Here is a 60,948-nt window from a genome sequence, read left to right as displayed (position 1 = left end):
GAAGTTCTCGAAGATTAAAAAGTTAAAATAAAACGATTCTTTAATCTAAGTCTTTACTTTCTGAATAAGCTGCTGTAAAAACGCTGTAAGTGGAGTTACCTGTGCTGGAGAGAGCCCAGATGAGAGTCAGAGTAAGAATCAGCTTCATTGTGATGAGCAGGTGAGAACTGCTGGTCAGTGTTCCTGGATAATGATGCTGCACCTCCCGAGCAGCGCTACAATTTATACGCTGCACATGTGACCTCATGGACTGGGTGTTTTCTCATCCCGACCATTCAGATACTCTCCTCCCTGTTCTATTGAACCACTGCCAGAATTTAACACACCTTAACACACCTTATTTTCGTCAACATGTATCCATGTCAGATGATACACACAAACAACATATAAATAACTTGCATACTCCCGTCCATCCCTCCAGAACAGGTTTTTCAAGCATTTTTCTCGCCCTTTTTCTCTTTCTTTCAGCCGCATTGTACATGATGAACTAGAAGTATTGATGATGGAGTCAGAGTGACGCTCTTTAGATATTTCTGTGGCATTCCTACATCAGTCTTTAGACTTCTATAGATACATTTCTTCCTACCAAAACATGCTGAAAGCATCTGAATGTGTAAATTCTTATTCATATTAGAAAATGTCAAAAAGGATTTCAGTATATTTTTGGTAAATACAGAGTAAGTAATATTGTTTTATAGAAAATACAAATGGAAATAAATGCAGAACCCAGCATATAAAATTGTTAAGTTATGTAGAACTAATGCTTTGTAAGGAATTTCATAAATGAATTCAATAAAACTGAATAAATCTTATTTATGAATCATTTGTCCACATGAATGATAACATTCTGCCTGACATACACAAAATGTCCAAAAAGGGATGATCTGAAAGGACTTGATCTTTATTAAAATATGATCAATAGAAGTAAAGACAGCAATGAAGACAAAGTATGATAAACACAGAGAAGGAGATAAATAAATATGTTGATATTTGGTTGGTGCCAACAAGGAGGAGTTCAGTTATATCACTGTTGAGTTTAAGGAAGTTTGAGGTGAACCAGGATTTAATCTCAGAGAGGCAGTGGGTGAGGGAGGAGGGAGGGAGGGTGGCGTCAGTTTTATTGGACAAATAGAGCTGGGTGTCATCCGCGAAGCAGTGAAAATGTAAACCAAATCTCCTGAAAATATTGCCAAGTGGGAGGAGGTGGATGATGAAGAGGAGGGGCCCCAGCACAGAGCCCTGGGGAACACCTGAAGTGACGGGGGAGGGCTGAGAGGAGAAGGATTTGAGTGTGGCCTGTGAGGTACGAATGAAACCAGTGCTGTTGCTCCTTAGGCTGATGATGCCTAAGGAGGAAAGTCTATTGAGGAGAATGGGGTGAGAAATGGTGTCAAAGGCGGCACTCAGATCAAGGAGGATGAGGATGGAGATGAAGCCGCAGTCAGCTGCCATGAGGAGGCCGTTGGTGATCTTTATGAGGGCTGTTTCTGTGCTGTGGCGGGGACGGAAAACGGACTGGAATTGTTCGTAGAGGCTGTTATTGATGAGATAGGAGTGAAGCTGGGAAGCAACATTTTTTTCTAAGATTTTGGAAATCAAAGGAAGGTGAGAAATAGGGCGAAGGTTATTAAAGTCGTTGGGGTCTGAACCAGGTTTTTTGAGGCAGGGACTGACAGCTGCACACTTAAAAGAAGCGGAGACAGTTCCAGTGGATAGTGAGGAGTAGATAAAGGCCGATATGAGGGGGAGCAGAGTAGGGAGGCAGGATTTGACCAGAACTGTGGGGAAGGGGTCAAGAAGAAGGCTTGGAGTTGATGATGATGTCCGAGATTATTGAGGGAGATCAAAGTTGGAAAATGGTTGACAGAGCAGAAGAAGTTCAGGGGAGGGGAGAGATAGAGGAGCCTCGGTGCTGGTGGATTTTGCTGACCTTCTCGTTGAAAAACATTAGGAGAGAGTTGCATGTTTCAGAGGAGTAGAGGTGGGGGGGTAGGGAGTCAGGGGGTTGAAAAATGCTATTAAATACTGGAAAAAAAGAGTCTTGGTGCTGCCTGCATTTGAGCAGATAAGTCTGGAGTAATATTGAGTTTTAGCATGAGAAATGGAGTCCTTGTAAAGAGAAAGCTGAGTTGTGTAAATGTCTTTATGGATGGTGATACCAGATTTCCTATAGAGTCTTTCAAGCTGTCGATTTTTGGACTTCATGGAACGGAGATCAGGAGTGAACCAGGGAGCAGACCGAGTAAAGAAAACAGAGCGGGATTTGGCAGGAGCAAGTGAATTGAGAATGTTAGTAAGACCATTGTTAGATTGGGTCATCAGGGGTGGAAGAAGAGTCCATAGTCAAGGTGGCGATGTGGGAGGAGAGGGAGTCCAGGTTAATGTCCCTGATATTACGGAAAGAGATGACACGGGCGGAGGGTGGCATTGAATGAGAGGAGGAAGTGGTCCGTAATATGGAGTTCGTCAGCAAACCCTGTATTGATGACTCCGCGCTCTTTAGATATTTCTGTGGTGTTCCTACATCAGTCTTTAGACTTCTATTGATACATTTCTTCCTACCAAAACATGCTGAAAGCATCTGATTGTGAAACCTCTTCATCACGTTAGAAAATGTGATTTCAGAATATTTGCTGACTCTCTTGAAGCCACTGGAGGTGGATTTTATATTTTAAGCATTTTTGATGCTAGACGAAGCTCATTTTTTTATTCCTCTTCCAGGACTGAATTATTTTAAACTCAATGTAACCTTTTTAAACTTAAGTGCATAATTTCTTTGTACTGATAAGACATTCTGCTTTAATCGGGTTTTAGATTAAAAAGCAAAATAAATGTGTTTAATTTGGCTGCTTTTGCATTTATACATGATTACAAAACTTAAAATGTAATCTTTGTTTTCTTTTTAAAGATGTTGAGTTGTAATGACAGAACATGTTCATTCATTTCTGGCTTTGAATTTGAAAGATGTTGAGCCGGTTTATGGTATGTTCATATGTTTATCTAATTTTTCACGCACTTCTTTAACTTGTCAGTTCTGTTTTAAGTTTATGAAGAAGGACACAGTCATTATTTTAGTCATTCATGCCGTGCGTTATTGTTCCTCTCAAGTTGAGTTCATTTCAGAGGGTTTGCTTTGTTTTCTCATCACTGTTCCACCCTCCCCATGAGTAAAATCTCTGGGTGAGACGATGTTGGGATGCTGCAGAAAATCTTTCAGAGCACTGATTGTCACGAACTGGTGGAGAGGTAGGACCCAGATGCAGCTCTTTTCCAAAGATCAAAAGGTTTATTCCAAAACAACAGGGAGCAAGAAAGCAAGAACAAAAGGCCACGGCAAAAAGTACTTAAACATGGAATTAACAAGACTATGGAAACAAAACTATGATTAACTGTGACATGACTATGGTAACAAGATAAATACTATGAGCAAAGAAACGTGACGCTATGAGGCAAAACCAGACTTCTCTTTCTGTGGCTAGACATGAAGGGATGGTGAGGATCCTGCAGTGACTGAAAGGAAACCAGGAGGCTAAATACTGTGGAGGGAGTGATTAGTGAATGAGGAGCAGCTGTGAACAATGAGCCAGGTGAGGTGAGTGAACCTGAGGTGGCAGGAAAAACAGGACCAGAACATAACCTGAAAACATGATTAAACATAAACTGTGACACTGACTGTGTGTGAATGATTTCACTCACTGGGTTTATGTTCTGATGCATGTGGCATTAATAACGATCATCACACAGCCACTTTCACTCTTTTCCATGAGCTACAAAGTAAATACAACGAATTCCACTGCCTTGCTTCGCAGTGTACAGATGTTCCCCTGCAACCCTGCGTTTCCTTCTGCCAACTCTCACAGAGCTTTGCTGTGCACCTCAGCTACAGTTACAGTTACTGCATTTAGCATTTAGGAAGACATTCTGCAGCTTCTGACTTCCTCATGTCAGTCCAGCTGAGTGACAGTCTGGAAATGCTTTAAGTGTCCTGCTTCTGAAGCACTTTGCTGACTGATAAAAGAACAGAAAGACACCTGAAGCAGAGCAGCTTTGTTGGGTGTGCAGGTGCATTAACCCTTTCATGCACGAATTATGAAAGCCTCAGGCAGGATTTTTTCCCCAAGTGTATTTATGTATCTTTAGGCATAAAAAGAACAAATTATTATTTGTTTTTTTTACACAAGTATTTAAGGGGTTGCTGAAATGTCACATGGACATCGTGTGCATCTGAGGAACAGAAACAGAAAAGGTGATGCTTTAACGTCCAACTTTGACAAAAAAAAACAAAAAGATTTCCATCCACTCAAGTGGACATCATTAATAAGCACTTTACTGATTTTACAGAGAAAATGCAGAAAGATAAAGCATTGGAGCGATTTGGTCCTTAACTGGATTGTGTGGGTGAACCTCCCTGGTTGTGAAACTCTTGATTTCCTACAATGTGGTCAGATATTTTTCTGCTGCTTCTTCTCCTCAGGTTATTAAAGTCTGCTTTTAGTCAGACTAACTAATTTTCTTGAAAATGAACACAAAATTAAGACAGACAGCGGCCTGAGGGAAGAAAATGTCCATAAATCTGGTAGTTTATGCTTTGAATTATCTGTGGCGTCAATGAGCCACGATGTGCAGGGTGTGACCACTCTTTTGTTGTGTCTTTTAAGTTCTGGAGGGGTGTCAGCAATGTCCTCCAGGGAAGGGAGGGAAGCAGCTAATTATCTGAGCTGTGATTAGCCATCTCAGGACTTTTCTCTTTTGCTAAGCAGCCAGCATACCACATGCCAGCATCTCTATGGTCATTCCAAGACATGACTGTTCCTCCTCAGCGTTCGTTTTCAGCCAACTGACATCAGCAACTAATTGAAATGGCAGACATCCCCTGCTGTGTCTCTGGAATGGGAGCCTATAAATATACAGTAAGCTAACAATGAACAAAACAGTGTTTGTATAAAGTCAGGTGAGCATTCGTTAAATTTCCTGTTATACAACATGGTTCAAGCTCAGTTACAGGCTGTTTTAATGAGTTAAAGTCAAAGACCTGCCTTCACAAATCACAGATTGTTTTGTACATGAATGCTTTTGATAAACATCTAAACTTTACGCTGCGATAACTAACACAGTTATTAACACGTTACATTAACTTACAGCCAAAGGGATCTCTGTCACCGGCCGATTTAACATGTTGAATCTGATTGAAGCTGATCGAGCTTTACACACTGAAAAGACCAGAGAGAAGAGATGGAACAGATGCTCCAGACATTCAATTAAAATCAAATCAAATCAAATCTAATCTAATCTAATCTAATCTAATCTAATCTAATCTAATCTAATCTAATCTAATCTTATCTTATCTTATCTTATCTTATCTTATCTTATCTTATCTTATCTTATCTTATCTTATCTAATCTAATCTAATCTAATCTAATCTAATCAAATCAAATCAAATCAAATCAAATCAAATCAAATCAAATCAAATCAAATCAAATCAAATCTAATCAAATCTAATCTAATCTTATTTATATGGCACCTTTCATACTTTAAAAGCAACACAAAGTGCCTCAGAGGCTAAAAACAGCAACAATATACAACAAACCAACCCTCCCACCCCCATAAATACCCAGAGAGACACCGAGCTCAGACCCACTGCACCTATCGGACAGAGACACGGCCGGGCACCCAGACCCAGGGCAAGGAAAGAGCCACCTTGGGGGGCCGACCACACTGAGGGCTCCTGGCCCACGACCACAGGGAGCGCCACAGAGACGGTCCCGACCCGGGCAGACAGGAGGCCCCACACCAAGGTGCAGAGCCCTGCAGCCACCCGGGCCAGAGCAGTCCACAGGACAGCCCCCCCTCCCAGTGTGGTCGCCCCCCCCTGAGGAAACACTGGAGCTAAAAAAAAACATTCCCACCAGCCGATTGTCAACTTAATGTTTAAAGCCCTCACACTCATCAGGAGTTCCTCTTCCTGTGCACTTGGGGAGGTTTTTAAAGTGGTGACTAAGCTCTCCTGCTAGTTGCCCAGTTGTTCCTTTCAAGACAAAACACTGTTGTGCCACCACACAGGCAAGAAGAACATCACATACGTATGACACACCACTGGCTAAATTAAAAGCACATTTTATAGTAACTATTCACACCCTATTATTTGGAAAAAAACTACACAAAGGCAGCTGCATCAATTCAACAACAGCAGGCGTGGCAGAAAGCAACAATGACACAGCTCTGGTGTAAAAATAGCCCCGGTGTTAACATGGTTCAAATTCTTTGGAGGCATATACTTACATAACAAATATGAAACAAAAGAAGTACTTATATCAATATGAGCAGCTCAAAAGTACTTTAGGAAGTCATTAGAAGAACATAAAGTCCTCAAGCTACAGCGACTGCTCCTAAAAAGGTGTCAAGGACAGGCTGAGCTCATCTTTACTCAAGTAGCTACTGACCCATCCTTAGATTCTTAGATCTATTTTCTATATATGTCACCTGTGCAGAGAAGAAAAACAGCACACGACATGTTGTGCGAAACAAACATTTTCAAGAATTTACAGGACAGAAAAGTCCCCAAAAAATCACAACGTGTGAACTACGATTAGGTAAAAGCTGTTGAGGATAAAAGATGCTGTCTCAAAATCTCCTGTTACCCGCTTAGACTTTGGATGATGTTTCTATTATTACTCGTTTCAGAAAAATGTTTTTTCGTGAACTGTGTGATGGGTCAAAAGACACATTAAAAGGCACATTATACCCAATCAGGCTCACAATTTTGATATTATTTTTTAGGGTTTTCTCAAAGCCGCAAAGACAAAGTGCGATAAAATTGTGGGAGGAGCCGAAGAATGATAAGAAGAAACCCATTTAATGATGCCCTTAATTAGTGGCATTTAAATGTAAACTGACCCAAAGATGAGTATTTTTTAAACATGAGTTAGAGGTGATAATGTTTCACTGAGGTTAGGACCCAAAACGCAGGACTTCCAGAGGGAGGAGGCAAAGACAGCCAGAGATGGTCAGGTGGTTTTATTAAAAATAAAGGTGCTGCTGAGGCAGGATGAATAAAACAGACAAAGGAGACAGGCTGAACGGAGGAAACCAACAAATGAACTGACCAACTGGCTGAATAGACTGACGGCATCACTGGGAAAAGACATCAATGAACCTGCAAGGAGCAAAGGAAAAGAGGAACGAAGTGACTGCAGGTGCACAGGGGAGCAGAGAGCAGGACTAACTGAGGGAACGAAACAAGAATACTGGTCATAAAGCAAAGATCTAACAAACTAAATCACCCAACACGGAAAACTGGAAGTCACAAATTCAAAGTCAGTCAGCCACAACCAAAAGTAAAGAATAACCACAGACCGTGACAAAAATGAGAAGGGATTAAGTTTAGAAATGTGACGTATTAAAGATTAAATATGCTTACATGTTGAAACCATTAAGTATAGAACTAATGTCAGGTTTGACCTGAGAGGGCAGGAGCAGAGTAACTGTTCAGTTACTTCAAGCAGCCGCAGATATCCCTCAAAAACACAAAGGAATTGAGGAATCACGCTGTCAAAATATCAGGAAAACGAGACGAGCGTGTGAAACAGGTTGTGTCATAATGACACGTTTCTTTACAAGGACTCAGGGAGGTTCTTCAAAGACAAACCGGTTCTGCTGCATAACACGATCACTGCTTTGGACATTTTGTTGTTTTAAACCCTTTCTTTCACAATACAAATTCTGAATTGGAAATGAACTGCCACCACAGTCAGTTTGGAGGAGCCACACCTGTAGAAAAAGTATTTTAAACTGTAGATCATCACATCTGCGTTCAATCCACCACCATCCATGGCTTTAAGGGGATATTTAGAGGCTAAAGATGTTGTTTTTTTTATCTTTCAGACAGAAAGTTGATTGTAAACGCTTCACTCGACTTTCTGCTTTCTTCTGCTGCAGTTCCAGATTTTCATATCATCAGAAATTTGGTTTCTGTTTCTTTAAAGAGAGAAAACATGATTGTTGAATAGTGGCTTAAGGAGAAACCTTCAGGTTGTTTTTCCTCTTTTTGTTGTATTTTTGAAAAGCAACGAATCGATTTCACACATTTTAAGAGGCATAAAAGTGGAATTTTAGGTATGATGTGAGGTCTCTGTGCAGTGTAGTGGTGTCTTTGCTGCTCAGTGCAGCCTTGTGCAGGTGAAGAAATAAGACTTCTTTAAGACATCTCTATCAAAATATAAAATAAATTAAAATAAACACAACTGAACATGACGCACTCTGTGCAGCAGCCTTACAGAAAACAATGGGAACAAAAAGGTTACTTGTGTTCAGTTTTATTTACTTTAAAAAGTGGGTGTTGCCTTAAATTCCAAAGACAGCAACATCTCTGCAGTATAAATATGTCAGAATGCAAAGTCATGGACTTTATCCTTAATGAGAACAACATTTTCTGCATCTCAGATTTTCTTTTGTTAAGATTCTCGTACCACAGCAGCTTTAAATACGTGGACACGAACACTCAGAAGCCTCATTTCAAAGTGTTTTTAAGCTCTTCATGTTAATAATCAATTGGTCACCTTGTGTTACACCCGCCCGTTTCCACAAAAAAACAGATTAAATCCACAGAACACTTTTTAATTAAACATTAAACATCAAACAGTAAATTCCACTTAAGCCTTGAACTTGTAAAAAGTTGCTGTTTCACATAAAGGTTGGTCAGAATATATTTAAGTTAATTTACAAGATGTTAATCTAAATCATTTCTTTAATTATATATACATACATCAATATATATTGACAGCAAACACAGACTCAGCTAATTGTTATGTAGCAGATATAGCAAAATCACTGGCAGCTACAGAAACAAGAAAATTGTCTGCTATTAACAGAGAAAAATACTAATTTATCTAAATTTAACTTGAAATGGCATATTTAAAAAATGACAGATTACTAATTATCTATTTAAGCTTTCTGTTGTGGTGGACAATGCCAAATACACAGGCAATAAGGTGTGTTAAGGAGTGTTTCAATGATGCTATGACAAAGAAGAAGTGAGATTCTGAATGGTCATATTGTAAAAATAGAGCACACCCAGCTCACCTGTGAAGGATATATATACTGAAGTCATGAAGGAAAGTGTTAGAATGATCGAGTTCCACTGAGCAGCTCGTCATGTTAAAGCTGATCATTCCTCTGACTCTCATCGGGGTGATCTCCAGAACAGGTAACGTTTACATTTAATAGATATTTTCTTTTTATTTACTGGTTTATCTGCTGATTAAAAAAACAACTGAAATAAATCCCAAATACATATACTTTGGAGTCTTGTAAGATTTACTTTAAGTAGAACAGAAGGTGAACTAACAACCAAAAAAACTTACCAAATATATCTACAGTGTGTTAATTAGATGAGATTTTGTGGGATTAAACCAATTTTAATAATTAAAATATTGTAATTTTCAGATTACTTTTACAAATTCTGTGTTTAATCGTATTATTTGTAGCTGGAGCCCTGGTCTGTGACGTCTGTGAAGATCAGCAGTGTTCAACCACAAAACCAAAGACATGTGGCACAGAGACAATGTGTATAACAGCGGCCATTACAGGTATTTTCATCCTCATGTCCTACTTTAAGATCCAGTTAAAGACAGTAAATGTTCTCTGAGTTTATGTGTGATTTCCATCAACATTAACAAACTGCACTTTGACTCTGCAGCCACTTCATCTGGATCTACAGCACAGCAAATCTTCAAGGACTGTGCTCCATCCTCCCAGTGTCCAGCCACAGGCAGTCAGAAATTTTCAGTCAACTTGGGGTTTGCAAGTGCATTAGCATCGGCTGAGTGCTGCAACAACATAGACAGCTGCAACTCACATAATGTATCATGTAAGTAAACTCAGTGTAAGCTGCTCTGTGACCACCAGAAAACATCAGAGTGATAAGAAACAATATTCTGTCTTCTTTCTGTGGTGTTTGACACGTCTCTCCTCCAGATATGAACTGTTCTGATCTTCTGTGTTTCAGTCCCTTCTTCTCAGCCTTCTCCTAACAGTCTGCAGTGTGTTGTTTGTGACCCTTCCACCTCTCAATGCAGCGCTGCTATTCAGTGTTCAGGAGAGGAGGACAACTGCATCCAAGCAGCTGGTGAGTTTTCATCTGGAAAAGTTTTTAAAAAATGTAATCTTTGACTCTGGTTCCCACCTGAAAACATTTCAGACGAATTTCACCGATAAAGTTTTGTTAAATCAACAAGTGGAAGAAAGTTATTTAACAATCCTCTTTCTTTGAAGATTTTATGACAGATTATTGAACAAGTTACAAATTTAAACAAAGTTCAACCCGTTTTAAGTCTGTAATACTCAGCACAGCTGGTGACTGTTCTGACAGATGTTTTGTTATTTTCTAATTCAACACAGCAGCTGAAAAGTGTTCGATACCCACTGATCTAGCTTTGTGTTGTTTTTATTTTTTTGTAAAAACATAACTTGAAAGTTTAAACTCTACTTTTTAATCCTCAGTAACAAATGGATCCACAACATATCCAGCACTGGGCTGTGTGACTCAGAACACATGTGCAGCAGCTTCCAGTCTCGGTACTCTAGCTTTCATGGAAAATGTTGGTACCATCAGCAGTGGACCGACCTGCTGTACCACCACTTTGTGTAACAGTCAGGTGATAACAACAACTGCTGCTCCAACCACAACAACTGCTGCTCCAACCACCACAACTGCTACTCCAACCACAACAACAGCTGCTCCAACCACTACAACAGCTGCACCAACCACAACAACTGCTGCAGCAACCACCACAACAGCTGCACCAGCCACAACAACCGCTGCACCAACCACAACAACTGCTGCTCCAACCACAACAACTGCGGCACCAACCACTACAACAGCTGCACCAACAACTACAACAGCTGCAGCAACCACCACAACAGCTGCACCAGCCACAACAACCGCTGCTCCAACCACAACAACTGCGGCACCAACCACTACAACAGCTGCACCAACCACAACAACAGCTGCATCAACCACAACAACAGCTGCACCAACCACAACAACTGCTGCTCCAACCACAACAACTGCGGCACCAACCACTACAACAGCTGCACCAACCACAACAACAGCTAAACCAACCACAACAACAGCTGCACCAACCACAACAACAGCTGCAGCAACAACAACAACTTCTTCCCCAACCACCACAACAGCTGCACCAACTACAACAACTTCTTCCCCAACCACCACAACAGCTGCACCAACTACAACAACAGCTGCACCAACCACAACAACAGCTGCACCAACAACTACAACAGCTGCACCAACAACTACAACAGCTGCACCAACCACAACAACAGCTGCAGCAACAACAACAACTTCTTCCCCAACCACCACAACAGCTGCACCAACTACAACAACTTCTTCCCCAACCACCACAACAGCTGCACCAACTACAACAACAGCTGCACCAACCACAACAACAGCTGCAGCAACAACAACAACTTCTTCCCCAACCACCACAACAGCTGCACCAACCACAACAACATCTTCACCAACCACCTCAAGTGCTGCACCAACCACAACAACAGCTGCACCAACTACAACAACAGCTGCACCAACCACAACAACAGCAGCACCAACCACAACAACAGCTGCACCAACCACAACAACAGCTGCACCAACCACAACAACTTCTTCCCCAACCACAACAACTGCTGCACCAACCACAACAACAGCTGCAGCAACCACCACAACAACTGCACCAACCACAACAACAGCTGCAGCAACCACCACAACTTCTTCCCCAACCACCACAACAGCTGCACCAACTACAACAACAGCTGCACCAACCACAACAACAGCTGCAGCAACTACAACAACAGCTGCACCAACCACAACAACAGCTGCAGAAACAACAACAACTTCTTCCCCAACCACCACAACAGCTAAACCAACCACAACAACAGCTGCACCAACCACAACAACAGCTGCATCAACCACAACAACAACTGCACCAACCACAACAACAGCTGCAGCAACCACCACAACTTCTTCCCCAACCACCACAACAGCTGCACCAACTACAACAACAGCTGCACCAACCACAACAACAGCTGCAGCAACCACCACAACAACTGCACCAACCACAACAACAGCTGCAGCAACCACCACAACTTCTTCCCCAACCACCACAACAGCTGCACCAACTACAACAACAGCTGCACCAACCACAACAACAGCTGCAGCAACTACAACAACAGCTGCACCAACCACAACAACAGCTGCACCAACCACAACAACATCTTCACCAACCACTAAAACCGCTGCATCAACCACAACAACAGCTGCAGCAACCACAACTACTACACCAACCACCTCAAGTGCTGCACCAACCACAACAACAGCTAAACCAACCACAACAACCGCTGCAGCAACCACAACTGCTGCACCAACCACAACAACAGCTGCACCAACCACCACAACTTCTTCACCAACCACAACAACTGCTGCACCAACCACAACAACCGCTGCACCAACCACAACAACCGCTGCACCAACCACAACAACCGCTGCACCAACCACAACAACCGCTGCACCAACCACAACAACCGCTGCACCAACCACAACAACCGCTGCACCAACCACAACAACCGCTGCAGCAACCACAACTGCTGCACCAACCACAACAACAGCTGCACCAACCACCACAACTTCTTCACCAACCACAACAACAGCTGCACCAACCACAACAACAGCTGCACCAACCACAACAACAACTGCAGTAACTACCACAACTTCTTCACCAACCACAACAACTGCTGCACCAACCACAACAACTGCTGTACAAACCACAACAACCGCTGCACCAACCACAACAACCGCTGCACCAACCACAACAACAGCTGCAGCAACCACAACAACAGCTGCACCAACCACCACAACTTCTTCACCAACCACAACAACAGCTGCACCAACCACAACAACAGCTGCACCAACCACAACAACTGCTGCACCAACCACAACAACTGCTGTACAAACCACAACAACCGCTGCACCAACCACAACAACCGCTGCACCAACCACAACAACAGCTGCAGCAACCACAACAACAGCTGCACCAACCACCACAACTTCTTCACCAACCACAACAACAGCTGCATCAACCACAACAACAGCTGCACCAACCACCACAACAACTGCACCAACCACAACAACAGCTGCAGCAACCACCACAACTTCTTCCCCAACCACCACAACAGCTGCACCAACAACTACAACTGCTGCTCCAACCACAACAACTGCTGCACCAACCACAACAACTGCTGCACCAACCACTACAACAGCTGCACCAACCACAACAACAGCTGCAGCAACCACCACAACTTCTTCCCCAACCACCACAACAGCTGCACCAACAACTACAACTGCTGCTCCAACCACAACAACTGCTGCACCAACCACAACAACTGCTGCACCAACCACAACAACTATTGCTCCAACCACAACAACAGCTGCACCAACCACAACAACAGCTGCACCAACAACTACAACTGCTGCTCCAACCACAACAACTGCGGCTCCAACTACAACAACTATTGCTCCAACCACAACAACAGCTGCACCAACCACAACAACAGCTGCACCAACAACTACAACTGCTGCACCAACCACAACAACTATTGCTCCAACCACAACAACAGCTGCACCAACCACAACAACAGCTGCACCAACAACTACAACTGCTGCACCAACCACAACAACTATTGCTCCAACCACAACAACAGCTGCACCAACCACAACAACTGCTGCACCAACTACAACAACAGCTGCAGCAACCACCACAACTTCTTCCCCAACCACCACAACTACTGCACCAACCACAACAACAGCTGCACCAACCACAACAACAGCTAAACCAACCACAACAACAGCTGCACCAACCACAACAACAGCTGCACCAACCACAACAACTGCTGCAGCAACCACCACAACTTCTTCCCCAACCACCACAACTACTGCACCAACCACAACAACTGCTGCACCAACCACAACAACTGCTGCACCAACCACTACAACAGCTGCACCAACCACAACAACAGCTGCACCAACCACAACAACAGCTAAACCAACCACAACAACAGCTGCACCAACCACAACAACAGCTAAACCAACCACAACAACAGCTGCACCAACCACCACAACAACTGCACCAACCACAACAACAGCTGCAGCAACCACCAAAACTTCTTCCCCAACCACCACAACAGCTGCACCAACAACTACAACTGCTGCTCCAACCACAACAACTGCTGCACCAACCACAACAACTGCTGCACCAACCACTACAACAGCTGCACCAACCACAACAACAGCTGCAGCAACCACCACAACTTCTTCCCCAACAACCACAACAGCTGCAGCAACAACCACAACAACAGCTGCACCAACCACAACAACAGCTGCACCAACCACAACAACTGCTGTACCAACCACAACAACTGCTGCACCAACCACAACAACTGCTTTACCAACCACAACAACGGCTGCAGCAACCACCACAACTTCTTCCCCAACCACCACAACAGCTGCACCAACCACAACAACAGCTGCAGCAACCACAACAACCGCTGCAGAAACAACAACAACTTCTTCCCCAACCACCACAACAGCTGCACCAACCACAACAACATCTTCACCAACCACAACAACAGCTGCACCAACCACAACAACAGCTGCACCAACCACAACAACAACTGCAGTAACTACCACAACTTCTTCACCAACCACAACAACTGCTGCACCAACCACAACAACTGCTTTACCAACCACAAACACCGCTGCACCAACCACAACAACCGCTGCACCAACCACAACAACAGCTGCAGCAACCACAACAACAGCTGCACCAACCACCACAACTTCTTCACCAACCACAACAACAGCTGCACCAACCACAACAACAGCTGCACCAACCACAACAACTGCTGTACCAACCACAACAACTGCTGCACCAACCACCACAAAAGCTGCACCAACCACAACAACAGCTGCACCAACCACAACAACAGCTGCACCAACAACAACAACTGCTGCACCGACCACAACAACTGCTGCACCAACCACAACAACAGCTGCACCAACAACTACAACTGCGGCACCAACAACTACAACTGCTGCTCCAACCACAACAACTGCGGCTCCAACTACAACAACAGCTGCACCAACCACAACAACAGCTGCAGCAACTACAACAACAGCTGCAGCAACCACCACAACGTCTTCCCCAACCACCACAACTACTGCACCAACCACAACAACAGCTGCACCAACCACAACAACAGCTAAACCAACCACAACAACAGCTGCACCAACCACAACAACAGCTGCATCAACCACAACAACAGCTGCACCAACCACCTCAAGTTCTGCACCAACCACAACAACAGCTGCACCAATAACAACAACAGCTGCACCAACCACAACAACAGCTGCACCAACCACAACAACAGCTGCAGCAACCACCACAACGTCTTCCCCAACCACCACAACTACTGCACCAACCACAACAACAGCTGCACCAACCACAACAACAGCTAAACCAACCACAACAACAGCTGCACCAACCACCACAACAGCTGCACCAACCACAACAACAGCTGCAGCAACCACCACAACTTCTTCCCCAACCACCACAACAGCTGCAGCAACAACAACAACAGCTGCACCAACCACAACAACAGCTGCAGCAACAACCACAACTTCTTCCCCAACCACCACAACTGCTGCACCAACTACAACAACAACTGCAGCAACCACCACAACTTCTTCCCCAACCACCACAACTACTGCACCAACCACAACAACAGCTGCACCAACCACAACAACAGCTGCATCAACCACAACAACAGCTGCACCAACCACCACAACAGCTGCACCAACCACAACAACAGCTGCAGCAACCACCACAACTTCTTCCCCAACCACCACAACAGCTGCAGCAACAACCACAACTGCTGCACCAACCACAACAACAGCTGCACCAACCACAACAACAGCTGCACCAACCACAACAACTGCTGTACCAACCACAACAACTGCTTTACCAACCACAACAACAGCTGCAGCAACCACCACAACTTCTTCCCCAACCACCACAACAGCTGCACCAACCACAACAACAGCTGCAGCAACCACAACAACCGCTGCAGAAACAACAACAACTTCTTCCCCAACCACCACAACAGCTGCACCAACCACAACAACATCTTCACCAACCACTAAAACCGCTGCATCAACCACAACAACTACTACACCAACCACCTCAAGTGCTGCACCAACCACAACAACAGCTAAACCAACCACAACAACCGCTGCAGCAACCACAACTGCTGCACCAACCACAACAACAGCTGCACCAACCACCACAACTTCTTCACCAACCACAACAACTGCTGCACCAACCACAACAACCGCTGCACCAACCACAACAACCGCTGCACCAACCACAACAACAGCTGCAGCAACCACAACTGCTGCACCAACCACAACAACAGCTGCACCAACCACCACAACTTCTTCACCAACAACAACAACAGCTGCACCAACCACAACAACAGCTGCACCAACCACCACAACTTCTTCACCAACCACAACAACTGCTGCACCAACCACAACAACTGCTGTACCAACCACAACAACCGCTGCACCAACCACAACAACCGCTGCACCAACCACAACAACAGCAGCAGCAACCACAACAACAGCTGCACCAACCACCACAACTTCTTCACCAACCACAACAACAGCTGCACCAACCACAACAACAGCTGCACCAACCACAACAACTGCTGTACCAACCACAACAACTGCTGCACCAACCACAACAACTGCTGTACCAACCACAACAACTGCTGCACCAACCACCACAAAAGCTGCACCAACCACCACGACTTCTTCACCAACCACAACAACTGCTTCACCAACCACAACAACTGCTGTACCAACCACAACAACCGCTGCACCAACCACAACAACCGCTGCACCAACCACCACAACAGCTGCACCAACCACAACAACAGCTGCAGCAACCACAACAACAGCTGCACCAACCACAACAACAGCTGCACCAACCACAACAACAGCTGCAGCAACCACAACAACAGCTGCACCAACCACCTCAACTTCTTCACCAACCACCTCAAGTGCTGCATCAACCACCACAACTGTTGCACCAACCACTACAACAGCTGCACCGACCACAACAACTGCTGCACCAACCACCTCAAGTTCTGCACCGACCACAACAACAGCTGCACCAATAACAACAACAGCTGCACCAACCACCACGACTGCTTTACCAACCACAACAACAGCTGCAGCAACCACCACAACTGCTTTACCAACTACAACAACAGCTGCACCAACCACAACAACATCTTCACCAACCACCTCAAGTGCTGCAGCAACAACAACAACTTCTTCCCCAACCACCTCAAGTGCTGCACCAACCACCACAACAGCTGCACCAACCACAACAACTTCTTCCCCAACCACCACAACAGCTGCAGCAACCACCACAACTTCTTCCCCAACCACCACAACAGCTGCACCAACCACAACAACAGCTAAACCAACCACAACAACAGCTGCACCAACCACAACAACAACTGCACCAACCACAACAACAGCTGCAGCAACCACCACAACTTCTTCCCCAACCACCACAACAGCTGCACCAACAACTACAACTGCTGCTCCAACCACAACAACTGCTGCACCAACCACAACAACTGCTGCACCAACCACAACAACTATTGCTCCAACCACAACAACAGCTGCACCAACCACAACAACAGCTGCACCAACAACAACAACTGCTGCACCGACCACAACAACTGCTGCTCCAACTACAACAACAGCTGCAGCAACTACAACAACAGCTGCAGCAACCACCACAACGTCTTCCCCAACCACCACAACAGCTGCACCAACCACAACAACAGCTAAACCAACCACAACAACAGCTGCACCAACCACAACAACAGCTGCACCAACCACAACAACAGCTGCAGCAACCACCACAACTTCTTCCCCAACCACCACAACAGCTGCACCAACCACAACAACAGCTAAACCAACCACAACAACAGCTGCACCAACCACAACAACAGCTGCATCAACCACAACAACAGCTGCACCAACCACCACAACAACTGCACCAACCACAACAACAGCTGCAGCAACCACCACAACTTCTTCCCCAACCACCACAACAGCTGCACCAACAACTACAACTGCTGCTCCAACCACAACAACTGCTGCACCAACCACAACAACTGCTGCACCAACCACAACAACTATTGCTCCAACCACAACAACAGCTGCACCAACCACAACAACAGCTGCACCAACAACTACAACTGCTGCTCCAACCACAACAACTGCGGCTCCAACTACAACAACTATTGCTCCAACCACAACAACAGCTGCACCAACCACAACAACAGCTGCACCAACAACTACAACTGCTGCACCAACCACAACAACTATTGCTCCAACCACAACAACAGCTGCACCAACCACAACAACAGCTGCACCAACAACTACAACTGCTGCACCAACCACAACAACTATTGCTCCAACCACAACAACAGCTGCACCAACCACAACAACTGCTGCACCAACTACAACAACAGCTGCAGCAACCACCACAACTTCTTCCCCAACCACCACAACTACTGCACCAACCACAACAACAGCTGCACCAACCACAACAACAGCTAAACCAACCACAACAACAGCTGCACCAACCACAACAACAGCTGCAGCAACCACCACAACTTCTTCCCCAACCACCACAACAGCTGCAGCAACAACCACAACTGCTGCACCAACCACAACAACAGCTGCACCAACCACAACAACAGCTGCACCAACCACAACAACTGCTTTACCAACCACAACAACAGCTGCAGCAACCACCACAACTTCTTCCCCAACCACCACAACAGCTGCAGCAACCACAACAACAGCTGCAGCAACCACAACAACAGCTGCAGCAACCACAACAACAGCTGCACCAACCGCAACAACAGCTGCACCAACCACCTCAATTTTTGCACCAACCACAACAACAGCTGCAGCAACCACAACAACAGCTGCACCAATAAAAACAACAGCTGCACCAACCACCACAACTTCTTCACCAACCACCTCAAGTGCTGCATCAACCACCACAACTGTTGCACCAACCACTACAACAGCTGCACCGACCACAACAACTGCTGCACCAACCACCTCAAGTTCTGCACCGACCACAACAACAGCTGCACCAATAACAACAACAGCTGCACCAACCACAACAACAGCTGCAGCAACCACCACAACTTCTTCACCAACCACCTCAAGTGCTGCATCAACCACCACAACTGTTGCACCAACCACTACAACAGCTGCACCGACCACAACAACAGCTGCACCAATAACAAAAACAGCTGCACCAACCACCACGACTGCTTTACCAACCACAACAACAGCTGCAGCAACCACCACAACTGCTTTACCAACTACAACAACTGCACCAACCACAAAAACAGCTGTACCAACCACCACAACTGCTGCACCAACCACCTCAAGTGCTGCACCAGCCACAACAACAACTGCACCAACCACAACAACAGCTTCACAAACCACAACAACAGCTGCAGTAACTACCAAAACTGCTGCAGCAACTACCAAAACTTCTTCACCAACCACCTCAAGAGCTGCACCAACCACAACAACAGCTGAAGCAACCACCAAACCTGCTGCTTCAACCACAACAACTGCACAAACTACGACAAGATCGCTGCCACCTACTTTAACAGCTGCACTAGTCACCACAACAACAGCTGCATCAACTACTTCAACACTTGGACCAACCACCACAGCCCCTCAATTAACAACTAAAACAACTGAACCAACCACAACAACAGAAGAAACAACCAAGACAACCACTGCACCAACCACCACATCTTCTGCACAAACTACGACAACAGCGCCGCAACCTACTTTAACAGCTGCACTAGTCACCGAAAACGCATTACCAACCACAACAACCGCTGCACCAACCACAACAACAGCAGCAACTACCACAACTTCTTCACCAACTACAACAACTGCACCAACCACAACAACAGCTGCACCAACCACAACAACTGCTGTACCAACCACAACAACCGCTGTACCAACCACAACAACAGCTGCACCAACCACAACAACCACTGTACCAACCACAACAACCGCTGTACCAACCACAACAACAGCTGCAGTGACTACCATAACTTCTTCACCAACCACAACAACAGCTGCACCAACCACAACAACTGCTGTACCAACCACAACAACAGCTGCACCAACCACAACAACCGCTGTACAAACCACAACAACCGCTGCACCAACCACAACAACCGCTGTACCAACCACAACAACTGCTGTACCAACCACAACAACAGCTGCAGTAACTACCACAACTTCTTCACCAACCACAACAACAGCTGCACCAACCACAACAACTGCTGTACCAACCACAACAACTGCTGCACCAACCACAACAACCGCTGTGCCAACCACAACAACCGCTGCACCAACCACAACAACCGCTGTACCAACCACAACAACCGCTGTACCAACCACAAAAACAGGTGCAGTAACTACCACAACTTCTTCACCAACCACAACAACCGCTGCACCAACCACAACAACAGCAGCACCAACCACAACAACTGCTGTACCAACCACAGCAACAGCTGCAGTAACTACCACAACTTCTTCACCAACCACAACAACAGCTGCACCAACCACAACAACTGCTGTACCAACCACAACAACTGCTGCACCAACAACAACAACCGCTGTACCAACCACAACAACAGCTGCACCAACCAAAACAACTGCTGCACCAACCACAACAACCGCTGTACCAACCACAACAACCGCTGTACCAACTACAACAACCGCTGTACCAACCACAACAACTGCTGCACCAACAACAACAACCGCTGTACCAACCACAACAACAGCTGCACCAACCAAAACAACTGCTGTACCAACCACAACAACCGCTGTACCAACCACAACAACCGCTGTACCAACCACAACAACAGCTGCAGTAACTACCACAACATTAGCTGCAGTAACTACCACAACTTCTTCACCAACCACAACAGCAGCTGTACCAACCACAACAACAGTTGCAGTAACTACCACAACTTCTTCACCAACCACAACAACCGCTGCACCAACCACAACAACAGCTGCACCAACCACAACAACCGCTGTACCAACCACAACAACTGCTGCACTAACCACAACAACCGTTGCACCAACCACAACAACCGCTGTACCAACCACAACAACCGCTGTACCAACCACAAAAACAGCTGCAGTAACTACCACAACTTCTTCACCAACCACAACAACCGCTGCACCAACCACAACAACAGCAGCACCAACCACAACAACTGCTGTACCAACCACAACAACAGCTGCAGTAACTACCACAACTTCTTCACCAACCACAACAACAGCTGCACCAACCACAACAACTGCTGTACCAACCACAACAACTGCTGCACCAACAACAACAACCGCTGTACCAACCACAACAACAGCTGCACCAACCAAAACAACTGCTGCACCAACCACAACAACCGCTGTACCAACCACAACAACCGCTGTACCAACCACAACAACCGCTGTACCAACCACAACAACAGCTGCAGTAACTACCACAACATTAGCTGCAGTAACTACCACAACTTCTTCACCAACCACAACAACAGCTGTACCAACAACAACAACAGTTGCAGTAACTACCACAACTTCTTCACCAACCACAACAACAGCTGCACCAACCAAAACAACTGCTGCACCAACCACAACAACCGCTGTACCAACCACAACAACCGCTGTACCAACCACAACAACTGCTGTACCAACCACAACAACTGCTGCACCAACAACAACAACCGCTGTACCAACCACAACAACAGCTGCACCAACCAAAACAACTGCTGTACCAACCACAACAACCGCTGTACCAACCACAACAACAGCTGCAGTAACTACCACAACATTAGCTGCAGTAACTACCACAACTTCTTCTCCAACCACAACAACAGCTGTACCAACCACAACAACAGTTGCAGTAACTACCACAACTTCTTCACCAACCACAACAACAGCTGCACCAACCACAACAAACGCTGTACCAACCACAACAACTGCTGCACTAACCACAACAACCGTTGCACCAACCACAACAACCGCTGTACCAACCACAACAACCGCTGTACCAACCACAAAAACAGCTGCAGTAACTACCACAACTTCTTCACCAACCACAACAACCGCTGCACCAACCACAACAACAGCAGCACCAACCACAACAACTGCTGTACCAACCACCACAACAGCTGCAGTAACTACCACAACTTCTTCACCAACCACAACAACAGCTGCAGCAACCACAACAACTGCTGTACCAACCACAACAACTGCTGCACCAACAACAACAACCGCTGTACCAACCACAACAACAGCTGCACCAACCAAAACAACTGCTGCACCAACCACAACAACCGCTGTACCAACCACAACAACCGCTGTACCAACCACAACAACCGCTGTACCAACCACAACAACAGCTGCAGTAACTACCACAACATTAGCTGCAGTAACTACCACAACTTCTTCACCAACCACAACAACAGCTGCACCAACCACAACAACCGCTGTACCAACCACAACAACCGCTGTACCAACCACAACAACCGCTGTACCAACCACAACAACAGCTGCAGTAACTACCACAACATTAGCTGCAGTAACTACCACAACTTCTTCACCAACCACAACAACCGCTGCACCAACCACAACAACAGTTGCAGTAACTACCACAACTTCTTCACCAACCACAACAACAGCTGCACCAACCACAACAACCGCTGTACCAACCACAACAACCGCTGTACCAACCACAACAACCGCTGTACCAACCACAACAACTGCTGTACCAACCACAACAACTGCTGCACCAACAACAACAACCGCTGTACCAACCACAACAACAGCTGCACCAACCAAAACAACTGCTGCACCAACCACAACAACCGCTGTACCAACCACAACAACCGCTGTACCAACCACAACAACCGCTGTACCAACCACAACAACAGCTGCAGTAACTACCACAACATTAGCTGCAGTAACTACCACAACTTCTTCACCAACCACAACAACAGCTGCACCAACCACAACAACCGCTGTACCAACCACAACAACCGCTGTACCAACCACAACAACCGCTGTACCAACCACAACAACAGCTGCAGTAACTACCACAACATTAGCTGCAGTAACTACCACAACTTCTTCACCAACCACAACAACCGCTGCACCAACCACAACAACAGTTGCAGTAACTACCACAACTTCTTCACCAACCACAACAACAGCTGCACCAACCACAACAACCGCTGTACCAACCACAACAACCGCTGTACCAACCACAACAACCGCTGTACCAACCACAACAACTGCTGTACCAACCACAACAACTGCTGCACCAACAACAACAACCGCTGTACCAACCACAACAACAGCTGCACCAACCAAAACAACTGCTGTACCAACCACAACAACCGCTGTACCAACCACAACAACAGCTGCAGTAACTACCACAACATTAGCTGCAGTAACTACCACAACTTCTTCACCAACCACAACAACAGCTGTACCAACCACAACAACAGTTGCAGTAACTACCACAACTTCTTCACCAACCACAACAACCGCTGCACTAACCACAACAACAGCTGCACCAACCACAACAACCGCTGTACCAACCACAACAACTGCTGCACTAACCACAACAACCACTGCACCAACCACAACAACAGCAGTAACTACCACAACTTCTTCACCAGCTACAACAACTGCACCAACCACAAAAACAGCTGTACCAACCACCACAACAGCAGCACCAACCACCACGACTTCTTCACCAACCACCTCAAGTGCTGCACCAACCATCTCAAGTGCTGCACCAGCCACAACAACCGCTGCACCAACCACAACAACAGCTGCACCAGCCACAACAACAACTGCACCAGCCACAACAACAGCTGCACCAACCACAACAACAGCTGCACCAACCACAACAACAGCTGCATCAACTACTTCAACACTTGGACCAACCACCACAGCCCCTCAATTAACAACTAAAACAACTGAACCAACCACAACAACAGAAGGAACAACCAAGAAAACCACTGCACCAACCACCACATCTTCTGCACAAACTACGACAACAGCGCCGCAACCTACTTTAACAGCTGCACTAGTCACCGAAAACGCATTACCAACCACAACAACTGCTGCACCAACCACAACAACAGCAGCAACTACCACAACTTCTTCACCAACTACAACAACTGCACCAACCACAACAACAGCTGCACCAACCACAACAACTGCTGTACCAACCACAACAACCGCTGTACCAACCACAACAACCGCTGTACCAACCACAACAACAGCTGCACCAACCACAACAACTGCTGTACCAACCACAACAACCGCTGTACCAACCACAACAACAGCTGCACCAACCACAACAACAGCTGTACCAACCACAACAACCGCTCTACCAACCACAACAACAGCTGCACCAACCACAACAACTGCTGTACCAACCACAACAACCGCTGTACCAACCACAACAACAGCTGCACCAACCACAACAACTGCTGTACCAACCACAACAACCGCTGTACCAACCACAACAACCGCTGTACCAACCACAACAACAGCTGCACCAACCACAACAACTGCTGTACCAACCACAACAACCGCTGTACCAACCACAACAACAGCTGCACCAACCACAACAACCGCTGTACCAACCACAACAACCGCTGTACCAACCACAACAACAGCTGCAGTGACTACCATAACTTCTTCACCAACCACAACAACAGCTGCACCAACCACAACAACTGCTGTACCAACCACAACAACAGCTGCACCAACCACAACAACCGCTGTACCAACCACAACAACCGCTGCACCAACCACAACAACCGCTGTACCAACCACAACAACCGCTGTACCAACCACAACAACAGCTGCAGTAACTACCACAACTTCTTCACCAACCACAACAACAGCTGCACCAACCACAACAACTGCTGTACCAACCACAACAACTGCTGCACCAACAACAACAACCGCTGTGCCAACCACAACAACCGCTGCACCAACCACAACAACCGCTGCACCAACCACAACAACCGCTGTACCAACCACAAAAACAGCTGCAGTAACTACCACAACTTCTTCACCAACCACAACAACCGCTGCACCAACCACAACAACAGCAGCACCAACCACAACAACTGCTGTACCAACCACAACAACAGCTGCAGTAACTACCACAACTTCTTCACCAACCACAACAACAGCTGCACCAACCACAACAACTGCTGTACCAACCACAAACACTGCTGCACCAACAACAACAACCGCTGTACCAACCACAACAACAGCTGCACCAACCAAAACAACGGCTTTACCAACCACAACAACCGCTGTGCCAACCACAACAACCGCTGCACCAACCACAACAACCGCTGAACCAACCACAACAACCGCTGCACCAACCACAACAACAGCTGCACCAACCACAACAACCGCTGTACCAACCACAACAACAGCAGTAACTACCACAACTTCTTCACCAGCTACAACAACTGCACCAACCACAAAAACAGCTGTACCAACCACCACAACTGCTGCACCAACCACCTCAAGTGCTGCACCAACCACAACAACATCAGCACCAACCACCACGACTTCTTCACCAACCACCTCAAGTGCTGCACCAACCATCTCAAGTGCTGCACCAGCCACAACAACCGCTGCACCAACCACAACAACAGCTGCACCAGCCACAACAACAACTGCACCAGCCACAACAACAGCTGCACCAACCACAACAACTGCTGTACCAACCAAAACAACCGCTGTACCAACCACAACAACAGCTGCACCAACCACAACAACTGCTGTACCAACCACAACAACCGCTGTACCAACCACAACAACCGCTGTACCAACCACAACAACAGCTGCACCAACCACAACAACAGCTGCACCAACCACAACAACTGCTGTACCAACCACAACAACCGCTGTACCAACCACAACAACCGCTGTACCAACCACAACAACAGCTGCACCAACCACAACAACCGCTGTACCAACCACAACAACCGCTGTACCAACCACAACAACAGCTGCAGTAACTACCACAACTTCTTCACCAACCACAACAACAGCTGCACCAACCACAACAGCTGCTGTACCAACCACAACCACAGCTGCACCAACCACAACAACCGCTGTACCAACCACAACAACCGCTGCACCAACCACAACAACCGCTGTACCAACCACAACAACCGCTGTACCAACCACAACAACTGCTGTACCAACCACAACAACCGCTGTACCAACCACAACAACCGCTGTACCAACCACAACAACAGCTGCACCAACCACAACAACCGCTGTACCAACCACAACAACCGCTGTACCAACCACAACAACAGCTGCAGTAACTACCACAACTTCTTCACCAACCACAACAACAGCTGCACCAACCACAACAGCTGCTGTACCAACCACAACCACAGCTGCACCAACCACAACAACCGCTGTACCAACCACAACAACCGCTGCACCAACCACAACAACCGCTGTACCAACCACAACAACCGCTGTACCAACCACAACAACCGCTGTACCAACCACAACAACCGCTGTACCAACCACAACAACAGCTGCAGTAACTACCACAACTTCTTCACCAACCACAACAACAGCTGCACCAACCACAACAACTGCTGTACCAACCACAACAACCGCTGTACCAACCACAACAACCGCTGTACCAACCACAACAACTGCTGCACCAACCACAACAACCGCTGTACCAACCACAACAACCGCTGTACCAACCACAACAACAGCTGCAGTAACTACCACAACTTCTTCACCAACCACAACAACCGCTGTACCAACCACAACAACCGCTGTACCAACCAAGACAACCACTGTACCAACCACCACATCTTCTGCACAAACTACGACAACAGCGCCGCATCCTACTTTAACAGCTGCACTAGTCACCGAAAACGCATTACCAACCACAACAACCGCTGCACCAACCACAACAACAGCAGCAACTACCACAACTTCTTCACCAACTACAACAACTGCACCAACCACAACAACAGCTGCACCAACCACAACAACCGCTGTACCAACCACAACAACAGCTGCACCAACCACAACAACTGCTGTACCAACCACAACAACTGCTGCACCAACAACAACAGCTGCAGTAACTACCACAACTTCTTCACCAACCACAACAACCGCTGCACCAACCACAACAAACGTTGTACCAACCACAACAACAGCAGCACCAACCACAACAACTGCTGTACCAACCACAACAACAGCTACAGTAACTACCACAACTTCTTCACCAACCACAACAACCGCTGCACCAACCACAACAACCGCTGTACCAACCACAACAACAGCTGCACCAACCACAACAACAGCTGCAGTAACTACCACAACAACAGCTGCAGTAACTACCACAACTTCTTCACCAACCACAACAACAGCTGCACCAACCACAACAACAGTTGCAGTAACTACCACAACTTCTTCACCAACCACAACAACAGCTGCACCAACCACAACAACAGCTGCAGTAACCACCACAACTGCTTCGCCAACCACAACAACTTCTTCACCAACCACAACAACTGCTGCACCAACCACAACAACTGCTGTAACTACCACAACAACTGTTGTACCAACCAGATCAACTGCTGCACCAACCACAACAACAGCTGCAGCAACTACCACATCTTCTTCACCAACTACCAATACCGCTGCATCAACAACTACAACAGCAGCACTAACCACCAAAACTGCTGCACCAACCACAACAACAGTGCCGCCACCCACTTTAACAGCTGCACTAGTCACCACAACCGCTGCATCAACCACAACAACTACTACACTAACCACCACAACAGCTGCACCAACCACAACAACAGCTGCAGCAACTACCACATCTTCTTCACCAACTACCAATACCGCTGCATCAACAACTACAACAGCAGCACTAACCACCAAAACTGCTGCACCAACCACAACAACAGTGCCGCCACCCACTTTAACAGCTGCACTAGTCACCACAACCGCTGCACCAACCACAACAACTTCTTCACCAACCACCTCAAGTGCTGCACCAACCAGAAACATAGTTGCATCAACTACTTCAACTCTTGGACCAACCACCACAGCCCCTGAATTAACAACTAAAACAACTGTACCAACCACAACAACAGCTGCAGTAACTACCACAACTTCTTCACCAACCACCACAACCGCTGCATCAACCACAACAACTACTACACTAACCACCACAACAGCTGCACCAACCACAACAACTACTACACTAACCACCACAACAGCTGCACCAACCACAACAACTACTACACTAACCACCACAACAGCTGCACCAACCAAAACTACAACCACAACCACTTTGTCACCTGTCACAACGGCTGCTGCCACAACTACACAACCAATCACAACACAATCAGCCACAACCACTAGTGATGCAGGTCATGTCAATTTGAACATGTTCCACCTGCTACTTGGACTACTTGTTTTTATCTTTTAGACGACCATAGATGTCCTAGAGATATCTAATCTGCTACCAAAAGTGGAGACTTTGAAGATATCTTGAGGCTTTCATTTTATTTTACCTTTACTTATCATAATTAGTTTGTTTTATTTATGAAAATGAGATCTGATTAAGTTATATAAATATATTTTTTGGTATAATAATGTAAAAATTTGATATTCTTTCACTTGGATAAATTTCTTTTCATGCTTTTAATTATGTATGTGTATAAATCAAAGCTGTCAGGTATGCTTTCATCAGTAAATTCTGGTCTATGTCTTAAATTTAATATATAATTTACCTGCTATATCGTACAATAAAATGGTAATTTTTCAATATGCCTTATACCTTTGTTCTATTTCCTGCAAAATAATGTCTTATATGAGCCTGGCGGGGTTTAACTTTATTTTTGTAAAATGTTCATGCAGTTTTAATATTTAGTATTAAGTCTGTATCTTGTTATTCTCACACCTCTGGATGAAATTTGTTATAAAGTAACACACTGCCAGCTGGCAAAATATCTCACAGTAAGTGACAGATTAACATACACAAACAAGTTTTTCCAAAAGTACACAATATTGTTCCTGAAACACTTTAATGACACATATCTTAAACCAGGACATTGATAATATTATGCTGTGGACAGTGTGGAGTGTCACACACGATGGTTAAACTGTCTTTGGTCTGTGACAGCATGTTAGAGTCTTGCCTTTTTGAATCTTCTCTTTTGAAAGATTTTATTTTAATGGTTTAAAAAGTAAACTTCAGCAACAGAAGTGAGATTAAACACTGGAATAGATTCATCCAGTTTAGATATAACTACACTGTTATGTACCACATGAGATTTCCCAGCATCCTGCACTGATGCTTTACAGCGTGTCATAAGATAAAATGCCTCTGCTTCAGAGCCATTATGTTAAACCAACCTCAGTTAAATAGCACGTGTGACACGGCTGTAGCATCAAATTATTTTTTTTGTGGTACCTCAATCTGTTCCTGACGAAATATACATTTACTTCTAGTTCAGTTTCCAGGTTTGGACTCCTTCACACAGCGCTGAAAGGACTTCTGTAAAGAACACACAGGGGTATCCTCAGGTATAGCTCCTCTGACCTCCGGGTGCATTTTAGGAAATGAGACATCCTCAGCATATTTGGCTGTGAACACTGTAAAGGAGAAAGGAAGAGTGAGGAGACGAGGGGGCACAAAAATAACTGTATGAGCCTTATGAGCCATTTTGGGCTTGCTTTTACAGACCCAGTTACTTGTTTCTGTCACAGATCTGGTAACATCTGTCCCGGTGGAGTTCAGCATTGAACGGGAAGGCTTTGGTAAGAAGCACACAGACTTTAGGACGAGGAAGAAAGCCAAGCAGGCTAATGCGCTGGGTTTTTGAGTAATGTGGATGTGACGGAGATTTTTGATTGGCACAAGCATATTAATGGTGCAGGTGGGTGTGATGTCACTATTCTCTGGAGCATGTAACAGGAATATGAATGGAATCAACTAAGTGTGCATCTAAATTGGTCTTTTTTAGGTTAAGGTCAGTAGTCTGAACAGTGTTGTGCATGTACACATAATCAGTCTCATCAACACATCCACAGATTATAAAGTAGACTGGATGACAAACAATGCAAGAAAGATATAAAGAGATAAACCATATAAAGAGAGAAAAAACAGAAGTTGTTATTTTTCTCATGCTGATGTGTTAGTCATACATTTCAAAAACTCACTGGTATAAGAATTCCGTACATTGTTATATAAGATGGCCATTTGTAACGTTATTGTACTCCTTAAAGTCTGAATGAAGAGATTTGCACAAAGACATGTTATATGTGTGTCAGACAATAGGTGTTCACAGCAAGACAAAAGACTGAGAAGTATTTACTGACGTGAAGAGTTTGACAGTTAAACAGTTTGCGATTCATCTTCTGTTCAGTATTTTAGGGCTGGTCTGAAATAACAGATCCACGACAAAGCCAGTAGGTACTCATGGTATCACGCTCCGAACAGGTGGAGTCAAATGCACGACTCAGACAGATGGTTTTCCATCAAAAATCAATGTCGGTTTATTAATTCCAAGGTCTGGTACACGGATAGGCAGTCGGCAGGTAAAATCCTTGGTCCAAAAACATGCAACAAGGTCAAATAACGTGAGATCGAGACTTTAAATAACTGCTTGAGTGAATGACTAAATGACAAGAGGAACACGCAACAAACAAGACAAAGGCTGGGGTATAAATACACTAACAGAGGGGGAGACAATGATGCACAGGTGAACAGAATCAGGATGATGACAGTAGGACTGTGATAGGAAGTGACTACCAAAATAAAGCAGGAATAAAGAACACAGACCTGGCATGACGGATGGCATTCAAACCCATTACAATGTATTGTTAAAAATATGCTTTCTACAATGTGTTAGTGTTGATCTAATCTTTGCTGATCAGCCCCATGGTATGTTGGGCCACCCAGTACCTTTGCAAGTTGGCACTTTCGTTGTCATGAGTCATGTGACCATGAATATGGAAACCACCCATCATTTCTGGCAGGCTGTAAGATGGAGAAGCACGTAGAAGTGATTAGGTGTGTTCAACTAAATGTGTTGCATATCAGATGTAATTGAATCCATTTCATTTTTGTTCCGGTCTAAAATATTCATGATGCTTGCCTGTAGATGGACACAACACTGTTCACTTATTTCTGGCTGCACATCAAACAAAAAGAACTGCAGCTCAGATTAAATATCTTTCAGTTAATCATACTTTAGATGACACTTAGAATAAACTGCTAAATGCCTGATTTCTTTACATTTTACTTCTTAGCAGCCAGACTTCCTGTAATCTTTAAAGTGGTCCCGATCAATAGTTCTCCAGTTTAAATGCCTGAAAACTTGGCATATCTCAGCATGGTGTGCAGTGTGTCCTTAAAACATTTGAGGAAACTGGACAAGTGGAGGACAAAAGAAGAAGTGTCAGGCCTAAAAAACTATCTCCAGCAGATGAACAGGATCTGAAAGTGATGTCCTTAAGAAAGAGGAAAAAATCCAGCTGTGACCTGACAGGACCTGAGAGATGCATCTGGACCTTCAGCTGATCCATCTACTGTTGGCCCAAGCCTCATCAGAAATGGGCTCCATGGAAGGGTGGCTGTCAAGAAGCCGTTCTTAAGGAAGGGAAACAGGGAGAAAAGGCTGAGCTGTGCCAAATGACACAAGAAGTGGACTGAAAATCAGTGGCAACAGGTCTTATGGAGGGATGAATCCTCCCCAGAGCCCGGACCTCAACATTATTGAAGCAGTGTGGGATCATCTGACAGAGAACGGAACAAAAGGCAGCCCACATCCAAAGAAGAGCTTTGGGATGTCCTTCAAGAAGCCTGGAGAACTATTCCTGAAGACTCCTTAAAGAAATGACAGAAAGCTGGTCTCAGAGGGTTCAGGCTGTGTTGGAGAATAAAGGAGCTCAGACCAGAGATTCACTTTAAAGCTGCTGAGAACTGATAAAAAACTCTGTTTCTGCCTCAGATTCTGTTTACAGTTATGTTTGCACATTTCATTAAAACAATGCACATATTTCCTATTTCCCTGGGAATATATGAAGAAATGAAGGATGTCTTTCTGTATCTATTGACCCACCGAAATGCTGTGAAGTTATTATCATCCATCCAATGTATGTGAGCAATATTTAACAACTTTTACCAAGAAGTTACCGTAAAACCACATGTGAAAGCTCAAGGAAACAGCGACTGAGTGCAGAAAAAACATTTATATGTCACTTGAAAACAGTAGAGATGAGCTCAGGATCTTTTCACTTCCTCTTGACATCCCAGAACAACTTTGACCTCCAACTTTGGATTTTTTCACCTGGTCAATGTGATGCCAAAATCTCTTTAAGACTATTTTACGAAGAGCTGTAACGCCATGTTCCTTTATACAATTACTGTCTGTGCTCAGCACCACGAAAGAGTTGCAAAACTTCTGTCTGTGGACACAAATAAGTTGTCTTTTCATTTTTCACATTTTGCTGTGAGACAAGTTTGCTTTGACACACCTGCTTATGTTGAACTGAAGCCAGAGCATTCTCGGTCTTCCCTGAGAAGGTACACTGGCAAAGATCTTACGTCTGTAACACTTTGTTTGCCAGTTTTAGACACAATAGAAAAGCAATCAGAGCGACAATAAAGGATGACTGATGGATCACGATGTGCTTGTTTAAGGGTTTGGTCATTCGTCACACTCAAACTATTTTAATTTTTGTTTTCCCAAGAAAGGTGTCACTGATACGTCTTGATATGAAAACAGAACATTCGCATCAAGAAGAAAAGACTCAGCAGGAGTCGATGTTTGTGAGCGAACTGGAAGAAACCGGCTGAATCCAGACGAGCCAACCAGGAAAGAAAACCAAGTCACAGTCGGCTGAAGAGAAGCAGACTGTGGACGGTTGGATGGAAGTGAGATTCAGAAATGAATCTGCTTTGGACAAGGAGCAGAGTCCAAATCCTGACCTCCAAAGACCCCTTAAGTAAGTCGCTTTGCATAAAAGTGTCTGCAAAACTTAGACAAAACCCTTTCCACCATCAGTGATGATATGGGCTGATGTCAGGTGAAGGACCAGGGGAGACGGCAGCCATCACCTGTTCAGGGGGACATTTTGGACACTTTTCTCATTCCATCAAACCAAAGTTTGGTGATGCTCTCCACAGAGCAGGAAGAGTTCTTCTGGAAATACATTTCAGTTTAATGGCATGGCCAGAATCTCAATCTGAGTTTAAGTTTATTGAAGGACTGAAAATAAATGCTTAAACTCAAATAATTCAAGCTGTCAGAAAAGTTAGAACCAATATAACAAAGAACTCATTGGTGTGACGAATAAATTAAAAATAAGAAAATAAATAAATGAGAATTTTTCTCAGGGGTAAAAAATGAATAGTTGTCATGTGTTTGATCCGTTTTCCCTCAACAAAATAAAACACCCGAATGAAGGACCCCCCTAAACGTTACACACTGACCCAAAGACAAAGGCTGAGCACCTCTGTGATGCAGCATTTTGTACAGTAACAACCAGCTGTAACCAGCAGTAAACACCCTGCACGCCCGGGCTGAAAGGGAGGACCAGAGGAACTGGTTCTGTACAGATTGCAGTGTTGTGGTTATGACTGCAGGCTACTTTATTGGAGATTATCTATTCTAATTATCTATTCTAATCTATTCTAAAAGCTCCACACAAACAAAATTTAAATCCAGCTGGCACAAGTTATCCCTTCTCTCCTCTCCTGTTGGCCTCAGGCCCTTCTCTCCTCTCCTGTTGGCCTCAGGCCCTCCTCTCCTCTCCTGTTGGCCTCAGGCCCTCCTCTCCTCTCCTCTCCTCTCCTCTCCTGTTGGCCTCAGGCCCTTCTCTCCTCTCCTGTTGGCCTCAGGCCCTCCTCTCCTCTCCTCTTGGCCTCAGGCCCTCCTCTCCTCTCCTCTCCTCTCCTCTCCTGTTGGCCTCAGGCCCTTCTCTCCTCTCCTGTTGGCCTCAGGCCCTCCTCTCCTCTCCTCTTGGCCTCAGGCCCTCCTCTCCTCTCCTCTCCTCTCCTCTCCTCTCCTCTTGGCCTCAGGCCCTTCTCTCCTCTCCTGTTGGCCTCAGGCCCTCCTCTCCTCTCCTCTTGGCCTCAGGCCCTCCTCTCCTCTCCTCTCCTCTCCTCTCCTCTTGGCCTCAGGCCCTTCTCTCCTCTCCTGTTGGCCTCAGGCCCTTCTCTCCTCTCCTGTTGGCCTCAGGCCCTTCTCTCCTCTCCTCTCCTGTTGGCCTCAGGCCCTTCTCTCCTCTCCTGTTGGCCTCAGGCCCTTCTCTCCTCTCCTCTCCTGTTGGCCTCAGGCCCTCCTCTCCTCTCCTGTTGGCCTCAGGCCCTTCTCTCCTCTCCTGTTGGCCTCAGGCCCTTCTCTCCTCTCCTCTTGGCCTCAGGCCCTCCTCTCCTCTCCTGTTGGCCTCAGGCCCTTCTCTCCTCTCCTGTTGGCCTCAGGCCCTTCTCTCCTCTCCTCTCCTCTTGGCCTCAGGCCCTCCTCTCCTCTCCTGTTGGCCTCAGGCCCTTCTCTCCTCTCCTGTTGGCCTCAGGCCCTTCTCTCCTCTCCTCTTGGCCTCAGGCCCTCCTCTCCTCTCCTGTTGGCCTCAGGCCCTTCTCTCCTCTCCTGTTGGCCTCAGGCCCTCCTCTCCTCTCCTGTTGGCCTCAGGCCCTTCTCTCCTCTCCTGTTGGCCTCAGGCCCTTCTCTCCTCTCCTCTCCTGTTGGCCTCAGGCCCTTCTCTCCTCTCCTGTTGGCCTCAGGCCCTTCTCTCCTCTCCTGTTGGCCTCAGGCCCTCCTCTCCTCTCCTGTTGGCCTCAGGCCCTCCTCTCCTCTCCTGTTGGCCTCAGGCCCTTCTCTCCTCTCCTGTTGGCCTCAGGCCCTTCTCTCCTCTCCTCTCCTGTTGGCCTCAGGCCCTTCTCTCCTCTCCTGTTGGCCTCAGGCCCTTCTCTCCTCTCCTGTTGGCCTCAGGCCCTCCTCTCCTCTCCTGTTGGCCTCAGGCCCTCCTCTCCTCTCCTGTTGGCCTCAGGCCCTCCTCTCCTCTCCTCTTGGCCTCAGGCCCTTCTCTCCTCTCCTCTCCTCTTGGCCTCAGGCCCTTCTCTCCTCTCCTCTCCTCTTGGCCTCAGGCCCTTCTCTCCTCTCCTGTTGGCCTCAGGCCCTTCTCTTCTCTCCTCTCTTTAAATCCTGTTAACAAAAGAGGACTGGGTTTTAAGTGATTTTGGTGTCTGGAATAGGTAATGATGACTATTGGCACTAAAATATCTAAAGCCAACAGTGTTGTAAACATATCTATCTTAATGTTCTTTAACCGACCTACAGCCCAATAACAAAACGCAACTGTTGTCTTTAGTACTTATTTATCTTCATGAATCAGTGGGAAGCTGTACGTTCTTTAACCGACCTACAGCCCAAAAAGACAACACAACTGTTGTCTTTAAAAGTTATTTATCTTACTCTGAAATCCGAGGGTAAATCGCCTCGTTGGGCCACCAGAAATCAGACTAATCAGTGGCTGTGAACGGGTGGTCACTCTCCTCTCTGAAACCACTTCTTGCTTAACTCTCGGTGGGCGGTCCTCTCACTAAAGCAAAAGCTTTAAAAACTCATTATCGCGCACTGAAAGTATAGAACTGCATGGATAGAGCCTTTTGTGTCTGCGAGTGTACGTTTGGTTCTACTTTCTCAATACAATGAATTTGGTCCATGAAGACACTAAAAATAATTTCTTTGGACTGGAATAAAAGTGCAAACAAATTTTAAAAAGGTTTTTTGTTGTATTTTAGAACATTCCATACTTTCCAAAGTCTAAGAGTGTTAATATGAACTTTAATTCATACCAGATGAAAAGTAAAATGCAGAATATGTCTGATGTCCTCCCGTGACGAACAGAACACTCAGCTGTGTGTTGACTGAAGGTTACGTACCGCTCCACAGCTGGTACGATCATTGATGATTCCTGCTTTTCTTCTGATATTCAGACATTCAAATTAAAAAATAATACATCCAAAAATCTGTCCAAAACAAACATTTTATTATTAGAAAATTTGTCCCTGAACATTGATGGGCAAAGGTTTCGTGCTTCAGTCTTCAGCAGAAGAAAGCATCATCTTAAACCAGGTTAAGATCCGTTTGTGCACAAAAGACAAGCGCTAAAGCAAGATCAAGCACCATTTTGGTACAAACAGCACGAATAAGCTAACAGCAGTTTATATCCAGTGCCATGAACTTGGCTGACGATACATCGGGAACACGTTTTTATGCACTACATTTATTTGTGAACAACCCAAATGCAGAAAACTGACATGAAAAGTAATCAACAAATGAATTCTGATGAGTATTTTTTATTGATGCCCACCAGCTGCACTGCAACATATGTGGTTTCATTTAGCTTCTTCTGATACATCGATTACACAGCTGATGATCACGCTTTACTTTTAATAAAGTCAAATAAAGATCAATTCAGATTATCTGTATTAACTGATCTGAGAGCTTCTTCTGCATCTTTTTACAGAACATTACTAACTTTACTTGGATAAGAAAAAATGTTGCAGGCTTTCCAAAAATATTCGTACTTGTGTTTCAAGGCTAAAAGTTGCTCTGCTTTAAAGTGCTTCATCTCATTAATCCTCTTCTTGGTCCTCCTCTTCATCTTCCTCATCATCCTCACCGTCACTGTCCTCTAACAGCCGGGACTGGAGAGCCAGCCGCTGTGCCACAGCCGTCACCATGGCAGCACCCTTCCCGCTGCCGTCCTCTGAGACGAGGAAGGTGATGTCACACTTGGGGGCGAGGAGGCGCACTGCCGCCTTGAGCTCATCACTGAAACTAGTAGGAGGAGGAAAAAACAAAAGAGGAGAAGTGTTGAGAGGTCCAACGTGGCAGCAGCTCTATCTTACTGCTCTGACAATGTGGAGATTTGATGAGCTAAACACAACACTGGGTGTTACACTTTGCCCCAGTTAGGACACATTTCAGGCGTTTAGCCTTGTGCAGGTCTGCAGAGGAAGTTCATTCACTCCTCCGTCTCTAACTCAAATGAATGAGTATCCCATAGCAAGTGACCAGTATCCATTGCATATCCATTGCATTGGCATCCCCAGGTTCAGGACTAACCTTCATTTTGTTCTTAGGCTAGCTACTAGCATCCCAAGGAGGTGGCTCAACTGGTTGAGCAGGTGGCCCATACAGAGGCTAAAGTCACAGTCCATCCCAGCCTAGGGCTCTTTGCTGCATTTCATCCCATCTCTCTGCCCCCCTTCCCTGTGTCTGACATAAAGGCCACTAGTGCCATAGCAAACCTTTAAAAATACTAGCATCCCAAAGCTAGCTATTAGCATCTATGAGCTATCAACTAGCATCCTTAAATGCTTAACCCTAGCATTCTTGGGTAGCTGATCTTTTTCCTTCCCTTTCCCCTCCTTGGACAGTTAGTATCATCTCTAACCTAGGGATTAGCATTCCGGTGCTACTTACAAGCATTATTAGGCCTAGCATTTGGTTAGCATTCCCAGGCCATCCACAAGCATTTCACTAACAGCAATCCACCCAGAGAATGACACAATGTATTTATGTGAATTTCTTTCATGTTTTTGTTGTATCTTACTTAGGATGCTTTCTGTATACTGTCCCGTCCACTCCCACGGTGGTCTTCAGATGGTTCAGCCCACGACTGACGCGGATACGGTTGGCGATGGTTGCCAGGGCAGCGGCGCAGAGACGGGCAGAGCGTGAAGAAACCGTGTCGCAGACCAGACGCACCACACAGGCGTCAACTAAATCCCAGTCCAGGCTCAACTTAGTCAGAATACTCTTGGTGTTTTCCAGACCACTTTCCTCCCTGAGACACGTGCAGGAGAGGGTTAAAAAGACAGTTAGCACAGAAACCAAACTGGCATAAAGAGGAATCAAAGAATGCCTCCTGAGGACACAACTGAACAAAACACAAGGTCACTCACTCCTCAATCTCAGAGATGTACTTTGTCTCAAAATTCCCTGGAATCAGCAGGGCATCAGAGGCTTTTCCTTTAAACAGCAACTTTTCCTCCGTCAGCTTCACCAGCAGCAGCCGAACAACTTCACCCAGATACATGCCGCTTATCATCTTCTCAAAGCTACAGAATAACAGAGCGGATCAGGACAGAAAAGCACCAAAATATCAAGGCAATCCATCTGATAGTTTCAGAATTTTGCTGCCCTCTGGTGGCCAAAAATCGACTCTAGCAGTTTTACATTCATTTATATATTTATCTATTTGTTTGATGCACTTTCTGCAGATTCCAGGTGTGTCAGGACCCCCCTATCTTGAAGTCTTTGCTGCAGATACGGTTTTAGCACTGATCATCGAGCTTACGTGTGGACGCCGGGGTTGATGGACATCTTGTCCACCACCTCGTCAAATTCCGTCAGAATGTCTTTGAGGGAGCCGTCGTCTCCAAAGCCGCCCCACTCTGTGTTGATGCACATCCGCCCGTCCTCGCCCTCCACACGCTTCACGTTCTTCATCTCCTCCATGTAGCAGGCGTTGGTTCCCGTCCCTGCAGAGAAAGAGGAGCATGACAGATGACTCAGTTCTCTTTGGAGCAATCGTCTCTTTGTGGTCGGTTAACTGAAGCCCAGAAAAGCCCCAGGCCCTGATGGCGTCTCCCCAGCAACACTGAAGCACTGTGCCACCCAGCTGTCTCCAGTGTTCTCAGACATCTTTAACCGGTCCATCTCTGAATGTCGTGTGCCACCTCGGCTCAAGACATCCATCATCGTCCCAGTTCCAAAGAAGGACAGGATAATGAGCCTGAATGACTACAGACCTGTCGCCCTGACATCTGTGGTCATGAAGAGCTTTGAGAAGCTCATCCTTTCTTTCCTCAAACCAATCACGGACCCCTCCTGGACCCTTTACAGTTTGCCTACGGAGCAAATAGTTCAGTTGACGACGCCATCAACCTCTGCCTCCACCACATACTCAGGCACCTGGACTAGCCGAGCTCCTGTTCGTGGACTTCCGCTCGGCCTTCAACACCATCCTCCCAGACCGCCTGCACACCAAACTGCTACAGCCACATGTACCCAGCCCCATCTGTGAGTGGATCACTGACTTCCTCACCAACAGGAAGCAACAACAGGCCGGCAGCCACCTGTCGGCCTCCCTCATTACCAACACTGGTGCTCCACAAGGTCATGTCCTCTCCCCCTACCTGTTCTCCCTGTACACCAATGACTGCCTCTCCAGCAACTCGTCCTTCAAGCTGGTCAAGTTTTCGGATGACACCACGGTCCTGGGCCTCATCAAGGACGCCGAAGACAGCGTACAGGGACACGGCGTCACAGCTGGCAGCGTGGTTTCCTTCCCTTTCCCCTCCTTGGACAGTTAGTATCACATCTCTAACCTAGGGATTAGCATTCCTGCGCTACTTACAAGCATTCTTGGGAAGGAAAGGGAAGGAAAAAGATCTACTACCCAAGGAAGTCTATGACCATCTCTACCGTCTTGTTGGTGTTGAGCTCCAGATTGTTGCGTGTACACCACGCTGCCAGCTGTGACGCCGTGTCCCTGTACGCTGTCTCATCGGCGTCCTTGATGGTCATAGACTTCCGGAAACACCCACCCTCCCATCCCCCACTTGTCATCAACAGCTCCGCAGTTCAGGTGGTGAGCTCTGAGAAGCTCTTCGGCACCACCAGCGACCTTCAGTGGGAGACACACTCCTCCAAGGTCATCAAGCAGGATGTTCTTCCTCAGACTGCTCCGCAAGATTTATGTCTCCCTGTCAGAAAGGTTTGCTTATTATCATTAAATAAAAGTCACAGCCAGAGAGGCCATTTCATATCAAAACTTCACAAGGAGAAGTTGGGAGACAAAGAGAACTGTGTTTTAAGAAGGAATGTTGTCTCCCCACTGATTGTTATCTTTATAGCTCCCCAAATAAGGAGATGCCTCCAAACTCAGGAGACATACCAGACCTGGGCACATGAAAGCTAGTAGAAGATTTTATGTATGTGTGTGTCACCCAATAAAAGCTAAAGGGAGGCAATGACTCGTTGAAGAACTCTTGTGAATCTGCAGAGAGAAGGTTCGTGTGTTGTTCTCCCCTTGCAAGTAAAATTCTGAGGCCTCTGAGGGATTTCTTGGTTTCATACCGTTGTCTGTTAGTTAATTTTTATAACACTCCCCCAAGGTTCGCTCCCACTTCTACAGAGCCACCATTGAGAGTGTCCTCACCTCCTCCATCACTGTGTGGTACCCTGCATCTCTGCCCACACCAAGAACAGACTGGAGCGCATCGTGCGAACAGCAAACCGCCTCACGGGCCGAGAACAGGAGCCTGTGTGTGTTCTGCACGATCCCGGCAGAAGGCCAGGAGGATAGTGGAGGACCCAGCTCACTCCCTGTTCACTCCCCTCCCATCAGGTCGCAGGTTCAGGTCCATCAGAACCAAAACCACCAGGCACTTGAACAGTTTTTTCCCCCAGGTCACCACCCTCTTAAATAAGGACATCTCATTCCTGCCATCCTGTACATACTCCTGGTCAACCAACTGTCATTCAAATTGTACATATTGTTCATTTACCATATTTTTATTGTTATTTCTAATTTGTTATTTATTGCTCTGAGGCGCTGTTACGAGGTCAAATTCCTGAGTACTTTGTACATTTGGCGAAATAAAGCGATTTCTGATTCTGAAGTCTTTCATATAATTATTTCAGGTGCATGGTTACCAATGATCATGCCGATCTCGCAGCTCTGGTCCCTGTAGCCGCAGCTCATCATCGTGCCCACTGTGTCGTTCACCATGGCAACCGAACCAATGTCATAGTCCTGAGATGAGATGGTGACAAACATTTAACATTAATAATGTGCAAACCACATATCGTGGTGCTTTGGCTCATATGAGAAGCCTTTTAAACTGGGTCACAGCAGCATTCAGACACTCAAAGAGATGATCGGTGTTACGGACTGACCCCTCTCCTGCGGATGGCCTCCTTCAGAAGCTTCACCACGTCCTCCCCCTCGACCCCGGAGCAGCTGAAGCCTTTAGTCCAGCGGATCAGGATGCTCTGCACACAAAACAGGACAAAATGTTCACATCTCCTGTAGAAACAGTGTTGAGGTGAAGATCAGGTGAGAGACTTTTGGGGTAAATTGTGTCAGTGATTCTGATTGAATTGCAGAACAAACTGCTGTGTGTTGGTTGAGTTTAAACATGACACCTTGTCGATTTCTTTCTGCTCACAGGGGAAGGAGAAGGTGAAGCCCAGAGGAAGAGTTTGCCCTTTCAGCTCCTGAGAGTCGAGGAATTCACTCAGACAGGTAGCGATGTGGTCGAATAGCTGGACAGAAGACAGACGGGCGGACAGAAAGACACATTTTCTTTAGATTTGGCTTCAGCGTTTGGTGTTCCTGCTCCTAACTCGGGTCTAAATTCTTTCATGCAGCTGTTTGCACCTGATCCTCCCCTCCGACTGTAGATTTGACCCTTAAATTATCATTCAATATCAATCTAATATCATTCAAACATCTCAAGCTTTGAAGAATAACAGACAGAGAGAGAGGGGGAGAAGCTTTAATTACGCTTTTAAAGACTGTATCACATCTGTACACACGTCTTTTTGCACATTTCCTAACGGAAAGCCTTGTCGGAATGACGGTTGCCGCCCAATCTGTTGCTGCTCATTTGGCACTAATTGATTTGAGACTCATTTCTGTGCATATTTTATTTAACTTTGTTAATTTACTTTATAAAACTTCAGGAAGCTATTTATTTATATAAACTTTCAGTTAACTTTATAAGAGATACTGATGATATTTTTACTTTTAATGCAAATGAATATCGGCTCCAAATATCAGCCTCCTTGACTACTAATAATCGGTATCGACCCTGAAAAAAACGTATTTGGTCTATCTCTAGTTTGTACCTTTAATTAAATAAATTAAGTTTATCAGATCATAAAATGTGATGCTTTTTAAAACAAAAGTTTTTTCAAATCAGTCAATCATTCCAATCAGGATTCATCTTAAAGAAGCATGTTGCTGATGTTGTGATTATATAATAACAAACCTTTGTTCTTCTGACTTTGTTTTGCTCTACTGATTTTTAGACTTTCTGACTTTGTTTTGCTCTACTGATTTTTAGACTTTCTGACTTTGTTTGACTCTACTGATTTTTAGACTTTCTGACTTTGTTTTGCTCTACTGATTTTTAGACTTTCTGACTTTGTTTTGCTCTACTGATTTTTAGACTTTCTGACTTTGTTTGACTCTACTGATTTTTAGACTTTCTGACTTTGTTTGACTCTACTGATTTTTAGACTTTCTGACTTTGTTTGACTCTACTGATTTTTAGACTTTCTGACCTTGTTTTGCTCTACTCATTTTAGACTTTCTGACCTTGTTTTGCTCTACTCATTTTAGACTTTCTGACTTTGTTTTGCTCTACTGATTTTTAGACTTTCTGACTTTGTTTTGCTCTACTGATTTTTAGACTTTCTGACTTTGTTTGACTCTACTGATTTTTAGACTTTCTGACTTTGTTTGACTCTACTGATTTTTAGACTTTCTGACTTTGTTTTGCTCTACTGATTTTTAGACTTTCTGACTTTGTTTTGCTCCACTGATTTTTAGACTTTCTGACTTTGTTTGACTCTACTGATTTTTAGACTTTCTGACTTTGTTTGGCTCTACTGATTTTTAGACTTTCTGACTTTGTTTGACTCTACTGATTTTTAGACTTTCTGACATTGTTTTGCTCTACTGATTTTTAGACTTACCGACTTTGTTTTGCTCTACTGATTTTTAGACTTTCTGACTTTGTTTTGCTCCACTGATTTTTAGACTTTCTGACTTTGTTTGACTCTACTGATTTTTAGACTTTCTGACTTTGTTTGGCTCTACTGATTTTTAGACTTTCTGACATTGTTTTGCTCTACTGATTTTTAGACTTTCTGACATTGTTTTGCTCTACTGATTTTTAGACTTTCTGACATTGTTTTGCTCTACTGATTTTTAGACTTTCTGACATTGTTTTGCTCTACTGATTTTTAGACTTTCTGACTTTGTTTTGCTCTACTGATTTTTAGACTGTCCGACTTTAAGCACCTGTTCTCCGGGTCCCTGCATGATTTCCTGTGGGATGGCGCAGATCTGACTGTCCATCTTCAGAACCCTCTGCTCCTCTTCCATCACACGGACATGAAGGACTCTGAAGTTTGTTCCACCCAGATCCAACGCCAGGAAGTCACCTTTCTCTGCCAGGAGGAGCAAACAAGCAGGTGATGAAGGCCTGGTGTCGGGTGGTTTCATCCTCACTTTGTGTCACAGTGTTGTTTTTTGTGTCTACATCAGTTCATTGCAGACGACGCTGCCTCTGAACGTGCAACATCTGCAAAGTCCCTGCTTAGAGCCGAGCTTGCCACGCCTCAAAGAGCGAGCAGCTGCCTTAAACTCCACCATCTGACCAATCAGAGCAGAGCGGGTCTTTGGAAAAGGTGGTCTTAAAGGGACAGAAGCGTTTCAGACTGAAAGTGACAAGAAGTGCTGCAACACTTAGCGATTCTGATAGACTCTAAAAATAAAATGATGAACTCCTGAATTAGCATAATTTGGGCTCTTTGAATCAACTAAACAATTACCTTCTCTCAAACAATCCAAGAAATCTGTCAATAAACTTCCTTTAGAAATGTTTATGAGTGAATTCAGAGGACCTGAACTGAAGGTGTGTGACTAAAAAGGGAAGTCAGTACCCGTCCCATCCGGCGTCGCCCTGACGAAGGTCGGCAGCATCTTGACGGCCGCCCTGTGATGCGTGTGTTTGCCCAGACCTCGGATCATATCTTTCCTCAGGCGAGCGGAAACCTCCTTCAGCTTATCCAGAGACAGACGGAAAGGCTCCAGATAGTTTTCCACCTGCAGAAGGAGGCAGACTCATTCAGTTTCAGGCAGTTTCGCTGTTTCACCACCAGATGGCAGCATTTTTCACAGCCAACAGTCAGTCAGCGATGCTGCAGTTTTAGATCAGTGGGAGGAGTTAGATCGATTCTCAAGTTCATACAAATCAACACATAATGGAAACCCACCCCAGGGGTCATGTGACAGAGCTGCTGCAAAACCTGCTGCAAATACTTGAATAAAGGGCAGAAGAAGAAGATTACAACAGATTCTACTTGGAACTATAATGTGAAATGATTAAACTATTTAATACTTTGGAAAACAGAATTCCTACACAGAATCTGACATAAAAAGTCCTTAATGGCTTTTGAAATGAAGTAAATTCAACCTGAACATCAGCTGTTGTGGTTTATTACGTCAAAAGGGGAAACTTTTCTTAGTCTGGTTCAGTTATCAAACCACCAACAAACAGAATCCTTCATTTATTAAGTCATTTTTTTAAAAAAACAGCTCACAATTAAAATATTTCATTTGAAATTGTGCATTTTTTTAAAGACAATTAGGTGTCAGTTTGTAACACAGTGTTCAGTTCCCCGTACTCTATTACAGGTTTAACCAACAATATAATCAGTGTAATCGAATCCAGTCAACTGAAAAAAGAACGAAGGAAAGTCAACTGGGATCCAAACTCAGAAAACTAAACTCAGAGGCAGCTTCTCTGATCGTTTTGCAGATAATCCAGGAGACATTTTTACACATGACATATCACAATGTGACATTATTCAGTTTTAACAAAAACACAGAAGCAGTGTGAGAAAAACTAAGTGAACCCTTCCTGCTTCCACAGTAAGAAGCAGCCAGGAGCTGCTGATCAATGCTCTGATTAACTGATCAATGCTCTGATTAACTGATCCTCAGTCAGTGTGAGCAGCTCTATAAAAGCAGGAGTTCTGCCAGTTTAACACGATGCCAAGGAGGAAAGACATCAGCAATGATCTCAGAGAAGCAGCTGCTGCTGCCCATCAGTCTGGGAAGGGTTATAAGGCCATTTCCAGACTATCTGGAGTCCATCATTCTACAGAGAGAAAGATTATTCACAAGTGGAAAACATTCAGGACAGCTGTCAATCTTCCCAGGAGTGGACGTCCCAGCAAGGTCACCCCAAGGTGAAGAAGCCCAGAGCTACATCTCAGACTCTACAGGCCTCAGTTACCATGTTAAAGGTTAAAGGTCACCCCAAGGTGAAAAAGCCCAGAGCTACATCTCAGACTCTACAGGCCTCAGTTACCATGTTAAAGGTTAAAGGTCATACATCTCAGACTCTCCAGGCCTCAGTTAGCATGTTAAAAGTTAAAGGTCATGACAGCACAGTTAGAAAAAGACTGAACAGGGATGGAGCTTATTGTTTATTAAAGCAGCAGCGGATAAATTAATTTACCCAAACAGAACTAAACTAACAACCGAAAGCCTTCGAGCAGCTTTTCCAGAGAAATGATTCTCGCTGTCTTCACTAACCAACGTCTTTATCTTCAGAAAATAAATGGCAGCGACACACCCGGAGCTGTTTTGTAAGAGCGAGCTGGTCTGAGCTTCAGGGGAAATGTTTCAGAGATGCAGGAAGACGCCTGGCTGGTGCAGACGGTAACGATCCTCTGGAGATGCCAGCAACAATTCACTCCTCTCTTCCTGTGTTCACTGCTTCCGTCCCAGCTGGAAAAACACTGCACGGGTTTTTAAAAGTGTGCACGAGTGTGCACGAGTGTGCAGCAACGAGCTGCATGTGTTTCTGTACAGGTGGACCAGGACAGGTGAGCTTTATGATCCTGCTGGGGGTCAAAGGTGAGACGGAGCATCAGATCGTGGTTCCACTTTAGGTTTAACTGAAGTGTCCCGGAATAGTTCCCACCTCTCTTTCAGGCCCTGATATCTGCCCCCCCCCGCAGAACGTAGCATTGACTACATTTATCTGCATTTACAGCCTGTGTTTTTCTAATTTTCTCGGCTGCTTCAGAACAACACGAGGTCAGAAACAGGAAGTAAACTGGAAGTATTTTCTGTTTGTGTTTTTCTCATCATTAATAGGATTTGTTCAAATCTACTGTTATAACCTATGTTCCTCGGTGGTACTTTTCCACTCTGCTCCTTAAACAGTCCAAGACTACTTCAAAGCGCTTTATGTCGGCGTCTCCCAGACTTCTCTCAGTCGACTTCAACTTGTGCAAAATGCTGCTTTTAACCAACACTAACAGACGTATCACTTCTGTTCTTAACTCCCTTCATTGGCTTCCTGTCCTTCATAGAACTGATTTTAAACTTTTAAAGTTTGGTTTTAAAGCTCTTAACAGCCTCACCCCATCGTATTTATCTGAGCTTTTAACTGTAACCCTGGCAGAGCTCTGAGGTCAACAAATCAACTTTAGCTGGAAGTGTTCAGGTTAAAATACAAGCCCTGGGGTGACCGAGCCTTTTCTGTTGCTGCCCCCAGGCTCTGGAATAAGCCCCCCCGAGATGCGTCTTATTTCTGACCTGGGCCTCTTTAAATCTGGGCTAAAAACCTACTTATTTCAGATGGCTTTTAAAATCTAGTAGTATGGTGACACTTTTATCTTATCTTATTCAATTTTGTGGTATTTTTTTGCTTTTACTGTTATTTTATTGTTTTTTACTTATTCTTTTCTTTATTTATTATCTGATGTAAAGCACTTTGGTACCGAAATGGATTGTTGTAAAGGGCTGTAGAAATAAATTCCATTTACAAGACTTTAGGAAGACAAAGCAAGACAAAACAACTGGGTCAGACAAAGCATCTCTATTGGATTAGATAGGTCTGGAACATTAGATCCACGCCTAAAACAGCACTCACACATTGTTTATCACATCCAAAGAGCACGACGAGGACAGTGGTTGGCCTGTTCAGGCCACTAAAAACTGGCCAATTATACTCTGAAGTGTGAGTCCAACCTGTGTGAGATGAAGCTGAATATAAATATGAAATGTTTCCGGATATCGGGGCTCGGCCTGACGGGTTTCCTGCGGGAGTTCTGTCGCTCCAGCGCTGGAATAAGCTTTACATGTGAGCACGAATAAATACTTTGTTTAACTTAAGATGTTTCCAGCTTGTTCTAACACTATCAAAACCAGCATCTATGGCCACTTCCTGCAAAAGCAGGTGATGTGGTTGTTTTAATAGAAAAGTGAGTGAAAGAAAGAGAGAAAAACCTTTCTTCATCGTCCTTTAAAGAAAACTAGAAAGATGAAATAAAAACCACCGAGAGATTAAACCTGAAAAGGATGAAATCAGATAAAAAGCTCATCAGGCTTCAGGTCAGGGTCAGAGGTCAGGTCACATCCAGTTTAATGCTGTTGAGAAGTAAGCAGATATAGTATAAATTACTTTCATTTTTCTTGCTTTACTGGTTCCTGTTATGAATAAGCAGGTCCTTAATGGTCTGTTGAAGTATTCTTTCACTTCAGCTTGTGCCGGTTTATCTTCCTGAAGCCCAACAAGCAGCTTCAAACTCTCCCTGAGAGCCGTGTGGGAGTTAGTTGGGAAAAACACTTCTGTGTTCCAACATGGAGGCCATGTGCTGGGATGGTAAGTATTTAGCTTGGCAGCCAGGGCGCTTTTTTAATGACATCACACATGTTCTTCTTACTGTATGAGTCTGAAATACCTCGGGCAAGTTTGGGCAGCTCTGCTGCGGCTGTTTCTGTAAGAACTGGATCATAAACCTGGGAAAAGAAACCAGACGAGAACAGGCTCGAAGCATCAGACGGTGAGGCTGCCGGTTTCAGCCAAATGACGAAATTTACACGTGAGAGACAGCATTTAGGGCTGGATTGAGCAATCTGTGTGTGGAGCGCTGCCCGACCCCCCCGTATGAGCCTGATGACCCGCCCTGTTCTGACAAACTAAACCCTGAAACCAATGAAAGCTGATATTTCCAAACAGCCCACGATAATAAGAGCTGAACTGGGATTTTTGAATAAAACTCAGTTCCACACCCACTCCAGTCTTTGTCTCAGCTGTACGAGTTGCTGTAATTTTCCAGAGGCGTGTCTGCTTGAATCTCGCTTCTTTCCTCTACTCTCAGCCTCCGATTCCCTCCGTCTCGTGTCACTACATGCTCTTTCCTGCTTTAAAACAGACAAGCTCCATCCTCGCTTCATTCCACCATCGTCATAGTCTGGATTATTAAAAGACGCACAAAAAGATGATTTACTGACTGATAAAATCCCTCAAAGGAGATAAAAACTGTTCGGTAAACAGTTACTTTATCAGATTATCAGCCTGGAAGTGGAAATTTCCAGCATAACTCTTCATTAAGATGGGAGGAACTGTGTGGGAGATGTTTGAAGCCAAAGCACCAAAAATGATGACGATGTGATGTTTAGACTGAGGTGGAGGCAGCTGTGAGTGTGCCGAGGATGATATTTAAGGTAAATACAGACCAATAAATCAATGAAAAATGATCAAATAAACAAAAGACAAACTTCAACAGGACAGTGAGAAACAGAGGTATAATACATCTTTAAATAAAGACAGAAGAAGCCTAATTTGAAATGAATTAATATCTATAATAATAACGAATTTACTAATATCTGAACATATACAGCAGCATGACAACAGATGATGTCCAAAGTGGACAAATGGTAAAAACAAATAATTAGCAACAAGTAAGAGAGAGTTTTAACAGAAAAATAAATGATTTCTTTAGGGCTGAACACTGGTGTCCCATCAGATGTTATGGAAACCTCTGAGAATAAAGACGAGCGTTGGCCACAACTCGCTTTGTCTTCGTTTGACCTTTTGAACTCGAGTTAAACAGCTGAAAACTGGGACGTCTCTCTTGTAAATTACAGGAAATAAAGTCATGACTGAAGTGATCAAAAACAGCCTGATCCTCCCATGAGTCAGACAAATGAAATCTGAGATTTCCTCATCAGAGGATCCCAGACAGTAAGTGTAATATGATGGAGTCACACCAAATCTGTCGACTGTTTTTAGTCTTTCTTTTAATTCGGTTAAAACGAGGAACTGCCTGCTGGATTAATTATCTGTGTGTGAATTAGAAATGTTGTTGGTTTCATTTTAAAAGCATATGTGAGGGCCATGAACCTTTATAATTTTTACAAAACACAGGGACAAAATGTCTACATTAGCAAACATTAGCATGCTAACACGCTAAAATAGGATTAGCATTCATGCTAATCTCTCATCTGGATGTTAGCAATGTCAGCATAGCATAGCCACCACATTAGTTGTGTAATACTGACTGTTGTTCATCTGCAAAGCAACTACACATTCAGATTTCCTTCTCAGGTGACACCTACCTGAGTGAGCATGTCCGGAGGAATGCCGTCCAGGTGCAAGTTCGCCGTGTCGCCGCTCATTTTGGCCTTCTTGGAAACCTGAATGCAGTTCTCGCTGTTTGTCTCAGTCTTGCTCATCTGGACAGAGATTAAAGTTCAAGTGAGAATGTTGTCAGCAGTGATGCGTTAGATGGAAAAAGAACACATTTATCTCCCTCATATTGTTCCGAGCATATTTACAGTTAGCCACACATGCTAATAGCTTAACCGTTTGGTCCAGACAGAATTAGCTCATCAGTTACTGGATAGAAAGCCGTAAAATTTGGTACAGATATTCATTTTTCCTAAAGGATAAATCCCTGTAGCTTTGGTGATACTTTCACTTTTCCTCTAGCGTTATTCAAAGCTCAGACTGTGAACTATTCTGATAAATCTCATTTACCGGATGGTAAACATTTACTGTTCCAAAACTTTGACTACTTTTCACTTCAGTATAAGGAGGCTCTTCAGAGTCAAGGCAGGATCTTTAAATTTCTAACATGCCACGCCATAAAATCCTGCCAAGCCACTGTTTCAATGTCAAGGGCACTTAAACCTTTATTTGGGGAAATTTCAAGGACGCTTCCACTTATCTACTGTGTTTTTTAAAACACCCACAATCCTTTGTGCACATCCAGGACAGTGCACATGGAAGATGGATCAAAGTTGGTGTAATATGCACTAAACACATGTTGTTACTGTGAAGTTGTTATCATTCGAGTACAATAGGGTAAAGATAGCCAGGATAACTGACTGTTAAGCTAACATTTATTTAGTTGTTAATTAGAGGCGAAGACCGCTGCTGAGGTCCCACTCGGAGGGATCCATCCTACCCAGGAATTCCTAATGACTGAGAAGTCTGTTGAGTCTTCAGGTCTGGCTGTTTCCTCGTATCAGTTAGAGGGAATATTGTGTTTGAGAGGATTGTGGAAGGCACAACATTTTGTTTCTATCCAGGTGTCTTTTCATGGTAACATCCAGATGTGGTTCTATTTTCTGACGCAGGCAATGAAAAAGTAGACAAACCACATAAAAAGCACTTTTTTCTCATGATCTTGTGGTTTTAAATGTTCGTTTTTTTTAGTCGACAAAAAGGAAGATGCAGCAACACACAAAAGGGGAACGAGCACTTCCTTCACTCTAAACAGCATATCTACACTGACCATAAACATACAAAGCAGGGGCAGTTTTTCCATGTCAGACACTGCTGCATGAAGTGTGTCAACAAAACACACCTGAGAGGCAGTAAAGCCGCAGGTAGCTGTGTCCTGGACACCTGAGGTTATGCTTTACAGGTCAGCTGCTGCCATTCAGTCACACGGACTGATGTAATCCACTCAGTTCAAATAAAGGATCCAATCACACAAAGTTCAACTTCCTCTTTCCAATGAATGAGAAAAAAATGCAATAAAAGTCCGAGAAATTTGTGTTAGAGATGCTCAAAGATAAAAGACATTTTATACGTGTCCCATTGAGACAAAAAGCCTCCAACGCTTCTAAATTTTCTCTTGTATCTTTGTTTGTGGGTTTTTTCCGTCACGAGACAACGAGCTGCTTAAAGTCTTCTAAAAGTGCAGTGACTGCCTAAATAACTGCAGTTTTCACCCTTTAACACCAGATCCAATGAAATATTTGGTGGCTGAATGAACACTGAAAACATGCATTTGATTGTTCGAACCGGCTCTTTAGTTTAAGGTTAAGCTCTGAGTTTAAATGTGAAAAACAAAAGTAAATCCATCATTCAAACGTGCGCTGATGTCTGCATGTGATGCTGCAAATATCTGTTGAGTCTGCTAATGATCCCATGTGTGCACGGGGCCGGAAACTCTCCGTTAAATTCAAGGTGAACCGGTGTCTGTGATGACAGCAGCTGCTGCTTCAGACTCTTTTCTGCTGACCTGTGTGATGCTTTCCTCACATTTGTTGTCATTTCAGTCACAATCTGAGACACGGTACTGAAATCCCCACAAAAACAGCCTCAACAACAGTTAAGTAGCGAGCTACAGGGTCTATTCTCTCAGTGTGCCTGCTTTCTGAGCCACTCTGAAGTGTTTCCAGTGATGAGAACACATCTGCAACACAGAAAACTGAGAGGAAGGTTCTCTCCGGATTCTCCAGACCCTTTTCTGGAAAAAAACAAAGCTGATTTTATGTAAAAAAAAGTCATTTTCAGTATTTAGAACCTAAAATAGTTTCTGCTGAAAGTCTCAAAAAGATTCACAACGTATGTCAAGTGTTCAGGAGAATGAATAAAAACTGAAATACAGGGTGAAGAAATATCTTGTGCAAAAGCTGCAAAAAAAGTTGTAAAAAAGGTTTAGTTTCTTCACTGATTCTTTAAAAAACAAACAAATGGAGAATCTGAAGCATCTGTGTGTCTGAAGCTGCTGGAAGTCCTGCAGAATGAGGTCTGGCATCGTCCTGCTGAAATAACCACGGACCTCCCGGGAAAAGACGGCACCTTGATGGCAGCATCTGTCTCTGCAGAACTCCAACATCCAGCTGTGCATCAGTGGTACCTTCACCCAGATGAAGCCCTCCATGCCCTGGACTCTGCTGCAGCCCCAGACCATCACAGACGCTGGCTTTAAACCTTCCTCTGAGAACAGCTGGATGCTCTTTCTCAGCAGTTTTTCCCAGAAGCAGCTGAAACGTGGACTCATCTGCCCACAGAACACGTGTCCACTGTCTTTCTGTCCCTCTGAGATGAGCTGGAGTCCAGAGAACTGGGCCGTGGTTCTTCTCAGAGCTGACATATGGCTTCCTCCTGGTGTGATGCAGCTTCAGCTCACATTTCTGGATGCAGCCGTGGACTGTGTTGAGTGGAAATGCTTTTCCCAGCTCCTCCTGAGCCCATGTGGCTGTATGGATCATGGTGGCCTGACGGTTTCTCCTGCAGTGCTGCCTGAGGGCTCCGAGCTCATCCAGCAGGGCTTTCTGTCCTTGGCCTTTCCACACTGAGGTTTCCCCAGACTCCCTGAATCTGTTCCCAATATCCTGCTCTGTAGATGCTGAAAGACCAAAGTTCTTTACAGTCTGACTCTGAGGAATATTTCCTGAACTTATTGATGATTCTCTGATGGAGTTTGGCACAAAGCGGTGAGCCACGACCCATCCTTGTTGGAGAGGCTGAACCTTTGGTGGAAGCTGCTTTTACACCCAATCCTGACACCCTCACCTGTCAGCAGGTAACCTGCTGCTTGGAGAAGCTCCAGAAGCTGTTGCTGTAGATTCTATAAACTTTTATGTCTTTATTTCTTTATTTCTCAGCGTGTTGCTGCAGCACATTCTTGATGTGTTTCTCTTCAAACTAATCAAACTACAGATTTGGGTTATTGTTGCTTTTAGAAAGTTACCAACTTTTCTGGAAATGGAGTTTTTGTCTTCTTTAGTCTCTTTAGTGACCTGTACATATTTTTCCTTCCCAGCGTTTCTTAACATTTCATCCAAACGGACGCCATCATATGTATCTGCTTGAGCTTGTGTTTGTTAGATGGTGATATAGAACACCTCTGTTACAGTTAGGAAAAGCTTCAGTCCCATCCAGGGTAATTAGATAAATCAGCAGCTTTCGCAGGATTACTGAGGGCTTCGGTTTCTGTCTGAAAAACGCGGCTCAGGTCAGTGAAACCCTGAAAATCCCCTGCAGAGGTTGTGACATGAGGGACTTCAAGGGAAGCTCCAGATTGTGAAAGCAGCCTCGAACATCATATTACAGACTAGAGACTTTTAGTCAGTCTGGTGCTGAGTTTACTGAAGGTGCAACTTGACTCGGGGCACCTGCGGGACTCGTTTTCTTCCCCTCATGTAAATCCTACCTGCGGAGGTTGGACCTCAGCCACACCCTTTCAGTCACACCTGATCGGTGACACCTGATCAGTGACACAACATTAAACTTTGTTGGTTTATCTGAATTCCAATTTCTGCCTCTCATCTGTAACCTTCAGCACTTCCACATATTTGTGACCTGTTGCCGTTTTCTCTCCCGCTCTGAGAACATAAAACACGCCCGACCAGTCGAACGAGCTGGCGGAAAATCCTGAGATGTTTAAACACTGGTTCTCAGGTTGTTTCTTTGTGTAAATACACGGAAACGCCGCTTTGAATTAGTTGTTTCGGAGCCTGTCAGACGCCTCTGTGTGACAAACAGTGAAGATGAGCGTCGACGTCACGCATCCAAACTGTGGCTGACTCTGAAATAACTTCAACATCACCGGATCTCAAACAAACTGTCACCTGACCCGTAAAACCTGGTTCTGATCAAAACGTGAAGGGAAACACACTCACCTCTGTGTCCGGCGCCGCGCAGCACAAACCGACAGCCAACTTCCTTGATGAAAGAATACGAGTGTGAGGTGAGAGCTCAGTTTGGGACGGTGCTTCCACCCACTTCGTGTCAGGATGTCGCAACAGGAGGAGACGCGCTGAGTGGAAGAGGCTAATCCGACCAGCTGAAAACCACCGCAGCAGTTTGAGGAGGGAGACGCGAGATGTCTGTGTCTCCTCTCCGTGTGCGTAAATGCGCGCAACGAAGGAGCGCAACGAACCCTCCAGCGGTTCTGTGCAAAGCACATTAAGTCCCCCAGCTGTTGAATTGTGCTACATGAATATATTTGCCCGGCCTGGTCAAGCCTAGAAGTGAATCCAGTGTTTTGTGAGACCTGCAGATTCTCAGTCTAACAGCTATTTTAACAGATTTCCACGCAGAAACCTCTAAGAGTGACGACATCCTCACATGTAGTAATTACTGATAAATTAATACAGATTTAGCTGTTTAATACTGCAGCGATTAAGTTTTCCATCTTTCTATGCACACACATCTCATGTTGAAGACAGAAGCAGCTGGGGGTCCATCTTCAGCTCTCTGGAGTTTGGTTGGACAACTCAGGGACCATCAGACTTTTCCTGGAGCTCCTCCGGAGTCGTTTTCGCTTCGAGTCTTTCTGGTTTTGAAAGTCAAACCATCATCCTGGTCTCGGGTCTAAGCAGCAGGTTCGCCTGCAGTCGTCCTTCAGCTCTGATCAGCATCAGCACGTCTGTAGCTGAAACGAGCTGCCACTGCATGAAGCTCCCACCGCTGTGTGGGTGGTGTTCGGCGTGCTTTCCTCCACTCTGAGAACTTCCACCGAAAAACGGGAGGTTCTGTAGTGCTGACGCTGCCTGACAGCGAAACCAATCCAAGCATCTCCGTCCCTGAGGAAAGAGGTTATCCACACCCTGCATGTACTGCCGAGCCTTACACGGTCACGCGTGGGAGGCTTCAGCACAGCTGGCCCTAAAGGACTGGTTGTGTGTCTGGCTCTGAAACCGAGCCTGTGACCCACCAGAGACTCACCGAGGCTGCAGTGGACCGGATCGGTGCTGAGAAACATAAAGAAAACACAGATTTTCAGAGCGACAAAGCATCTTTTGTTGTTCAAACACCATCAGTGACAATAAAAAGTACTTTTGTGGGCGCTCTTAATGACGTTTTTGCCCGTTTCCGGTGAACTCACTAAAGGTGCTGCTGACTCATCCATCTTCTCATTTTTAACTTTTGAGGCCTGATCAGAGCAGACGGGGCTTTCTGGGGATTGGGCAGCCTTTTCACACCGTGGGTCTAGTTTCCAAAACATTTCTGGTGGGGCAGAGAACGATGGTCAGCTGACTCAGCTTCGCACATGTAGTGTTCAACTATTTCTCAGCCGAAACTCCCACCAACTAGTTTAGAACTGAAGAAGCCTTTCAGATGAGACGTGAAACGTCCGGCTGTCATTATTCCAGCTCTTAGGATCCAGCCAACTGAGGCCTGTAGAGTCTGAGATGTAGCTCTGGGCTTTTTCACCTTGGGGTGACCTTTAACCTTTAACGTGCTAACTGAGGCCTGGAGAGTCTGAGATGTAGCTCTGGGCTTTTTCACCTTGGGGTGACCTTTAACCTTTAACATGCTAACTGAGGCCTGTAGAGTCTGAGATGTAGCTCTGGGCTTTTTCACCTTGGGGTGACCTTTAACCTTTAACATGCTAACTGAGGCCTGTAGAGTCTGAGATGTAGCTCTGGGCTTTTTCACCTTGGGGTGACCTTTAACCTTTAACATGCTAACTGAGGCCTGTAGAGTCTGAGATGTAGCTCTGGGCTTTTTCACCTTGGGGTGACCTTTAACCTTTAACATGCTAACTGAGGCCTGTAGAGTCTGAGATGTAGCTCTTGGCTTTTTCACCTTGGGGTGACCTTTAACCTTTAACATGCTAACTGAGGCCTGTAGAGTCTGAGATGTAGCTCTGGGCTTTTTCACCTTGGGGTGACCTTTAACCTTTAACATGCTAACTGAGGCCTGTAGAGTCTGAGATGTAGCTCTTGGCTTTTTCACCTTGGGGTGACCTTTAACCTTTAACATGCTAACTGAGGCCCGTAGAGTCTGAGATGTAGCTCTGGGCTTTTTCACCTTGGGGTGACCTTTAACCTTTAACATGCTAACTGAGGCCTGTAGAGTCTGAGATGTAGCTCTGGGCTTTTTCACCTTGGGGTGACCTTTAACCTTTAACATGCTAACTGAGGCCTGTAGAGTCTGAGATGTAGCTCTGGGCTTTTTCACCTTGGGGTGACCTTTAACCTTTAACATGCTAACTGAGGCCTGTAGAGTCTGAGATGTAGCTCTGGGCTTCTTCACCTTGGGGTGACCTTTAACCTTTAACATGCTAACTGAGGCCTGTAGAGTCTGAGATGTAGCTCTGGGCTTCTTCACCTTGGGGTGACCTTTAACCTTTAACATGCTAACTGAGGCCTGTAGAGTCTGAGATGTAGCTCTGGGCTTCTTCACCTTGGGGTGAACTTGCTGGGACGTCCACTCCTGGGAAGATTGACAGCTGTCCTGAATGTTTTCCACTTGTGAATAATCTTTCTCTCTGTAGAATGATGGACTCCAGATAGTCTGGAAATGGCCTTATAACCCTTCCCAGACTGATGGGCAGCAGCAGCTGCTTCTGTGAGATCATTGCTGGTGTCTTTCCTCCTTGGCATGACGCTCTGAAACGGTTTGAAATGTCGTGTGTTGTTCATTGATTTCATTTTACAAACAAGTTAGAAACAGAAGATCTTTTTCATTTGGTCCTGATACATTGAAAATAAGACTTCTCTTTCCTCTCCTTTTTAAGTTCTTTGACTTCTTTAAACAGAAAAACCGAGGAAACGTGTTTTTAAAGTATTTTGCTCATCATTTCTTCATCTTAACTTGACTTGAGTCACACTTTCTGCTCCTTGGCTCAGCCGGTGCAACTGATCATTGTGTCATCCTGAGTCTTACCAAACAGCCGGCAGCTCGCTGAGATGTTGTCTCATTCTGACAGGAAACACAAACCTCAGGTTTGAAAAGCAAACAGCTGTGACGGAAAGGACAGGCTGTGCCGTGGTGAAAGGAGATTCTTTCAAGGTCTGAAGACGAAGGGAAAGAAACATGCAGCAAAAAGACGTCAGCTGCGTTCAGTTCTGGGATGGAAACCTCGGCTCGTTGCCATCCTCCATCTGAGGTGGAAGGACAGAACTTCAGAGCTTTAAATAAATCAGAAGAAGGTCCCGTTTCTCTCTGCCGACTTCAGTGGTGGATGGAACTGACAACTTTGACCCTCACAGGACACTGTACCTCAAAGAGGATACTCAGCGTACTTTAAAAGTGACTTCCTGCCTCGTCCTGAGAGGAGCCGTGAGGACGGTGCTGAGGGCTTCTACAGGAAGATCAGGAGATCTTTGTGACGTCACTGAAAGTTCAAAAAGGTGGAAAAGGAGAAAACTCCATCATTTCCTGCAGTTATCCGGCTGTTGTGTGATTTTAAAGCATTTTAACATTTTATTCTTGTGTTTTTCTATCGAATAACTTCACAAAAAAACCTAAATTTCTTCTTAAAACTGAATAAATGGTGCAGAAAGCTACAGCAGCTCCCTGGTTCTGACTGTTTGATGTAATCAGCTCCAGAAGACATCGTGGAAACAATGAGTCACGACTTTTACCGCCATCTGGTGGTGAAGTGTGAATCAGCAGCATTTAGCTGCAGAAGAGAACAAACGGCTTCACTCCGCTCCAGCTGGGAAAAGAAAAGTTTCTTCTTCTTCTTCTCCGTCTCCATCCAGCCTGAATCTGTCTGTTCCTGCATCATGTAAAACTTCAGATCCTCCACTTCTCAAACGTTTCCACTCAGCATCTCCAGCCCCTGAGTCCTCCTCTTTCTTCTTCTCTCTGAACAGAACCCTTCTTCTTCTTCGTGGGTTTTAAGCTGGGGGCGACATGCTCTCATGCAGAAGCGGATCATTCTGAGGTGATAAATTACGACACTTTTTAATAATAATTCTTCTCTTTCAGCCTTATTTATAACTTTTATTTCACTTCCACTTCAGGTACAAAGTCTGAACCAGTAACCAGCATCTCACTGGCTGCACGTGACGCTACATTTACATGCCGTAAAAAGTCTTTATTGGCTTCCACTCTGTGAGCAGAGCAGTTAAGTTCAGCTGCAACTTCCCTGATGTTTGAAACATGAGGTCATTTAACTGTTTCCAGCCTCGGTGCTGCACGCCGCCGCCGCTCAGGGCGTCCGTTTCCCCTGAAAAGCACCACATCTGAACACAGATGTGCAGCCAAAAGGAAGAACCAAACAGCACTGTGGCGGCCGGGCCGCGCAGTCAAGTGTGTGCGCTGTTTTTTTTACAGAGAAACGGTCATTTTCATGTTATATGTGAGAACCAATCAGCTGAGGGGCGTATTTAAAGGTCTGGATGCAGGAAGCAGGAGCTACACTGCAGTTAAACTGGCTTTAAAATAACAATTCAAGGCTCGTCACGCGTTATATTATGAGTAAAATATCCAACTGAAATCTAATTATCGTGGATTTTATGGCAAATTTAACATTTTTAATGTAAATGGATGGATGATGTCATACAAATCCCACTAAGATCCATTAAAAAAGAGGAGTTTGGCTGTTATTGAGGCTAATTAACTGGGGTTTAATCTGCTGGGTTCCAAAGGTCGTAATGACTCTCTAACAGTTTAATATAAAGCTAAAGGGCGCCACCTCCTCGCCGTAAAACCTGCAGTTTGGCTGTTTGTCAGAGCAGACGACAGGGGATGCGTTTGCTTGCTGGGAAACACACCGGAGCTGACAGCACGATAAAGGGAACGCTACAGGAAGAGGTAGTGTGACATCAGTAGCTTCAAACCGTCCCAACCAGGTTTCCTCAGATTCTCCACATTCAGGCTCCTGTTTGTCTGCATAAAGAGGCGACATCGGGCTGAAGCTGCTGCGTTCTGAACGTCCCGCCCAACCCGACGGCTCCTCGGCTCTCAGTTAAGGCTCTGGGTTTCCATCAGGGCGCCGGCATCATCTTCGTCTCTGGCTCGGCTTCTTGGCTCGCTGCTGCTTCCTGAAGTCGATGAGGCAGCCGCTGGCCTCGGAGATGGGAGTGAAGGACCTGATGGGGGAGTTACTGATCCTGAAGGCTGCAGCCCCCCCGTCTTCATCGTCGTCATCGTCCCGCAGATCTATGACAGCTCTGGAAGTCAGACACATGAACACATGAAGCGTCTCAGAGTCAATCAAACCGAGCACAGCCCTGATTATTTCATCAACCAATCAGAAGAGAAACAGCCTCATGGAGGCCTTCAGTTCCTCTGTGACCTCACAGAATAATCAGCTGGTAACACCTGCCTGATGTCTGAGGAGCTTCAGCAGCTGAAATCCTCAGAAACCTCTGCTGCTATCATGACAGGCTTTTGTTTTTCTTTTAAAAAGGTTTTTGGGCCTGAATTCGTCTGTGGGCAGCTGGAAACCAGCCGAGCTTCTCCAGGAGGAGCCGGGCTGAGTCCACTCCCACCTGACTGAACAAAGCTCCACCTTTAAAGCTTTAACGCTGCACCGTTTCCTTCCTATTTAAATGCTTCAGTCCCCCTCCTTCTCTTTGTCCACTGTCAGGACGTGTGAGAGAAGTTTTGGATCACATTCATGCAGAAACACAGAAGATTCTTAAGGGTCCACAAACTTTTAAGCAACCCTGGACCCAACCGGGAGGCGCCCTAATTCCCTTCCCCTGTGGTGCAGTGAGGGGGAAACACTGGGGGGAGGTTTGCACTTCTGCTACGGATCAGATCAAAGGTCATGTGAAGATGTCTTACTCTGGCTGGGGTTTGGATCCGGACGGCCCGGCTTCTGCGGAAACACAAAAGATGTCAGTAAAACGTGAAAATCCAGCTTCCTCTGGTTGCTCTGCAGCTCCGACACAAACAGCCGAACACGAGGGTTTCTGATCATTTCTGCAGGAGGTGGAAAAAACTCTCCAATCAGAAAAGAGCAGCTGAGGTCGGATGAACAGGTTTAAATATAAGGAGCTCCGGGTTCCACAGAGATGTGTTCGACCCGTAATGTTATCTCTGAACCGCTTTCACGCTGCTTTCCACTCGTCTGACACCAAACTGCAACGAGCTCAAAGCAGGGAAACGATTTCATCGGGACAGATCGGATGCTGAGAGGTGGCGTCCCAGCTTAACGTGTCACACTGGGGCCGGGCTTCACCTCCGACCTTTGACTCTCTGGATTCCCCCGTATATGTCGGCACTTCCTGGTCGTTACTGAGTCGAATCGTCGGCGGTCTGATACGATCTCTTTAAGTCTATCTACTCTCTCCGACTCTTTAACCTTCATTAAACTCTTTTGTTTTTCACCTCAAACGGTTTTGAGCCGTTTGACTGCTCAGAGCCACCGTACATCACACGGATCAAACCGATTCCCTCTGAGCACACGGTGGACGCGTCTCAGCAGCTCTCAGGTCAGTTTGTTGCTGAAGCTCTACTCAATGCTTCATTCTACCCTGTAAGGTGAATATCCACCACACACAAATCAATAAAACACCAGAGTCAGCGTCTTCACTTCCTGTTTGATGACATTTGGAAAGTAAAGCCTCCCGTCTGATGAGGCTTGTACAGAAGACCTGAAGCTCTTCCTGTTTCCATCCAGTTTTTAATCAAATAACTTTATTGTTTTTTGTGTATTTTTTCCAGTGAAGTAAATCTGAAGTTGTTCAAAACAAAAATAACTGAATAAAAAGTGATTCAGACTCGTTTCTGTTGCCTGTTTCAGTTTCACAGCTTTGAATCAGAGAGAAACAGACCGACCTGAATCTCTGCTCTCCGTTTGCTCCAAAGCCGACAGCAGACTTCCTCTCTGAAAGGTTGGAGAAGCACAATCAGACACACAGGAACAGCGTTTATCTTGGTTTTTGCCGTGTGAAACAGGCTTACTGCAGCACATCTCGATCCTCGGAGGCAGAGATCGATGTGTCGCTCGTAGTCACTCAGAGGAACAGTTTTCTGACAGATGTAACACTTCTCCTGGTTCCTGCGGATCAAACCGAAGCGCAGTCAG

General features: G+C 45.3%; 3 protein-coding genes across 6 annotated transcripts in view; 1 reads left to right on the top strand and 2 right to left on the bottom strand.

Annotated features, from left to right (window-relative positions):
* Positions 1-16,244: 16,244 nt before the first annotated feature.
* Positions 16,245-28,726, top strand: LOC140279321 (uncharacterized; the record flags this gene model as incomplete). Its single annotated transcript, XM_072374438.1, has 7 exons — positions 16,245-17,184; positions 17,446-18,428; positions 19,202-19,223; positions 22,480-22,640; positions 24,702-24,794; positions 27,923-28,347; positions 28,540-28,726. Coding segments are annotated over 7 exons (2,811 nt in total), but the record flags the coding sequence as incomplete, so codon positions are not given.
* Positions 28,727-36,673: 7,947 nt separating this feature from the next.
* LOC140280315 (hexokinase-2-like) lies at positions 36,674-53,975 on the bottom strand. The gene is made up of 11 exons (XM_072375614.1): positions 53,852-53,975; positions 49,547-49,663; positions 44,068-44,230; positions 43,424-43,572; positions 41,539-41,658; positions 41,290-41,385; positions 41,047-41,146; positions 38,684-38,867; positions 38,289-38,444; positions 37,937-38,170; positions 36,674-37,158 (listed from the first exon to the last, which is right to left on the bottom strand). The coding sequence occupies exons 2-11, from the start codon at positions 49,661-49,663 to the stop codon at positions 36,954-36,956; spliced, it is 1,524 nt and encodes a 507-aa protein (XP_072231715.1). The 5' UTR covers positions 53,852-53,975; the 3' UTR covers positions 36,674-36,953.
* Positions 53,976-57,907: 3,932 nt separating this feature from the next.
* The window catches only part of LOC140280314 (uncharacterized), a 15,701-nt gene continuing 12,660 nt past the window's right edge, over positions 57,908-60,948 (bottom strand). For 3 of the 4 annotated variants that reach the window (XM_072375611.1, XM_072375613.1, XM_072375612.1), the window contains 4 exons: positions 60,825-60,921; positions 60,699-60,747; positions 59,703-59,736; positions 57,908-59,083 (listed from right to left, as the gene is read on the bottom strand). In XM_072375611.1, coding sequence (XP_072231712.1) covers positions 58,912-59,083; positions 59,703-59,736; positions 60,699-60,747; positions 60,825-60,921 — 352 coding nt within the window. In that variant the 3' untranslated portion in view covers positions 57,908-58,911. Of the gene's footprint in view, positions 59,084-59,569; positions 59,737-60,698; positions 60,748-60,824; positions 60,922-60,948 lie in introns of all 4 variants that reach the window. The other variant, XR_011909400.1, reaches the window with a different exon arrangement.

Source organism: Leuresthes tenuis, unplaced genomic scaffold (assembly GCF_036924035.1).
Source record: "Leuresthes tenuis unplaced genomic scaffold, fLeuTen1.0.hap1 SCAF_21, whole genome shotgun sequence".
Lineage (NCBI taxonomy): Eukaryota > Metazoa > Chordata > Actinopteri > Atheriniformes > Atherinopsidae > Leuresthes > Leuresthes tenuis.
The sequence above is the reverse complement of the archived record's forward strand: the minus strand, read 5'-3'. Positions and strand labels throughout refer to the sequence as shown.

What these genes read in the sequence shown, in the direction of transcription:
- LOC140280315 (XM_072375614.1), bottom strand. Translation starts at nt 49,663, where the DNA reads ATGAGCAAGACTGAGACAAACAGCGAGAACTGCATTCAGGTTTCCAAG. An exon ending in TGCAGGGACCCGGAGAACAG is followed by an intron (nt 41,659 to 43,423) that starts GTGCTTAAAGTC and finishes TCTTCTGTCCAG; the next exon opens with CTATTCGACCACATCGCTAC. An exon ending in CGAGATCGGCATGATCATTG is followed by an intron (nt 38,868 to 41,046) that starts GTAACCATGCAC and finishes CTTTCTCTGCAG; the next exon opens with GGACGGGAACCAACGCCTGC.